This window comes from Salvelinus alpinus, chromosome 14, assembly GCF_045679555.1.
Source record: "Salvelinus alpinus chromosome 14, SLU_Salpinus.1, whole genome shotgun sequence".
NCBI lineage: Eukaryota > Metazoa > Chordata > Actinopteri > Salmoniformes > Salmonidae > Salvelinus > Salvelinus alpinus.
The window spans coordinates 10,213,144-10,266,836 of record NC_092099.1 but is presented as its reverse complement, the minus strand read 5'-3'; the positions used below and the strand labels follow the sequence as shown (position 1 = coordinate 10,266,836).

The 53,693-nt window shown below is 42.8% G+C and overlaps 2 protein-coding genes across 3 annotated transcripts; one reads left to right on the top strand and one right to left on the bottom strand.

Moving 5' to 3' along the window:
- Positions 1-20,608: 20,608 nt before the first annotated feature.
- LOC139538382 (growth/differentiation factor 8) lies at positions 20,609-25,197 on the bottom strand. Its single transcript, XM_071340359.1, has 3 exons — positions 24,716-25,197; positions 23,247-23,614; positions 20,609-22,202 (listed from the first exon to the last, which is right to left on the bottom strand). Exons 1-3 carry the CDS (start codon positions 25,086-25,088, stop codon positions 21,822-21,824), a joined length of 1,122 nt encoding a protein of 373 aa, XP_071196460.1. The 5' UTR covers positions 25,089-25,197; the 3' UTR covers positions 20,609-21,821.
- Positions 25,198-26,911: 1,714 nt separating this feature from the next.
- c14h2orf88 (chromosome 14 C2orf88 homolog) lies at positions 26,912-35,626 on the top strand. Of its 2 annotated transcripts, none has more exons than XM_071340357.1 (2): positions 26,912-27,488; positions 30,633-35,626. In XM_071340357.1, exon 2 carries the CDS (start codon positions 30,817-30,819, stop codon positions 31,078-31,080), a length of 264 nt encoding a protein of 87 aa, XP_071196458.1. In that variant the 5' UTR covers positions 26,912-27,488; positions 30,633-30,816; the 3' UTR covers positions 31,081-35,626. The 2 variants fall into 2 exon arrangements, with proteins under 2 accessions (XP_071196458.1, XP_071196459.1); XM_071340358.1 differs by lacking the exon at positions 26,912-27,488 and adding an exon at positions 28,044-28,153.
- Positions 35,627-53,693: the final 18,067 nt, after the last annotated feature.

The following is a 53,693-nucleotide window of genomic DNA, read 5'->3' as shown; positions in this document are numbered from 1 at the left end:
ACAGTTCTATTTTTGTTTCATCAGACCAGAGGACATTTCTCCAAAAAGTACAATCTTTGTCCCCATGTGCAGTTGCAAACCGTAGTCTGGCTTTTTTATGGCGGTTTTGGAGCAGTGGCATCTTCCTTGCTGAGGGGCCTTTCAGGTTATGTCGATATAGGACTCGTTTTACTGTGGATATAGATACTTTTGTACCGGTTTCCTCCAGCATCATCACAAGGTCCTTTGCTGTTGTTCTGGGATTGATTTGCACTTTTTGCACCAAAGTAAGTTCATCTCTAGGAGACAGAACGGCGTCTTCTTCCTGAGCGTTATGACGGCTGCGTGGTCCCATGGTATTTATACTTGCGTTCTATTGTTTGTACAGATGAACGTGGTACCTTCAGGTGTTTGGAAATTGCTCACAAGGACGAACCAGACTTGTGGAGGTCTACAATTATTTTTCTGAAGTCTTTTGATTTTCCCATGACGTCAAGCAAAGAGGCACTGAGTTTGAAGGTAGGCCTTGAAATACATCCACAGGTACACCTCCAATTGACTCAAATTATGTCAATTAGCCTATCAGAAGCTTCTGAAGCCATGACATCATTTTCTGGAATTTTCAAAGCTGTTTAAAGGCACAGTCAACTTAGTGTATGTAAACTTCTGACCCACTGGAATTGTGATACATTGAATTATAAGTTAAATAATCTGTCTGTAAACAATTGTTGCTAAAATGACTTGTGTCATGCACAAAGTAGATGTCCAAACAGACTTGCCAAACTATAGTTTGTTAACAAGAAATTTGTGGAGTGGTTGAAAAACGAGTTTTAATGACTCCAACCTAAGTGTATGTAATCTTCCGACTTCAACTGTATGTGGCTATTTCTTATGATGAAAAGAAGTGAATACAGAATCAAATTATGCAGCTGGATTGTAAATGACATATGCAGCTGACTTTTCGACCTTCCGCGGGTGGATTTCTAGGCCTTCCTTGATGTACAATATTTTCTTTGTAATATGCACCAATATCGATACTGACATATATCTTCATTTTGATGGCCTTTTTAAGCATGTTAGCACAGATACAAACTGCAACAAAGTCTTGATTTGCATCACAGAGTAAATTAAATGCATCAAAAGTATTGGAAAGTTCCGGAAAACGTCTGAAGATCATCAGGTAATATTTGTGTGTGGAAAAGAATATCTGCATTTCTTTCAATTGCGGTTTTGTCACAGTCCCTTTTAACATGTCGTAGAGGGAAACAGAGGACGCGTACGTGTTCTGGAGTCAGCTTTCATGGGGTCATAATAGCTAATAGCTTCAACTGTTCAAAAGCTGGAGCCGAAATTGTAGGAAGAAGACAGACACCCCTCTGTCCCAACTGCTAATAGCGGACATCAAAGGTTACTCACGTAACCATGGTTCTATGATCTAAGCAGCGCATTCGGTTGACTACAGACCACTCCGTTTGTCTCCCCCGATATTACCGATATGGTCACCAATGTATCGTGCATCTCGCGACAATACTGAGAAACATATTAGTCATATAGCTCTATAGAAAACACTTATTTTTTACAGTGAGTGATGACAATTACTGGTAAATGTGGGATGTGATCCAGTATTTTAGTAGTGATGGTATTTTTTAAAATCGTTAAACAATGAGCTGAAAAAGGGCTCACTGTTAGAGAGATTATCACTATACAGAGATACAGTAGACACTGAGAGACCAGAGTTTTAAAAATCGAATTTTAACAATAGGCCTTGTTGTCCTCTGATTTGAACTCAAAAACAGAAGAATCAATGACCCCACAGAAAGTGCCATTGACACTTCTCCCACTGCTGCAAACCAGTGCCTTTAACACCCATGAGATTAGTGTGCGCTTGATGCCCATGAAATCGAAGTAGTTGCTTTTCTGTGGTTGGCCCAAAAGTGCACAGTCACTGTGAGGCACCTCCAGTTACCTTGCTGAAAATAAAGCTCAGATGCAGTAAGGATTTAACAGTTGGTGCCCTGTGGACATATGGTTTGTGGCTTTAAAATGTTTTGATCAACTCCACATGAGCAAGGTGGTGGTGGTTATCATGGAGTTTGGCAGCGGGGACCTTAGGGGCAGGCTTCCCCAATAGGCGTCTTGCGAGCCAAATTCGTCCCGCGGGTGATTTTATTTGGCCCCCCATGTTTTCTTAGCAAAAATAATATACATATTTTTGGGGGTTTTCGGTGTTAGACATAAGACTAAAATCACCAGGAAATCAGCTCAAAGTTGAATTGAGGAAATCTGTTCCCATGTATTCCCACATAAATAGAGGCATACAGTGGGGTCCAAAATGATTGACACCCTCGATTAAAGATAAGCAAAAATAACTAATTGAAATAGTGAGCTACAGGTAACTGCTAAAATAAAGGAAACATCAACATAGTGTTTTAGTGGTGTGCGTGGCCAAAGAGCTCTATTTTCATGTCATCCAGCAAATGTAAATGCCTGGAGTTGGCTAAACGACTTTGGCGCTTGGATTGGAACTAGTGCTTGGGTCAGATGACATGAAATTAGAGCTCTTTGGCCACGCACACCAGTGGTGGGCTTGGGGTTGAAATGAGAATGAATGAGCAGAAAATAACCCCATACCTACTGTAAAATATGGTGATGGATATTTGTTATGGGGCTAATTTGCTTCCACTTGTCCTAGGGCCCTTGTTAAGGTCAATGGCATCATGAACTTTACCCAGGATATTTTAGCCAAAAGCAAGAATGCTGAAACTTGGCCCCGGATGGAGCTTCCAGCAAGACAATAACCCCAAGCATACATCAAAATCCCAAATCATGTTACTGAATGTATCCAGTGTATTTTTAGATTTCATTATCAACAAATGCTGCGAAAGGTACAGTAAATGTAAAGTGCACATAAAATCAACAGTGTAATGTTTGGATTGTCTTGTGTCAGGTGAAATGTCCTCACCTTTGGTCTAATAATTTTTCCATAATCTCCAAACAGTTACCTTTCAATTGAGCCCTATCCATATATTTATTTTATTTCTTTTTATTTCACCTTTATTTAACCAGGTAGGCTAGTTGAGAACAAGTTCTCATTTGCAACTGCAACCTGGCCAAGATAAAGCAAAGCAATTCGACACATACAACAACACAGAGTTACACATGGAATAAACAAAACATAGTCAATAATACAGTAGAACAAAAGAAAACAAAAAGTCTATATACAGTGAGTGGAAATGAGGTAAGATAAGGGAGGTAAAGGCAAAAAAAAGGCCATGGTGGCGAGGTAAATACAATATAGCAAGTAAAACATTGGAAGGGTAGATTTGCAGTGGAAGAATGTGCAAAGTAGAAATATAAATAATGGGGTGCAAAGGAGCAAAATAAATACAGTAGGGGAAGCGGTAGTTGTTTGGGCTAAATTATAGATGGTTTATGTACAGGTGTAGTAATCTGTGAGCTGCTCTGACAGCTATATATAGGCCAATTCCTGCGAGTGTGAAGGGTTAATAAGCTCTTGCCCGTTTTTCCTTCCGTAAAGGAAATTGCATTGGGTGTTGACAAGCTGAAAAACTTGTCTTGAGAGAATCACATTTTTCTATGAGGTGTTGCGGAAAGCATCTTCAAATGCTGCTCTCTAAAAACCACAGCAAATTGAGAGGCAACTTGTTATTTTGGCAAGCTAAATACAATGCCGCTTGAGGGTGGCAAAGGACTTGGAACTTCTCTGCAGCTGTCTCATGAGCATTAAGAGCATTTTAAACTAATGGCATCAGTACTCTCAAATGAAACCGATGCTAAGGAACATGCTGAGCTTTTTGAATAGTGTCCTAGTAAGGCATATAAATATATAAGGCTGTGTCATAACTAGGTCCATAGGGACTGGAGGTGATGGAGAGGTCACCCAATGCCAGAGGCAGACTCTGGCAGTGCTGAGGCCTGGATCAGGTAGTGGTTCCTGGTAGGATCCCTCGGGACTGCTTGCTCCAGCCTTGTATGGGCATTTCATTGGGGTGGTGACATTTTTGATTTTGTCAGGACCAGAGTGGTAATGGCAGGAGAGACTGAGAGCGGCAGGTGGTAATTCAGGTGGATACAGCTCATGTTTCATGGGGTTAGATTGATTAGTGAAAATATTAGTTTCGCTTTTGGAGTACCAAAAATGAATAGAAATTAAATGATTCTAATTGTATCCTCAAAGCCTTTTGATGGAGACTTGGCTGCACTGTCAGTCATTGTGTCATTTTGTTTCTTTATCCATCATCACTGATCCATATTGAAATGTCAGAACAATTATTGTGGAACTGCTATGCAGATGTAAGGTTTGTACATATGAAATGCAGCCATAAGTAAATAATGAACACTTTTTGTGTGATGTTGAGTCATCTCAGAAATTTGCTAGCAGTTTGGTAGGTGGGGGGGTAACAAAGACATCCTTGAGTGGCAGTGGTTGAATCCGTGTGTGGTTCTTGGCCTGTTTTAGTTTTGTAATCCTACCCATGCTCTAACCTTATACCCCTAACCTACTAGCTAGCATGCCTAAACGTAACTTACCCTAACTGTTAACCCTAACCAGTTGAATGCTTAACCTTAACGTTACCCTAATGTCAATCACTCGCTAGCATGCTTAAACTTAACCTTACCCTATCCTTAACCACTCACTAGTATTCTTTAACGTAACCTTGTTAACGTACAACTGCTTGCACCAATTGTCCTATTATTTTAAGGACTTTATTCGATTTTTGACATAAGCAAAGTGTTCTCTCATATCTAACTAATACCGGTGCCAATAGTGTACTTTATACATTTCTAATTGGAAATCTACTTGTCATTCCCTACATCCAGTTTCCTGTTCCTTAACAGAAACAGATGGTGTCCCTAACCTCTTTCTGTACTGCTCGGTACGTGTGGATTTCTCATTGCCGATCCAAAAGTAGTGGGAAGGTGGGTAAATATATAGCACATGTCATTTTATTCAGGCCTTGATGACTATGTTAATGGGGTTACGTTACCGTGCTGCAAAAGAAGTATGCAGTTACCCCAGTTGTTGAGTACAACCTGAGGAGCAGAGGCCTCGCACGTTGGAGCAGTGATATGAGGTATTATATAACTTGATAATGTTCCATCTGGACAGTCCATTGCGTATAATGAGGAGGAGCTAGCAGTATATAATACATTATTGGATGCACTATGCTAATTGATGCACTGACTATTGGTAAAAAACTCTAGGCTCAAAAAAAACAATACATCAAAACATTTCAGGTGGTTTGAATGACAGCTGGTAAAATAAGTAATGACTGACCTTTTTAACTGTCACATGTTTAAAAGATGATAATCAGTGAATCCCCGCTAATCACCCTGATATGACCCCAAGGTGCCGAAGGCAGCACACATGGGGCAGATTCTGCTGCGGCAGCTCTGGACAGAGTGCATCAGGGAATTGCGTACCCACGGCTCTAATCGAAGTTTCAAACAAGGCAGGATCCAGGGCCAAGATGATGGCACCTCTGGGAAGGCTGCCAGCCCTCCTCTTGTACCCCCCCCCCCCCCCCCCCCCCCCCATAGGCTCTTAAGATAATTTTTGCCTTGCAGCAATGCTGAAGCCATCTGTGGAGTCACAGCGGAGGCCATGAAAGCCAAGACGTGTGCTGTGGTTTGACCTTTCCCTGTGGCAACTATAATATTATCATAGGATGAGCTATTGAGTTGCACTCCTCGTGTTTGGATTCAGCATATAGATATAAATGTGCGTGGGGGAGGGGGTCTTTTTTTTCAAGACATTCATGTATCCATAAGCATGTTTCTTAGTTTAGTGTAATCTGGTTCCTTATTTTTCTTTTGATTATTTATTCAGACTCATAAGCGAGCATGAAGGTAGGGGTGCAGTGAATCACGTGTCAGATTTAGTGGCACATGCTTACACAACTTTTTCACTGGTGCATCCTGGGATATATGTAAGCATATTAGTAGTCTTCAGAAATTAGTGCCTTCAGAAATTATTCACACCCCTTTTGTTGTGTGACAGCTTGGATATAAAATTGATTACATTGAGATTTTGTGTCACTGATCTACACAATACCCCATAATGTCTAAGTAGAAGTTTGTTTTTAGAAATTTAAAACAAATTAATTATTGAAAATCTGAAATGTTTTGAGTCAAAGTATTCAACCCCTTTTTGTTATGGCAAGCCTAAATAAGTTCAGGAGTAAACATTTGCATAACATATCCCATAAGTTGCCTGGACTCACTGTGTGCAATTAATAGTGTTTGCAACAAGGCACTAAAGTAACATGGCAATGAAATTACCTTTTTGTCCTAAATACAAAGTGTTAGATATTTTTGGCAAATCCAATACAACACATCACTGGGTAGCCCACTCTAAATTTTGCTTGTCAGGATAAAAAGAAACGGAATGTAGCTAAGCACAGGTAAAATCCTAGAGGAAATCCTGGTTCACTGCTTCCCACCAGACACTGAGAGATGAATTCACCTTTCAGCAGGACAATACCCTTAAAACACAAGGCTAAATCTGCACTAGAGTTGCTTACCAAGACAACATTGAATGTTACTGAGTGGCCTACTTACAGTTTTGACTTAAATCTGTTTGAAAATCTATGGCAAGAGTTGAAAATGGCTGTCTAGCAGTGATCAACGACCAACTTGAATTTAAAAAAGAATAATGGGCAAATATTGCACAATCCAGGTGTACAAAGCACTTAGACTTACCCAAAAATATTAACAGCTGTATTTGCTGCCTACGGTGTTTCTAACATGCATTGACTGGGGGGGATACTCTAATCAACATGAGTGTTTTATTTTTCCTTCCACTTTGTCATTATTTTGTGTAGATTACTGACAAAAAATTACAATTCAATTCATTTTTAACCCCATTTTGTCACTAACATAACAAAATGTGGAAAAATTCAAGGGGTGTGAATACTTTCTGAAGGTATTGTATTATGACAGATAGTTGTGCATAGTCCCAGGATGTAAAAGGCATTAATACTGTACTGTCACTTAGCTGGTGCTAATTTGTGTTGTTGGTTCTTGCTGTTAAATTACATTTGACCAAGCAGGTCATACTGTTATAATGAATAGTTCCTTCTGTAACTAATTGTAACTATAAGTTGAATTGTAATGGTAAAAGTGCTTAGCTATGCTGTGTCTACAACAGGTAGCAACACCAGAAATTAGCACAGTGTGCAAATCTCTGAGCCATCTTGTGTATCCAGAGACTATACACAACTATCTGTAATCAATAAAGACCTCAGCAGCTGTCACTAATTAAGGGAAGGGAATTGTGCCAGCAGCTAGCACCCAGTGGGCTACTGCATGTCCGAGTGGAGAAACTTGCCAAATAAGATTCATTCCAACAGTGCCACAATGACGCTCAGAGCTGGCAGGCTTCTGGAGCTGTTTGGATATGTGTGACGAGTCAGACGTCACGCTCTGCTGCTTGGAGACCAAAGAGCAGCACTGGTGGACAAATCCAATTACACTATATATACAAAAGTATGTGGACACCCCTTCAAATTTATGGATTCAGCTATTTCAGCCACACCCGTTGCTGACAGGTTTATTAAATCGAACACACAGCCATGCAATCTCCATAGACAAACATTGGCAGTAGAATCAATGTGGCACCGTCATAGGATGCCACCTTTTCAACAAGTCAGTTCGTCAAATTCCTGCCCTTTTAGAGCTGCCCCGGTCAACTGTAAAAGCCAACCGTCGGCTGGAGTGGTGTAAAGCTCGCCACCATTGGACTCTTGAGCAGTGGAAACAAGTTCTCTGGCTTGATGAATCACGATTTACCATCTGGCAGTCCGACGGATGAATCTGGGTATGGTGGATGCCAGGAGAATGCTACCTGCCCAAATGCATAGTGCGAACTGTAAAGTTTGGTGAAGGAGGAATAATGGTCTGGGGCTGTTTGTCATGGTCTGGGATAGGCCCCTTAGTTCCAGTGAAGGGAAATCTTAATGCTACAGCATACAAGGATATTCTAGGCGATTCTGTGCTTCCAACTTTGTGGCAACAGTTTGGGGAAGGCCCTTTCCTATTTCAGTGCCCCCAGGCACAAAGCGAGGTCCATACAGAAATGGTTTGTTGCCTCCCGGGTGGTCTAGCAGTGCTAGCTGTGCCACCAGAGACTCTGGGTTCGAGCCCAGGCTCTGTCGCAGCCAGCCGCGACCGGGAGGGCCATGGGGTGATGCACAATTGGCCTAGCGTCGTCCGGGTTAGGGAGGGTTTGGCCGGTAGGGATATCCTTGTCTCATCGCGCACTAGCGACTCCTATGGCGGGTCGGGCGCAGTGCACGCTGACCAGGTCGCTAGGTGTACGGTGTTTCCTCCGACACATTGGTGCGGCTGGCATCCGGGTTGGATGCGCGCTGTGTTAAGAAGCAGTGCGGCTTGGTTGGGTTGTGTTTCGGAGGACGCATGGCTCTTGACCTTCGTCTCTCCCGAGCCCGTGCGGGAGTGGTAGCGATGAGACAAGACAGTAACTACTAACAAAAAAAGAAAAAAATGGTTTGTTGAGATTGGTGTGGAAGAACTGAGTGGCTTGCACAGAGCCCTGACCTCAACCCCATCGAACACCTTTGGAATGAAATGGAACGCTGACTGTGAGCCAGGCCTAATCGCCCAACATCAGTGCCTGACCAGTCGTTCGTTCTAAATGTTCCGTTGCCATGATGGCAGGCAGCGTTCTTATCCCTTGCTTGCTCGCTAGCCAACTTCAGCTAACAAAGTCACGTCAAACAATCTAGGAAGAATAACAGCAAAGTAGCTGCCTTTGCCGTAAAACACCAGTCTCAACGTCAACAGTGAGGAGGCGACTCAGGGATGCTGGACTTAAGGGCAGAGTTCCTCTGTCCAGTGTCTGTGTTCTTTTGCCCATCTTCATCTTTTATTTTTATTTGCCGGTCTGAGATATGGCTTTTTCTTTGCAAGTCTGCCTAGAAGGACAGCATCCCGGAGTCGCCTCTTCACTGTTGACGCTGAGACTGGTGTTTTACGGGTACTATTTAATGAAGCTGCCAGTTGAGGATTTGTGAGGCGTCTGTTTCTCAAGCTAGACACTCTAATGTACTTGTACTCTTGCTCAGTTGTGCACCGGGGCCTCCCACTCCTCTTTCTATTCTGGTTAGAGACAGTTTTCACTGTTCTGTGAAGGGAGTAGTACACAGCGTTGTACGAGATCTTCAGTTTCTTGGCAATTTCTTGCATGGAATAGCCTTCATTTCTCAGAACAAGAATAGACTGACGAGTTTCAGAAGAAAGTTCTGTGCTTCTGGCCATTTTGAGCCTGTAATCGAACCCACAAATGCTGATGCTCGAGATACTCAACTAGTCTAAAGAAGGCCAGTTTTATTGCTTCTTTAATCAGAACAGTTTTCAGCTGTGCTAACATAATTGCAAAAGGGCTTTCTAATGATCAATTAGCCTTTTAAAATATAAACTTGGATTAGCTAACATAACGTGCCATTGGAACACAGGAGTGATGGTTGCTGATAATGGGCCTCTGTACGCCTATGTAGATGTTGCATAAAAAATCTGCCGTTTCCAGCTACAATAGTCATTTACAACATTAACAATGTCTACGCTGTATTTCTGATCAATTTGATGTTATTTAAATGGATAAAAAATTAGGTTTTCTATCAAAAACAAGGTCATTTCTAAGTGACCCCAAACTTTTGAACAGTAGTGTATATTTGAGATTGTTCAAAGTAGCCACCCTTTGCCTTGATGACAGCTTGGCACACTGTTGGCATTCTCTCAACCAGATCGTGAGGTAGTCACCTGGAATGCATTTCAATTAACAGGTGTGGCTTCTTAAAAGTTAATTTGTGGAATTTATTTAGTTCTTAATGCGTTTGAGCCAGTTGTGTTGTGACAAGGTAGGGTTGGTATACAGAAGATAGCCCTATTTGGTAAAATACCAAGTCCAGCTCAAATAAGCAAAGAGAAACGACAGTCGATCATTACTTTAAGACATGGTCAGTCAATCTGGAAAATTTCAAGAACTTTTATAGTTTCTTCAAGTGCAGTCGCAAAAACCATCAAGTGCTAGGATGAAACTGACTCTCATGAGAACCGCCACAGGAAAGGAAGACCCAGAGTTACCTCTGCTGCAGATGATAAGTTCATTAGAGTTACAGTGGCTTGCAAAAGTATTCACCCCCTTGGCATTTTAACTATTTTGTTGCCTTACAACCTGGAATGAAAATACATTTTTGGGGGGTTTGTATCGTTTGATTTACACAACATGCCTACCACTTTGAAGATGCAAAATATTTTTTATTGTGAAACAAACAAGAAGTAAGACAAAAAAACTGAAAACTTGAGCGTGCATAACTTCACCCCCCCCCCCAAGTCAATACTTTGTAGAGCCACCTTTTGCAGCAATTACAGGTGCAAGTCTCTTGGGTAATGTCTCTATAAGCTTAGCAATTTTTGCCCATTCTTCAAGGCAAAACTGTTCCTGCCATTTCAAGTAGGATGGGTTCCGCTGGTGTACAGCAATCTTTTAAGTCATACCACAGATTCTCAATTGGATTGAGGTCTGGGCTTTGACTAGGCCATTCCAAGACATTTAAATGTTTCCCCTTAAACCACTTGAGTGTTGCTTTAACAGTATGCTTAGGGTCATTGTCCTGCTGGAAGGTGAACCTCCGTCCCAGTCTCAAATCTCTGGAAGACTAAAACAGGTTTCCCACAAGAATTTCCCTGTATTTAGCTCCATCCATCATTCCTTCAATTCTGACCAGTTTCCCAGTCCCCGCCGATGAAAAACATCCCCACAGCATGATGCTGCCACCACCATGCTTCACTGTGGGGATGGTGTTCTCAGGGTGATGAGAGGTGTTGGGTTTGCGCCAGACATAGCCTTTTCCCTGATGGCCTAAAAGCTCAATTTTAGTCTCATCTGACCAGAGTACCTTCTTCCATATGTTTGGGGAATCTCCCACATGCCTTTTGGCGAACACCAAATGTCTTTACTTATTTTTTCTTTAAGCAATGGCTTTTTTCTGGCCACTCTTACATTAAAGCCCAGCTCTGTGGAGTGTACAGCTTAAAGTGGTCCTATGGACAGATACTCCAATCTCCGCTGTGGAGCTTTGCAGCTCCTTCAGCGTTATCTTTGGTCTCTTTGTTGCCTCTCTGATTTATGCCTTCCTTGCCTGGTCCATGAGTTTTGGTGGATGGCCCTCTCTTGGCAGGTTTCTTCTGGTGTCATATTCTTCCCATTTTTTAATTATGGATTTAACGGTGCTCCGTTGGATGTTCAAAGTTTCTGATATTTTTTTATAACCCTGATCTGTACTTCTCCACAACTTTGCCCCTGACCTGTTTGGAGAGCTCCTTTGTCTTCCTGGTGCCGCTTGCTTGGTGGTGCCCCTTGCTTAGTGGTGGTGCCCCCACTAATGGTCTTGCAGACTCTGGGGCCTTTCAGAACAGGTGTATATATTCTGAGATCATGTGACAGATCATGTGACACTTAGATTGCACACATGTGGAATTGATTTAACTAATTATGTGACTTCTGAAGGTAATTGGTTGCATCAGATTGTATTTAGGGACTTCATAGCAAAGGGGTGAATACATATGCATGCACCGCTTTTCCGTTTAAAAAAATATATATATACATTTGATAACGATACATTTTTTAAATTTCACTTCACCAATTTGGACTATTTTGTGTATGTCCATTACATGAAATCCAAATAAAAATCTAATTCAATTACAGGTTGTAATGCAACAAAATAGGAAAAACGCCAAGGGGCATGAATACTTTTGCAAGGCACTGTAACTGCACCTCAGAAATTGCAGCCCATATAAATGCTTCACAGTGTTCAAGTAACAGACACATCTCAACATCAACTGTTCAGAGGAAACTGTGTGAATCAGGCTTTCATGGTCAAATTGCTGCAAAGAAACCACTACTAAAGGACCCCAATAATAAGAAGATACTTGCTTGGGCCAAGAAACACGAGCAATGGATATTAGATCGGTGGAAATCTGCACTTTGGTCTGGAGTCCAAAATTTAGATTTTTGGTTCCAACCGCCGTGTCTTTGTGAGATACAGAGGTGAACAGATGATCTCCGTATGTGTGATTCCCACTGTGAAGCATGGAGGAGAGGTGTGATGGTATGGGGGTGATTTGCTGGTGACACTGTCAGTGATTTAGAATTCAAGGCACACTTAACCAGCATGGCTACCACAGCATTCTGCAGCGATACGCCATCCCATCTGGTTTGCGCTTAGTGGGACTATCATTTGTTTTTCAACAGGACAATGACCCAACACACATCCAGGCTATGTAAGGGCTATTTGACCAATAAGGAGGGTGATGGAGTGCTGCATCAGATGACCTGGCCTCCACAATTATCCAACCTCAACCATTGGTTTGGGATGAATTGGACCGCATAGTGAAGGAAAAGCAGCCAACAAGTGCTCAGCATACAGTATGTGGGAACTCCTTCAGGACTATTGGAAAAGCATTCCAGGTGAAGCTGATTGAGAGAATGCCAAGTGTGCCAAGCTGTCATCAAGGCAAAGGGTGGCTACTTTGAAGAATCTAAAATATTAAATATATTTTGATTTTTTTTAACACTTTTTGGGTTACTACATGATACCATATGTGTTATTTCATAGTTTTGATGTCTTCACTATTATTATACAATGTAGAAAATAAAGAAAAACCCTTGAATGAGTAGTCCAAACTTTTGACTCGTACTGTATGTATACGGTGCATTTGGAAAGTATCAAACCCCTTGACTTTTTCCTTATTTTGTTTTTACATTACAGCATTATTATTATTTTGTTTTTTGTTTTATTTTACTCCCTTTTTTCTCCCCAATTTCATGTTATACAATTGGTAGTTACAGTCCTGTCCCATCATTGCAACTCCCATACAGAGTGCATCCTCCGAAACACAACCCAACCAAGCCGCACTGCTTCTTGGCACAACGCCTGCTTAACCCGGAAGCCAACCGCACCAATGTGTCGGAGGAAGCACCGTACACCTGGCGACTGTGTCAGCGTGCATTGCTCCCGGCCCGCCACAGGAGTCGCTAGTGCGCGATAGGGCAGGAACATTACTGCCGGCCAAACCCTCCCCTAACCCGGACGACGCTGGGCCAGTTGTGCGCTGCCCCATGGGTCTCCCGGTCACGGCCGACTGCGACAGAGCCTGGACTCGAACAAGGTTCTCTAGTGTCAATGCAGTGCCTTAGACCACTGCGCCACTTGGGAGGCCCTACAGCATTATTATAAAATGGATTCAATTGCAATTTCCCCTCATCAGTCTACACATAATACCCCATAATGACAAAGGGAAAACAGGTTTTTAGAAATGTTTGATAACAGAAATACCCTATTTACAGTATTCAGACCCTTTACTATGAGACTCGAAATTGAGCTCATTTGGGAAACTCCAAGTGGGCTGTCATGTGCCTTTTACTGAGGAGTGGCTTCTGTCTGGCCACTCTACCATAAAAGCCTGATTGGTTTTTGGCCACCTCCCTGACCAAGACCCTTCTCCCCTGATTGCTCAGTTTGGCCGGGCGTCCAGCTCTAGGACGAGTCTTGGTGGTTACAAACTTCTTACATTTAAGAAAGATGGAGGCCACTATGTTCTTGGGGACCTTCAATGCTGCAGAATTGTTTTGGTACCCTTCCCCAGATTTGTGCTTTGACACAATCCTGTCTTGGAGCTCTACGGACAATTCTTTCGACATCATGTTTTTTTGCTCTGAACTGCGCTGTCAACTGTGGGACCTTTATATAGACAGCTGTGCCTTTCCAAAACATGTCCAATCAATTGAATTGACCCCAAGTTGTAGAAACATCTCAATGATGATCAATGGACCTGAGCTCAATTTCGAGTATCATAGCAAAGGGTTTGAATACTTATGTAAATAAAGTATTTCTGTTTTCGCTGTGTCATTATGGGGTATTGTGTGTACATTGATGAGGAAAATGTTTGATCTATTTGAGGCTGTAACATAACAAAATGTGGAAAAAGGGAAGGGGTCTGAATACTTTCCGAAGGCATTGTATACAGTGCTTAGGAAAGTATTCAGACCCCTTGACTTTTTAGATTAAGGCCTAATGAATGTATTTCAATTGACTGATTTCTTTATGTAAACTGTAACTCTATGAAATTGTTGCATGTTGCGTTTATATTTTTGTTCAGTGTATATACAGAATATGAACTGACACTGTTCTATACAGGTAGAATGTGTAAGTGTAACTGCTCCTGGAGCAGAATTCATGACAGCCAGGGGGGTGGGTATCTGTTAATGTTCTTCCAAAATAAATGTTTAAAAATGAAACAACAGATTGAGATGAAGTAACCAACTATTCCATAATGGCTTGGGAATTCCGCTCATGATTTGGAATATTTGTTTTATTCTGTACAGGCTTCCTTCTTTTCACTGTAATTTAGGTTAGGATTGTGGAGCAGCTACAATGTTGTTGATCCATCATCAGTTTTCTCCTGTCACAGCCATTAAACCCTAACGGTTTTAAAGTCACCATTTACCTCATGGTGAAATCCCTGAGCGGTTTCCTTCCTCTCCGGCAACTGAGTTAGGAAGGACGCCTGTATCTTTGTAGTGACTGGGTATATTGATACACCTTCCAAAGTGTAATTAATAACTTCACCATGCTAAAAGGGATATTCATAGTCATTTTCTTTATTTTTTTACCCATCTACCAATAGTTGCCCTTTGCGAGGCATTGTGGTTGAATCTGTGTTCACTGCTCGACTGAGGAACCTTACAATTAATTGTATGTGTGGGGTACAGAGATGAGGTAGTCATTCAAAAATCATGTTAATTATTATTGCACACAGAACGAGTCCATGCAACTTATGTGACTTGTTATGCACATTTTTACTCCTGAACATATTTAGGCTTGACATAACAAAGGGGTTGAATTCTTGAGTTCTTGAAACATTTCAGCTTATAATTTTCTAAGAACATAATTCCACTTTGACATTATGGGGTATTGTGTGTAGGCCAGTGACACAAAATCTAAATGTAACCATTTTAAATTCAGGTTTTAACACAACAAAGTCGAGAGGTGTGAATACTTTCTGAAGGCACTGTATATACTGCATGTTTGTGTCACACCCTGACCTTAGAGAGCTTTTTATGTCTCTAGTGTGGTTTGGTCAGGGTTTGATTGGGTGGGCATTCGATGTTCATTTTTCTGTGTTTTGGTATTCCTTTGTTTTGGCCGGGTATGGTTCTCAATCAGGGACAGCTGTCTATCGTTGTCTCTGATTGGGAACCATACTTAGGTAGCATTTTTCCCACCTGTGTTTTGTGGGTAGTTGTTTTCTGTTTAGTGTTCTGCACCTGACAGGACTGTTTCGGTTTCGTTTATTCACTTTGTTATTTTGTTCTAGTGTTCAGTTTAATAAAATCATGAACACTTACCACGCTGCGCTTTGGTCCGATTCTTCCTCTTCAGGCGACGACACCGTTACACTTTGGTTCATAATCAATAGACTTACCTCATTACAACACAAAACCCTTAGTTTTAGTATACCAAACTTCCTAAATGGAAACTGTTGATCTGTCGCTGTAGTGGGGTAGGCACATTCTCAGAAAATAAACCTTGCTAACGGCGCACATATTATTGCCCAATGAGGAGGCTAATTATTAACAGGGATGTCCAGTGAAATTTTGTCGGGGCTGTATATATTTAGCTCTGGAAATGACTGGTTGTCCGTTTATTGTACATTTTACAGCATTATTGCTTCTGAACATTTCACTCAACCCAGAGTTTTCCGTATAATTAATTGTATGTAATAATCTCTCTAAAAAACATTTCATAAATATTGTTCTGAGACATGTCAAAACATATCCCCCATCTGACAGATAGCTGATATTCTTCTTCATCCGGCTGACGGAACTGCACAGGAATGACACTGGGAGACATGAGGTTTCCATAATCCAGACTTCTCCCAGTCTCCTTAGAGAAACATCTATCCTCCATCACTGTCAGCCCACGGCCCCTGAGAACACTTGCTTCATTGCCTTGGGCTTTGGCTGTCTTTTAGCCACATTTATGTCAGTCACTGTCCTCCTCGTAAACCAAGACAGATATTTAGATGTGTTGTAAACACGATTGTTGCAGCGGATGTAACTCCAACTGTCATGTCACACAAAAGACAAAAAATAAGTAATTTAAATGTATCTTGAATGGACACCAAAAAGATCCCATCTCCCAACTTCCAGTAGCTTTACAATGTCATTAATCATGTGATAGTTTCACAGAGGTCAGTATAGTTTAGGGATGGGAGCGCTGATTCCTCCCCTAAGTGAAAAAGCAAGCAGCGGTGTGGACGGGAAGGATAAATCATTGTGGCCTGACGACAGGTAGCCTCCAGCAGCTGCACATCTGGCTCCCCTTGTCCCAGACTGGCTCCTTTTATTGCATTTCATTGCTTTCTTTGGACCCGAGAGAGACTTTAACAGATTACCTTTCAGCTGGCCCCTTATTCTCATCCTTTCTTGGTTATTTTAGTGATTACTACATATCTGCAGGTACCTGGATGCCTAGCAGTGTGAGGATTGAGAGGCTTCCCAGGATTGAGAAACTTTCCCAGGCTTCTCTGTGGGGTTGATTGGCCCATCTCTTGCTGCACTTTTATGCCAGTGTCTATCCTAGCTACTTTGATTTAGTTAATTACTCACACTTGCGTGATGAGCAACCTTCTTGAGACTTGAATACTTTCTGGCATACAGGAGACCCAGGTTCAAAACCCAGTCTGTCACATTGGTGCCGTGACCTGGATGGGTCTCTGCGAGGGGTGAAGTGTAATGGAGGTGGTTCCGTGGTTCACTTGTGTGACGAGTAACCTTCCTGAGACCTGAGGACTTGTATTAGCTCCCCAAGTCACATTAGCACAAGTCTTAGCTCCTGGAGGGCCACATACCTGTTGATTTAAATCCTTGCCTTTTGAATCAGTGTTTGATTAATGAAGTGCAAAGTTTACACTTTGGCCCCTGAGGACTGGAGTTGACACCCCTGTTGACACCCCTGTTTCAGACCTTCTCATGTGTAGGGGTCGATAAGTAATTGGTCAATGGGCAGTCAAGACTTCCCATACATATTCACCAGATAAATAGACAGGGCAGGAGCACACAGAGGACCAACTCCATACCAGTTACTAAAGACCCAAAACACTTGTACCTCCTCTGGTATGGCTTCCCAAAACTCTCCAACACACCTGACATAGTAGTGATGATCCAATGATGACCCCTCAGCTATTACACCAGGGGTGGGCAACTCCAGTCCTTGGGTACCTGATTGGTGTCACACTTTTTCTCCATCCCTAGCAAACACAGCTGATTAATCAAATTGCATTATAAACTGAAGATCATGATTAGGTGATTATTGGAGTGAGGTGTGTTAGCTGGGGCAAAACTGTGGCACCAATCAGGCCCTCGAGGACTGGAGTTGCCCACCCCTCTATTAGACTTTCCTCAATCAGTTAGAAGAACACATGCAGCACAGAAGGGTTTTCGTCAAGTGCGACAGCTTCATCCATCCTAATCTCTATCAACCCATGTACGTTACAAGGAAGTCCTTCCTTCCCACAGAGGGATCTGCCAGAGTGTTTCTCCAGATGTTTTTTTTTTCAGACTCCGTATGTCTTGCACGTCTGCCGAAGGCTCCAGCTGTTGGACTGCCCCTGGCAGCCTACCCCTTCCCCTTGTTTGTGGCTCTCTGCCCCGTCCGGGAGCGGGATGAGGTGGAGCATCCTAATACCAGACGGAGGGGAATCCTGAGCGCAGCAACCAGAACTGTCTCCCTAGCCACCTCTACGGGTTTCCCCCTCCTTCCCCTTTTCTCACTGTCACATCCTCACCTGTCAAGCACGGAATGTTGTTGGCAGTGTCACTTCTCTGGAAATGCTAGTCTTGCGGTGACAGATGTAGTGATGATCAGTCAAAGCGTTTCCCTGCTGCTGTTCATTTAGCAGCAACACTTACCTGGCACAGACCAGGAAAACAATCCAACATGTGCAGTACTATTGCTACCTTGACAGATATTTTTGGGAGAATGGTGATTTTGGAGAATGGTGCTGATTTGGAGGTTTATCACTTAAGCACACCTACCTGATGATTAGATTTGAAAGTTGGAGGTGTTCAAGAAGTGCTACTTATTTATGAAAAATCTGATCTGGCTGTTCCAGTAGCCATGACAGCTGTTACGGTAGACTTCCAGTCATTGCGCTAATGCTAGTTAGCAATGGCTCGCAAAACTACCTTCAACTTTCTTCAAACTGCACGCAGGAAGGAATTGCTAAATCTCGCACTATCACTTTAATACTTAGATAGCATTAACTAATACCCGATTAACAAACCATTTACTTACTAATACTTATGTACATGCCATTTATTGCCATTTTCACCTCTTTACTCATTTATTAAAAGTCTATATTTTTTCACACACACAAATGGCAGACAATATACGATTACAGTTATGTTACAAGTCCCTTCCCTCCCACCCTATGAACACACCCTCCCGGTATTACCTTCATTAGCTTAATGATGTATTCATGTTAATTACTGCATGAACTCATTAACTAAATAATCAACATGAGTAATGAAGCTGTATTCTAAAGTACTGCCGATTAGGTATTAGATCTACATTGAACTAGATTCAACAAATATTCATTGTAAACATAATGGAAAATATGTGATGTGGGCATAAAGAATACTTAATGATTTGTAGCACTATTACTTAATCATTTATTTGCGCTAACTGCTGCATTAACTAACGTTAATTAATCTCTTATTAAGTCTATATTGTAAAGTGTTACATCGGGTATTTTATCAACTGAACTAGATGTGTAATTTTTCAACAATCATAAACATTGTGGAAAATTGTCATGTAATGTTGTCATCATGTTTATAAGTTTCAATGTAGTGTAATTTGTGTATATGTCATTGATTACATGGTTTAATTGAATTGATCGTTTATACCTCTGAGAATGATTTGGAAGTAACTAGATTTTTTAAATTTATTCTACCTACTACTCGTAGGGCTTTTCTAGAACTTCCTGCCATTGCTATGTAGCTTAAAGGCATGATATGTGTAGGGACCACGTAATGTGTAAAGCTCGCACCCATAGTGCTTTACTTCCTGACAATGCACCTGTTACGTGTCCGTATGCATTAGTAGGGATGGCAGTGGGCAAGGAATAACTTTGGGGGAAAAGAATACTCTCAAGGAAAGCTGTTCTGTGAATCTACTGCACCTGTCTGCTAGGCTTCAGGGTTTCCCAAACTGTCATGGGACCCCCTGGGTGCCCATTTTGTTGTGTTTTTTTGCCCTACACAGCTGATTCAAATAACCAACTCATCATCAAGCTTTAATTATTTAATCAGCTGTGTAGTGCTAGGGGGAGAAAAAACAAAACATGCACTCGGTGGGGCCCCAGGACAGAGTTTGGGAAACCCTGTGCTAGAGTCCCACCCGACTGTCATGGCAGGCCTCCAGCTCACAGCAAGAAAGGATGTCACTCTGGGCCAATGCTCAGTTCGCCCTCTACCGGGCGGAAGTGAAGCCTCATGAAGCCATCAGTTCAATAAGTCATGCTGTCAGAACGCAACAGAGTTCACTTCCTCTCTCATTAGACTGCAATGCCTTCTACAGCCCTGACTGACTGCTAGACCCCTAGCTGGAAAAGCAGATTGAAAGACAGTTGGCATGAATGATGTCCACAATAGGTATGATATAATGTTATCAGTGAATGTTGATCTTATTACTTTTCTGTACATCCATGCATGGGTGCATGCACAAACACAAGCATGCACAAACTCACACACCTCCTGTTGCTTATCCATCAGTAGACAACATATGTTGAAAGAATAAGGGTGGATAAACTCAAGTGAATGAGACATGTTGTCCAGACTACTCTGATCACTGTATGTTGTTTTGGTGATGAAACGAAACGGTAACACCACGGCTGGCTGGGTCCGTGTGATTGGTCAGCTGAAAGGCACCATGTTGGTCCAATCGTTTTAATGGGGTATGGTAGGATCCATGCTGTTCCTTAGCCTGGGCACACTTTCTGTGACCATGGACGGGAGGGTTTTGGGTCTTGCGCTATTTGGCTGAATTGCCTGTGTAGTGGATGAGAAATTCAGGTCGCATGTTGGCTTGATTACATCGCTGACGTCACCTTCCTTGAGATCTGAAGCCAATTGTCGCTCATGGAATGACAGACATGTCTCTTGCTCTGTTGGCTATAAGTGGTGTTGTGCAAGGTATTTTGAGTTTGAGCCCTGTTCAGGGGAACTGAATTAACTATATTGCGGTCTATAATGGAACCATAGTGATGCATTAGTCTCCATGTGTTTATCACAAGAACCTTCCTCTTATGACTCCGTTTACATGACTGAGGCTTGTGACCAAATGCACATGAACAGGGATGTTAGAAATGACCTTTAGATGATTCCACATGGCACTTGTGTCATTCAGAACTCATTGCTGAAGGAGCACATCGTCCCTTGTTTAGAATACATGCACAGCTCTAGTATTCCTAGGGCAGTAAAATACCATTACTAAGCTATTGGATGAAATAACTGAACTTAACATATAAGCAAGCACCTTTATTTGATTAACAGGTATATAGTCGCATTTGTACTGTTTTCTTGCTAGTTTGTGGTCTTATACATTTACTAACAGTGGTTTAGAAAGGCAACTGCTAATGGAAACAATGGCATATGTATACAATACAAATTAGCAAACATATCAAAATCAGTTTTTACAACTTTTGTAGCAACCAATTCTTTCTATTGGTTTGCCATAGTGCAAACTGTGTTATTTGTAAGACAGAGTTTAAACGTGGTTTTAACATTCATACTTTTCAAAATATATTTCTCTGTCTTAAACACATCTCAATGTGTCGACTGCATTCATTGTGCTTCCGGTTCATGTCCTCCTGTCCAGTAATGTTGATTTACAATAAGAATAATTCAAGTGAGTAGGGCCGTACAGGCAGTTGAATGGTGGAAAAGCTATGATTAAAAGTTGAATAAGAATGCACTGTTGCTGTGTGTGTGCATGGCGTGTATGGCATTATGCATGAAGGCCAGTTCAGACTGAGACCTCAGCTATAGTTTTCCAAGCCCTTTCAAAAGTCGTTGAGGATTCCCGGTTTCACTCTCAAACATTGCTTATATGATTATCACACTGATAGGTAAGCGTAGCTGTAAAATCTTGGGGGGAAATGAGTCTGTGTGTGTGCACCTATGTTTCTGACCTGGGTTGAAATATGATTTGTTGTCTTTCCAGTACTTAAGCTGTGCTTGCCTGGTGCAATGGAACCAATGGATTATTCCCCAAAGTGCAAACCCCACCTGTCTCCATCAAACAGTCAAAGTATTTGAAAGAAAACAAATACTATTTGAACCCAGGTCTGGTGTATGTGTGTCCATCCATGTCTGTATGTTTGAATAACTGGACGGAGCGTGTCACATTTAAACGTTTTGTGGGAAAATGTGGCGTACTTTGGGCTACTACGTCCACTCCCAAGTCCAACAGGCGTCGTGTTCCTACATCCATGTGATTTTAGGCCATTGTGGCTGCGAACATGTGATTGGAGGAGGAAAAAAAAAAAAAAACTGAACGAGACATGTCCGTGGTGGAAGCGCTGCTCAGCGAATGGACGGGCATTTCTTTAGCCGCTATTCTGGCTCTATTGCACCGTGTTCTGCAGAAAGCACTGGTAGTGGTGGATGGATCTGTCCCAAAGTCCAGGGTGGAGACCCTGGCTGAGCCCCTCCCCCTCACCGGCAGAGCTCTCGCTCACGAGCAGCCGCAGCGGTCCACCACCATGGAGGGGATCTTGCCGTAGATGATCTGCTCTTTGCGGTTGAAGTAGAGCATGTTGATGGGGGACATCTTGGTGGGGGTGCAGCAGGGCCCGGCGGTGCCGCGAGGGTTAGCCTTGTTCACCAGGTGGGTGTGGGGGTACTTCTGCAGGTGCATGTACTCGCACTCACCAGAGCAGTAGTTGGCCTTGTAGCGCTTGGGGGCAATAATCCAGTCCCAGCCAAAGTCTTCAAAGTCTACCGTGAGGGGGTAGCGGCAACAGCGGGACTCAGGGGAGTTCTCATCACAGTCCAGGCCCGAGTCTCTCCTGGAGCGCTTCGGGCCCTCTGAAATCGTCACCTCCATGAAGGGTTGCTGTAAAGGCACAATACGGAATGGTTGAAAACATGAAACAGGCATTGCTTGATACATTGGGAAACATATTTGATTTTGCTTTTCCAATAAAACATTGCTGATCAAGGTTTCAAACCTGGTGTTGTGATACTTTGAGCCACTGAAAATGTGTGTGTGTGTGTGTGTTGGTGTGTGGGTGGGTACTTATATCCTTGTGGGGACCTAAAATCCCCAAAAGTCCCCACAAGGATAGTAAAACAAGGAAAGTTCTCCCTCGTCATGAGGACATAGGCTATTTTAAGCTTAGGGGTTAGGTTTAGGGGTTAGAGTGACAATTAGGGTAAGGATTTAGGGTTAGGAGTTAGGTTTGGGTTACAGGTTAGGGTTAAGGTTAGGGAAAATAGGATTTTGAATGGAAAACAATTGTAGGTCTCCATGAGGATAGAAGAACAAAGTGTGTGTGTGTGTGTGTGTGTGTGTGTGTGTGTGTGTGTGTGTGTGTGTGTGTGTGTGTGTGTGTGTGTGTGTGTGTGTGTGTGTGTGTGTGTGTGTGTGTGTGTGTGTGTGTGTGTGTGTGTGTGTGTGTGTGAGGCTGTAGGCAATTACTCTGATTAGCACAGTCACACAGAGGACTTCAGGAATTTCTGGCCATGTAAATAATGTGAACTTTTATGTAATCAGGTGATAGGACATGATATTATTGGTGGCCAGGGCAACTATTCTGTCATACATATACTCCTTTAATGAGGTATGTGTGTTTATACTAAAGATTCTAAAGTACTTTGAAAATGTGATTGTTAGCTAAACATAAAAGCACATGAGAGCAAATCTTAGGATGCCAAGACCCCTCTGATCAACAACTGGTATTTGAAGCCAAATGAGTCTTGCCACACAATTTGACACAAAAAAATGTATTTGCACTCTTGACAAGGGTGGTACGTGTTGATATTGCATCATTACGCATGAATACATGGGTTCTGGATTATTTCACATAGATCCCACGGGGATAAATAAATTACAAAACTATTTGTAAATTGCTTCGATGGGAGATCAATCTAAACTCACCAGTCCTTCTCCCGCTTCTGCTGAGGTAACGGCCAGATCATTTCCCTTCGAGTCGAACGCATTAATCTCGATCCCCCAATTCGTCTCCGGCTGCCGCAGCCACACGGACAGCACTTGTTTCACGTCGATACTTTGCCAAGAGCTGACTCCTGCATTCACGTCGATCTTTAGAGACCGGATACCTATGTGCCTGCCCCCGTCCGTGACAGGCATCAGGCGGGAGATTTGCAGGAACACGGTGGTGACTTCGTCAGCTGGCAAAAGGTGCACCCATAACTGCGCATGAACTATGCGGTTCACCTGAATCTTCGAACTAAAGGAGAATAAGCAACACTTGGGTTTCCGATCGACTTGGACGATGGATTGGGCTGGAGGAGAGAAATTATAACATTAATTACAATATGGAAATGTCATCTCTATTTCCACAATACAATTTGATTTATAAACTAAATTAAATGACTGCAAAAAACGTTTGCAGTTGTATTTAACACAAAACACAATTGTGTTTTCGTTACAGAACCCCCTTGGTAAACCAATTTCAAAATATATATTTAAAGTTACAATGTCATGACAAGTATTGATAAACTATAAAACACAACAATGTGTCTTCTCCAGGGTATCCTCCAATATAGCCTAGCCTATCTAGTTTTAGAACCTCCACACTCAACACCAGAGAGTGACACTGGCACATTATAAGATGGAACTTGGCTCGTACGTATTGTTCGTAAATTTACTGCGTAAAATTCTATAGTGGTTTCAATTTAACATGACATTACAGATCAAAACGAATTTATTATTAGTATGAAATTCCAACCTATTCTCAACATAGTGGTGCAAGTAATACGGGATCAGATATGCAAGTGCGCTCTGTGCCCAATGCGTAAAAACAGCTGCGGTCTGGTGCCTTTTTAACGTTATTATTAAACACTGAGTGTACAGAACTTTAGGAACAACTTCCTAATATTGAGAACAGCCTCAATTTGTCGGGGCATGGACTCTACAAGGTGTCGAAAGCGTCCCAAAGTGATACTGGCCCATGTTGACTCCAATGCTTCCCACAGTTGTGTCAAGTTGGCTGGATGTCCTTTGGGTGATCGACCATTCTTGTACACATGGGAAACCGTTGACCGTGAAAACCCAGCAGCGTACACTCAAACCGGTGCGCCTGGCACCTACTACCATACCACGTTCAAAGGCACTTACGTATTTTGTCTTTCCCATTCACACTCTGAAAGGCACACATACGCAACCCATGTCTCAATTGTCTCAAGGCTTAAAAATCATTATTTAACCTGTCTCCTCCCCTTCATCTACACGGGTTGACGTTGATTCAACAAGTGACATCAATAAGGGATCATAGCTTTTGCCTGGATTCACCTGGTCAGTCTATGTCATGGAAATAGCAGGTTGTACTAATGTTTTGTACACTCAGTGTATAGTTGCATTGAATAATAGTCTGTCAAACTTACGTTCAGTGGCCATTGTCATGATTGTTTCTGTGGTGGCATGTTCATCATCTTCTTCCATAACTCCATCCTTATTGTCATCTCCAAGAACATCGTACTGGTCAAGAAGTTGCTGCAAAGGTGGTGCCTTAGGCAAGAGTTGCTTGACAACATCTCGGCTGATATTGGGAGCTTGCTTGAGTCGTAGTTTGCTAAGAATTTGGGACTTGATGGCGTGTAATCTCATGTTTTTGATCTGCTGTCGGACCTCGCATGTTGAGCACTGCTCGCCGTCATCCGTGGCAGGGGGCTGGTGGTGCGCGGTTTGATCACCAAGACCCACTGGACCGAAAGCAACCATGAAACTGAGATAAATCAGAACCTGCGTCAGATGCATTATCTAAGGTGCGGAGTTTGCTATAAAATTGGAATCCCAAATGTAATATGTATTGGGGTGAAGACGGACTACAGAGTTGCCTGTGTTTGAAATCAGGCTCTACACTGATAGGTGTCATGCTTTAATTCGGCAGCCCTTTTTATATTGCAACTTTGGCCTCTCTTTTGTGTCGTCAAAATCTATGATTGGCTGGGCTGGCAACAATGAATTTAACAGACAGACATTAACTGTATTTTTCTGTCAAACCTTAAAGAGGTACGCAATGGCAAGGTTTGGAATAGTTTTGAGACAACTACACTATCAATCAGACAAGACAGTACTGCAAATGGTCAAATAAACATTTCGGATATAGTTCTTGATTTATTGCATAAACGTAAGTCAGCCACCAACTGTCAACATCTGAATGCCACTGAGAAACCTTTTTTATTTAGCCTGTCCCATCACACCAGCGGTAGACTGGAACCAGAAATCGGTTCTGACATTTATAACACAATGGCCCATTTTTCCCCTTGAGGCCCCCACAACTAAAAATGTTTCCTCAAGGCCTCTACAGCAGCCCATTTTATTCATTGAGGCCACCATTATTAGCCAGATAATTATCATTTTGGGCAACAAAAAAAAGAAGTTAGACAGGCCCTCTAGGCAAAACATTTACCAGCCCTTCTGACATTTGCCAGAAATGCCAGATAGTCAGTCCGCCCCTGCATCCCATCAAAGCGACAGGGATCAAATTAATCGGAGTTATGACTTCTTTACGATCAGTTAGTTATATGATCAGTTTGCCTATCTTTCTGAATCTCTCTTGAAAATGTAAGGTAAATTATTTACAATTATGACAGGAACCAATATTTAGTCTATGTAGACCTATAGGCTACATGGAGTAGACCTACTTGTCTCCAAACCTACTTTCCAAAGGCAAAATGTATTAATCAATAGGCTATAGGATAGATACCATTGCATAGAAAATATATGGCGAAATGGGCTGTACTGTAGGCCTACTATACTGTACTAAAGGCTACTGGGTATTGTTGCCTTGGGGTGTCTGATTTACGAAAGCTTTTTCGTTAAGACGTTTAGTGCCATCGTGCGGCTTATCGACAACTACAGTTGCAACATTACGCACATGTTATGAAATATTCTTTTCATTTACAGATGAAAAGTAGCATATAGGTTCTAATGAAAGTCAATCAAATCGTCAAAATTATGTACATTTTACGCAGCAATATGGATGGCATGACACAATGACTTGGGCACGAGTCATGTCAATGGTTTATAGCCTATTATCATTATGGAATTTGAGACTATATCCCTTATGTGAAAGAAAACATACTGAACGACTTTAACTAATGCAGACTTATGGACTATACAGTTTTACGCACACTCCTCCAATGAGTTTTACAGATTTACGCATTCGTCAAGAAAGAATTCGTCAAAAATATATATATTTTTTATGACAACAATTGGTTTTAAATATATATGAGCACATATAGCTTGCTATCAATACTCATAAAACCTTACACAGTGCCCCTGTGGCTTAAGCGAAAGCGCACTACGGTACCTCCTGTGCCATAATGGTCCAGACCTCTTGGCAGACTCAGTAGTAGCCTAAAACCTAGATACAGGGAAGCTGCACGGGGGTACACTTCCAGCAAAGGCCTGGGAGACAGGATTATAATCTATGGCGTTAGTTTATAGCAACAACTGAGTATATTCCTTACTTTAAACATTGTAATAAATCACTGAGATGTCAAACATGCCACAAGAGGGTGATATTGTACAAGTATCAGTAGCCTGATTGTGTGCGCACAATTTACCTCCACAACCTAGTCGACACAGCTACTAATTGCTGTTGAGTGTGTATTCAAAATATAATTACGTCCTACAAGCTACAGCCGCCATTAGAAAGTGAAGTCAAACAGGCAACAATTTCAACGATGACCTATGGGTAATCTCGAGTAGAATGATGGCAAGAAGTTGTCGTCATCCAGGTCCAGGACTATTCATGGGTTTGAGACCTTAAATCGATTTAGCATTTAGTTAAATTACTGCACAATGTGGTATGGTGCAACATTGGATGCCCAGTTTGGTAACGTAGTGCACATTTCGTGCATAGAGAGAAACCGACCAATAATGTCGCTGCCTTCCAAGCTTCAAGTTCAAATCATTGGACGCATATGCAGCGGTTTGAAGCCGATAAGGAGATTGAATAGAAAGGAGAGGCGGCACATATAGTAATTTCGGTTCACAATCCGTGTGGATGTATGACACTTATTTATTGAAATCGACCGTAGGGGAAAGTGTCGTTAAAGAGAAAACGAGGATGTGATTTCCCACTGGGTGAATTTGATATTCATGGGGGTAAACTCACCCAGTCCTACTTTTCCAAGAGCCCTCTTGAAGGTATGTACCCCACGCATCAACAATATTTTATGATATGTATTTTTCAGGGAATTGTGTGGGAAATGGACTATAGGCGCAGTCTACGTCTAAATAATGGTGTATTAAGCAGAAATGCGCTCATGAGTAGGGAATTTTCAGAATCTTATTTCGAAGGGTGACAACTATTTCGCCCTCTATTTCCCCATCCCGGTTAGCATTTCTCCTTGACCTTTTATGTTCACATTTCAATAGTGAGATTATTTCATATATGCCCTTACTAATTCAAGAAAGGTGGGTTATAGTAGAATGGGGGATAAACGTCCCAGGTATGGCCAACTTCACCCTCACATTCCCAAAGATGGAAATTAAATGGACACATTTTTTATTTAGAATAACTTTTTCTCAAATAATAACCTATACGACTATATTACACATAATCAGGTTATTTCCAAATGTAAAATATAATAACAAAATGTAAAGTAGAATTGTTGTATGTGTTGGTTGTAATACCCTCCCTCCCCCCCTCCCTTCTAAATCCGCTGGGGAGGAGGGTAGGGTTTACAGGGTCGAGTCCCATGATACCTGGGCTAGAGCGACATGCTTGCCACGTTCCATGCTTGAGCTAAATGCTACATTGCCACGTTCCTTATAGGCTACCTGGGCTAGAGCGACATGCTTGACATAAGGTAACAGGCATCACCTTTCCCCACTTTGTCTTAAAATATGAAAAGATGTGTCATAAAGATCTGATTGAAGTTTTAGGAATCAGCACTGTACTTATATAAGCGGAAGCCACTATCAAAAAGCATAAGCTACAATGCTAGTATTTTGCAGCATCTGTATAAAGCAAATTGTATGTGAGAGATGAACGGGATGATATAATAGTGTGCTGCTCTATCAGAGAAATAATCACATGCCACCTTGAATCTGGATCAGGCAGGACTGAGGCAGCACACACAAGCACAGGACAGATGGAGATGTGGACAACAGCAAATAACATCAGTCCTTTGTGCATTCAACCTAGAGCCACATAGTCTATTTATACAATGCCTAGTCAAAGTCTACACACCCCTTGCAGTCTTCACATTTTGCTACCTTATAATTAAACAAAAACCTACTCCACATTTTCAAAGTGAAAAAAATTATAGAGCATTTTCCAAATTACTTATATCTACACAGAACAACAAAAATATAAACGCAACATACAACAATTTCAATGATTTTACTGAGTTACAGTTCATATAATAAATCAGTCAATTGAAATAAATTCATTAGGCCCTAATCTATGGATTTCACATGACTGGAAATACAGATATGCATCTGTTTGTCACAGATACCTTAAAAAAAAGGTAGGTGTCGTGGATCAGAAAACCAGTCACTATCTAGTGTGACCACCGTTTGCCTCATGCAGCGCGACACATCTCCTTTGCATAGTTATTCAGGCTATTGCTTGTGGTTTGCAGAATGTTGTCCCACTCCTCTTCGATGGCTGTGCGAAGTTGCTGGATATTGGCGGGAACTGGAACACTCGGTTGTACTCGTCGATCTAGAGCATCCCAAGTGTGCTCAATGGGTGACGTGTCTGGTGAATACGCAGGCCATGGAAGAACTGGTACATTTTCAGCTTCCATGAATTGTGTACAGATCCTTGCGACTTGGGGCCGTGCATGAGGTGATGGCGCCGGATGAATGGCACGACAATGGGCCTCAGGATCTCGTCACGGTATCTCTGTGCATTCAAATTGCCATCGATAAAATGCAATTGTGTTCGTTGTCTGTAGCTTATGCCTGCCCATACCATAACCCCACCATGGGGCACTCTGTTCACAACGTTGACATCAACAAACCGCTAGCTCACACAACGCCATACACACTATGCTGTCTGCCATCTGCCCAGTACATTTGAAACCAGGATTCATCTGTGAAGAACACACTTCTCCAGTGTGCCAGTGGTGGATATGGAGGTCCTGGGCTGGCATGGTTACACGTGGTCTGCGGTTGTGAGGCCGGTTGGACATACTGCCAAACTCTCTAAAAGAATGGCTTATGGTAGAGAAATGAACATTCTCTGGCAACAGCCCTGGTGGACATTCTTGCAGTCAGCATGCTTTTATTTCAGCTCATGAAGCATGAGACGAACACTTTACATCTTGCGTTTGTATCTTTTGTGCCATTAACTTCATCTGGCTTTAATTCCAGTTTCTCTACAACTATACTGAACAAAAATATTTATTTCCTTCAAATGTTGATATTTGCTTCCATGCACAATTCAATATTACTTTTGCAATACATTAAATAGCCTTATAACTTTGACAAGTCAACAAATTATATATTCGATTCACGTCTCCAAGTAAACCAAAAATAAAAGTTAAAGATTAGGATTAACCTCTTTTAAATGTTGATACTTGGTTGCATTATCAACCAAACACAATTCAATATGACTTTTGTAATGTAATACAGTAAATAGCCAAAAGTTAAGGCAATCTTAGAAACGAATGTAACAGTATCTATTCAACCTTAAAATGAGTAACACATCCATGGCCACATTGAGGTTTTCTAACCATAAATGTATTTTTATGTAATCATAGAAAGCGTGCATGTTCAACATAGCATGTGAAGGTCGCACGTCTGTGGAAATCTTCACAATTGCTGTAATAATCTGTGCAGAATCTTGAACAGCATTGATCACTTGCACTATGTAATTTTAATGCAGTCTAATCTCAACTGCAATCCAGGTCATTTGGTTGTGCTATTAGATTAATGGTTGAAAGCGCAGTGATAACACATTCAGATGACTTAACTTAACCAAAAATCAGACATTGTTTTTCCATTGGAATTTGGTTGTGCTTTAGATGGTTGAAAGCGTAGTGATAACACATTGGGAATTCAACAAACTTCTGGCTGTCCTTTTTGAATGGGTGAATAAAAGGTTGAAATCTCATTGATCAACGTCTCAACCAAATATGACCCAAAGGTCCATGTTGAAATCACCTGGTGTGTCCAGTGTGTAGCTACTGCTGCATAGGTGGTAACAGAGGGAAAAATGCTAAGTCACTGTGAAAATAGTAGGCCTCTCAATTCTTTCCTTTGCCATCTGGTATTTTTAGGCTGCCTCTGATGGAAAATAAAACACTGAAATTCTCTCCCTATTTTCTCTCCCTACAGCATATGGAAAAGATCTGTGTAGGGGAGTACAGGAGGATGGCTGACCGTCTGGACTATTTCAGTGAAGCTCGGTCCAGACAAGAATCGGCTTCCTAGGCGTTACTTCTCGACCAAAGCCTAAGCCCCTCTCAGACACACTCCTGCTTCACCAGCTCCCTGAAATCAATGCTACACTATTTATATCATGGGATGCGTCAAATCCAAGAAGAGCGATCCGACCCAGTACGCCAACTCGGTGGAGAAGGTGGACGGGAAGCGATGGGGCGAGAATGCGCTGCTGGTCCACTCGGAGACGGGGTCAGGGAAAGACTCTGCCCGGGTGGACCCCATCCTGCTGGAGTATGCCCAGCGGCTGTCGGAGGAGATTGTGGCCCGGGCAGTGCAGCAGTGGCTGGAGGTGGACAGCCGCTACAGTGACATCCCCTACATTGAGTGTGACGTGCCATGAGGGGGGGCAGAGGCAGTGCAAGAGGCATTTCTGTTCTGGGATTCACCTTGACCCTCTGGGGAGAGGAGGACAAATGGATGCCCAGAAGACAGGAGACCAGACAGCACTCAGATTCAGGGTGAAACAAAACACTACGAACATGTACCAGCTGGAGATGACAAGATGTTGATCCCAATCTATGGTCCAAAGCCATTTTTCTGTTTAATTAATACATACTTGGATGTTGTAACTCATCTGGTGACATTTTGACCTTGACTAACAGACAAAGACCTTGGCTACTCCTCTCATATTCAATCTAGACCATGTGCTTCCCTCTATCGTTAGCTAGAGGATGAGAGTTGGGGTGTGTTTGGTTAAACCGGCTTGGGAGCCAATAAAGCAGGAGAGTATCATTGAATCCTGGTTTGAAAATTACCGGTTCTGCCTTTCAGTAAAAGTATACCGTTTTTTTTTTTTTTTTGCTTGACGCGTGCCACATCCTGGGGCCAAATTTCAGGTCCTATGTAGGAAATTATTAATTGGCCCCTCAAGTGTTTTTCACTTGAAATGTTTGCTGGGGTCAGCAGGTACACACCTCCCTCTCTATCTGTCTTCTCAGGCAGAAGCTCCCAGGTTAGGGATATTGGATAATGGTGTCCCAGGGGGCCTGTGGTCCACATCCACCAACAAAGGAAACTCATTCTTCAAACTACCCATGAAGTAGGTCCGGGACGATACCAGTATCGCGATATTCGTTAGTATCGTGGCAAGGAAACAAAACATGAAGCGAATTTAACTTCAGCCCTGATGTTGGAAACAAAAATCATTATGTTGTTATCCAGAGTCCCGTTCATTTATTTTCCAAGCTATAGCACACAATATTTTACATACAGCAGGTTTTTAAAGGACCAAAGAGCTTCGTGTTTTCATTTTTGCCATGGAAAGAATATCGCGATACTGGTATCGTCCCGGCCCTACCATTAAGCAGGTCTGCCCACGAGCTGCAGCATCCTAGGACCTGACTACGGTCACTTTGACAAAATGATGCTCGAGGAATGTTTTACAGAGGTTCAGCGTCCTCCCATTTTGTGAATTTGAATGCCAATGACAATAGGACATTCCTGAGGGCTGGCTAGGTCCGCATGCCATGAGTAAATCAGGACATTAGGACGGATTCACACACTTTTACCGTGACTTTTCTTCTGGGCACAAAAAGTGTGCTGGGTTCACAAATACCTTTTGTTTTGGCCAAAATGTTCTTAGGACCAAGCACCCTGGTTTTTACGTACTGTCTTCTATCCAATGATGAACTACTGCCATCTGCCCCATAGAATTTACAGCACAAATATGCAACTCTAAAAGGCCATGTTATTTTTATTAAGAGCAAATGGCTTCTTAATAGTACGATGCTATTTTAACAGGCCAAAGACACACATACTCACAACAGAGAGTTGAGTTGTTTGGAATAGGGGACCACAACTGCCAAAGTCCTTAATGAATGCTAATACAAGCACAATATGTTTGATGGGCTTTCTTCTTATGACGTTTATTTGATAGAATGCGATATTAGTGAGTTTTAGTCATAGCACGTCAGTTCCCACCCTACCACAAACGATGTTCAAGAAGCTTTAAAAGGTGCATTAGTCTAGGCTGGGCAACATGGTACATTTCCAGAGCGTTAATTAGGGTGCTATTGTATACACCACAAAGAACAAGTGGACATTATTTGACTGGAAAATCAAGTTTTGCTGAAGTTTGGAATTGCTGAAGTTTGGAATGTGTATCTCAAGTGAGAATTCAGCTGGCAGGGCATTAGGTTTGCTCAGCAAAAAATGTGGTGGTGTGCTTTAAATGCGACACCAAAAATCCATTCTAGTTAAAAGCAACAAATACTGTTTATAATGACATTTGCACTAATCTGGGTTGAGAGATTAATCTCTTGAACCATCCCAAAAATTCTGTAAACAAATTTAAAAGCCTGTCGAATGCCTCCGTCGAAACAGTTTGCGCGTATATTACAACAACATTTTGTGACGTTATTCTTTGTTTTGTCTTTTTTTTTTCGCGCACACAAACATTTTTCTTGAGGCAAGTTTAAGTTCGGTAGCCCGAGTATATGCCCCTTTGTCGGTGATTGGTGCTACTCCTAGTAGCAGTGGGAACTATAGACAGGATTCTTGAATGAGAGACGACAGATTTTCATGCACATTTTCTCACATGAGAAATACTGCACCAAACATCTTAGTTAGATGTAAAATTACTAAGACCTCCTCAGCAAAAATGCCAACATTAATTACTAATAATTCTTGATTTATCTTTGATTTATCTTTGACTCTTTTGAGGAAGTGTTATTGGCTAAGTTGTTGCTACGGCATCTCAAGAGGGACAAACCGTAATATTGCTGCTTTTTTCTTGTTTTTCAAGCTAAGGTCTTTTAAGGGAGTTTGCTAGTAGCAAACCAAACCTAGTTTGTGGGCCCATTTTAGCGGTGACCCAATTTTTTCCCCATACTGAATTCCTTAATCTAAGAACTGGGAGGTGGAGGGTTTAGAAACAGATCACTTATCACTGCTTCAGCTAAATGTTTTAACAACTTATAGATAAAGCTGCAAAAAACAATACATACAAAAGTTGTTTTCCATTAAGCTTGATTTTGACTCCAATAAATTGGTTGATAAAAGTCATGTTTTACTATGCAGAAGACAGCTAGCACTACAGTATATACTGTATACAATGCATTCGGAAAGTATTCAGACCCCTTGACTTTTTCCACATTTTGTTACGTTACAGCCTTATTCTAAAATGGATTCAATTGTTTTTTCCCCCTCAATCTACACACAATACCCCATAATGACAAAGCAAAAACAGGTTTTTAGTCTCGAGTTTTCTTGGGTATGACGCTACAGGCTTGTATTTGGGGAGTTTCTCCCATTCTTCTCTGCAGATCCTCAAAAGCTCTCATGTTGGATGGGGAGCGTCGATGCACAGCTATGTTCAGGTCTCTCTCCAGAGTTCGATCTGGTTCAAGAATCACTCAAGGCCATTCAGAGACTTGTTCCGAAGCCATTCCTGCGTTGTCCTGTTGGAAGGTGAACCTTCACCCCAGTCTGAGGTCCTGAGTGCGCTGGAGCAGGTTTTCATCAAGGATTTCTCTGTACTTTGCTCCATTCATCTTTCCCTCAATTCTGACAAGTCTCCCAGTCCCTGCCCCTGAAAAACATCCCCACAGCATGATACTGCCACCCCCATGCTTCACCGTAGGGATAGTGCCAGGTTTCCTTCAGACGTGACGCTTGGCATTCAGGCCAAAATGTTCAATCTTGGTTTTCATCAGACCAGAGAATCTTGTTTCTCATGGTCTGAGTCCTTTAGGTGCCTTTAGGCAAACATGTGCCTTTTACTGAGGAGTGGCTTTGGCCACTCTACCATAAAGGCCTGATTGGAGGAGTGCTGCAGAGATGGTTGTGCTTCTGGAAGGTTCTCCTATCTCCACAGAGGAACTCTGGAGCTCTGTCAGAGTGACCATCGGGTTCTTGGTCACCGCTCTTCTCCCCCGATTGCTCATTTTGGCCGGGCGGCCAACGCTAGGAAGATTCTTGGTGGTTGCAAACTTCTTCCATTTAAGAATTATGGAGGCCACTGTGTTCTTGGGGACCTTTAATGCTGCAGACATTTTTTGGTACCCTTCCCCAGATCTGTGCCTTGACACAATCCTGTCTCGGAGCTCTACGGACAATTCCTTCGACATCATGGCCTGGTTTTTGCTCTGACACGCACTGTCAGCTGTGGGACCTTATATAGACAGGGGTGTGCCTTACCAAATCATGTCCAATCAATTGAATATATCACAGGTGGACTCCAATCATCAGGTTGTAGAAACATCAAGGATGATCAATGGAAACAGGATGCTCCTGAGCTCAATTTTGAGTCTCATAGCGAAGGGTCTGAATACTTATGTAAATACAGTATTTTGTTTGTTTTATACATTTGATAAACCTGTTTTTGCTTTGTCATTGTGGGGTATTGCGTGTAAATTGATGAGGGGAGATAATGTATGTGTCCATTTTAGAGTAAGGCTGTAACGTAACAAAATGTGGAAAAAGTCAAGGGGTCTGAATACTTTCCGAGTGCACTGTATTTCATAACAATAAAACTGCGATAGCCTTCTAAGTTACGTCGAACACAGAAATCCAATGCCTTGGATATGGTCAATGTTGCAGTTCACAATGCTTCCAGCTTGAAAGAAATACAAGGAATACCAACGTATGTACAAACTAGGTGTACCTGGATTCTTTCCTTCGAAATATGATGTCAGTATCGGTAACAATGGTGAAATTTCACTTGAGTTACAGTAACATCTTGTAACATCAGTCTTTCAGTCAATCCTTTGGTTTGATTATGAACAAAATGTGTTTTCTGTTGGGAGATCCTAATGCTTCTTTTGCATCATCTGAATCTATATATTTATGTAATATTCATTTCACCTGCAGCACTGTACATGTCAAATAACTAATTGAAAAAAAATGTGAATACCAATAAAGCTGAAATCTATGCCTTCTACCATTGATGAAGTGACTTCATCTCTTTTTTGAGAAAGGGCATCGGCAAGATTAGGACCTGTGACCCTCTATCTCAGTGCATAGTCAACTGCTGTTGAGGCACTTAGAATGTTAATAAATTAGAAATGTGATTAGTGAAGTATGTTGGGTAATGTTGGCGGGGAAAAAGTTGAAACTTTGGTTCGAACTGGAAACCTTGCGGGTCGCAACCCGCGTCTGACGCCCCCCATCCACCTCAGACCCCACTAACCTTTACTAAGCTCTGACCAATGAGCTTTAATCCAACCAATCAATTTGTCCAACTACTTCTGAAATACTTGGGAAGATCTGATTGCAATCAATTATTTTAATCGTCAACACTTTTAAAGTTATGGGCACAATCAGAATATGGGCAAGATCAGGAGAGAGGACACGTTAGCACCTGGTATAAATGGGGCCATTGATCATGAGCATCATCAAAGGTTAATCATCTGATAATGACCCTAACCCTTACTTACCCCTTACTGTAGTCTCACGGTACCACATCTCAACACTGTATTCTCATTTGAGAATGGCTTGAGAAAAATCGGCTGGAATCAAAGCTACCCTTACTCTAACCTTAAGCAATTTAAATTTCTCTATTGCCTAACCTTAACCTTTGGATCTGCTGTCTTCCGTCTGAATTAAATCAAATTATATTTGTCACATGCGCCGAATACAACATGTGTACTTCAGGATACAGCAGCGGGAGCACCCCCCTATCTACATCGACGGGACAGTAATGAAGGTGGAAAGTTTTAAGTTCCTCGGCATACACATCACGGACAAACTGAAATGGTCCACCCACACAGACAGCATCGTGAAGAAGGCGCAACAGGTGACAAGTGTCAGGTGTCACCTAAAACCCTCACAAACTTCTACAGATGCACAATCGAGAGCATCCTGTCAGGGTGTATCACCGCCTGGTACGGCAACTGCACCGCCCTCAACCGCAAGGCTCTCTAAAGTGTAGTGCGGTCTGCACAACGCATTACCAGGGGCAAACTACCTGCACTCCAGGACACCTACAGCACCCGATGTCACAGGAAGGCCAAAAAGATAATCAAGGACCTGTAACCTGTTCAACTCGCTATCATCCAGAAGGCGATGTCAGTACAGTGCATCAAAGCTGGGACCGAGAGACTGAAAAACAGCTTCAATATCAAAGCCATCAAACTGTTAAAACAGCCATCACTAACATAGAGAGGCTGCTGCCTATATACAGACTCAAATCACTGGCCACTTTAATAAAGTGATTTAATAATGGTCTCACTAGTCACTTTAAATAATGACACTTTAATAATGTTTACATATCTTACATTACTCATCTCATATGTATATACAGTATTTTATACCATCTATTCCATCTTGCCTATGCCGCACGGCCATCGCACATCCATATATATATATACACTGCTCAAAAACATAAAGGGAACACTAAAATAACACATCCTAGATCTGAATGAATGAACTATTCTTATTAAATACTTTTTTCTTTACATAGTTGAATGTGCTGACAACAAAATCACACAAAGATTATCAATGGAAATCAAATTTATCAACCCATGGAGGTCTGGATTTGGAGTCACACTCAAAATTAAAGTGGAAAACCACACTACAGGCTGATCCAACTTTGATGTAATGTCCATAAAACAAGTCAAAATGAGGCTCAGTAGTGTGTGTGGCCTCCACGTGCCTGTATGACCTCCCTACAACGCCTGGGCATGCTCCTGATGAGGTGGCGGATGGTCTCCTGAGGGATCTCCTCCCAGACCTGGACTAAAGCATCCGCCAACTCCTGGACAGTCTGTGGTGCAACGTGGCGTTGGTGGATGGAGCGAGACATGATGTCCCAGATGTGCTCAATTGGATTCAGGTCTGGGGAACGGGCGGGCCAGTCCATAGCATCAATGCCTTCCTCTTGCAGGAACTGCTGACACACTCCAGCCACATGAGGTCTAGCATTGTCTTGCATTAGGAGGAACCCAGGGCCAACCGCACCAGCATATGGTCTCACAAGGGGTCTGAGGATCTCATCTCGGTACCTAATGGCAGTCAGGCTACCTCTGGCGAGCCCATGGAGGGCTGTGCGGCCCCCCAAAGAAATGCCACACCATGACTGACCCACCGCCAAACCGGTCATGCTGGAGGATGATGCAGGCAGCAGAACGTTCTCCACGGCGTCTCCAGACTGTCACGTCTGTCACATGTGCTCAGTGTGAACCTGCTTTCATCTGTGAAGAGCACAGGGCGCCAGTGGCGAATTTGCCAATCTTGGTGTTCTCTGGCAAATGCCAAACGTCCTGCACGGTGTTGGGCTGTAAGCACAACCCCCACCTGTGGACGTCGGGCCCTCATACCACCCTCATGGAGTCTGTTTCTGACCGTTTGAGCAGACACATGCACATTTGTGGCCTGCTGGAGGTCATTTTGCAGGGCTCTGGCAGTGCTCCTCCTACTCCTTCTTGCACAAAGGCGGAGATAGCGGTCCTGCTGCTGGGTTGTTGCCCTCCTACAGCCTCCTCCACATCTCCTGATGTACTGGCCTGTCTCCTGGTAGCGCCTCCATGCTCTGGACACTACGCTGACAGACACAGCAAACCTTCTTGCCACAGCTCGCATTGATGTGCCATCCTGGATTAGCTGCACTACCTGAGCCACTTGTGTGGGTTGTAGACTCCATCTCATGCTACCACTAGAGTGAAAGCACCGCCAGCATTCAAAAGTGACCAAAACATCAGCCAGGAAGCATAGGAACTGAGAAGTGGTCTGTGGTCACCACCTGCAGAACCACTCCTTTATTGGGGGTGTCTTGCTAATTGCCTATAATTTCCACCTTTTGTCTATTCCATTTGCACAACAGCATGTGAAATTTATTGTCAATCAGTGTTGCTTCCTAAGTGGACAGTTTGATTTCACAGAAGTGTGATTGACTTGGAGTTACATTGTGTTGTTTAAGTGTTCCCTTTATTTTTTTGAGCAGTGTATATATATATATATATATAATATGTACATATTCTTATTCCATCCCCTTACATTGTGTGTATAAGGTAGTTGTTGTGAATTTGTTAGATTACTTGTTAGATATTACTGCACTGTCGGAACTAGAAGTACAAGAATTTCGCTACACTCGCATTAACATCTGCTAACCTCTGGCGTTACTTCCGGCGCCGAACAGGATGGCTGCCTCGCTTCGCGTTCCTTGGAAAATATGCAGTATTTTGTTTTTCTATGTGTTATTTCTTACATTGGTACCCCGGGTGATCTTAAGTTTCATTACATACAGCCGGGAGGAACTACTGAATATACGATTAACGTCAACTAACCACCCTTCCTACCAGGAATATGACTTTCCCGAAACGGATCCAGTGTCTTGCCTTCCACCCAATACAATGGACCTGATCCCAGCCGGCGAAGCTACACGACGCCGAAAAAGGGGCAAACGTAGCGGTCTCCTGGTCAGGCTTCGGAGACGAGCACATCGCGCTCCACTCCCTAGCATACTACTCGCCAATGTCCAGTCTCTTGAGAATAAGGTCGATGAAATCCGAGCACGGGTAACATTCGAGAGAGACATCAGGGATTGCAACGTGCTCTGCTTCACGGAAACATGGCTAACTGAAAAGACGCTAACGGAGTCGGTGCAGCCAGCTGGTTTCTTCACGCATCGCGCAGACAGAAACATACATCTTTCTGGTAAGAAGAGGGGCGGGGGGGTATGCCTCATGATTAACGAGACGTGGTGTGACCATCATAACAACACTCAGGAACTAAAGTCATTCTGTTCACCTGATCTAGAACTCCTCACAATCAAATGTAGACCGCATTATCTACCAAGGGAATTCACTTCGGTCATAATCACAGCCGTATATATTCCCCCCCAAGCAGACACATCGATGGCCCTGAACGAACTCTATCTGACTCTCTGTAAACTGGAAACCACACACCCTGAGGCTGCATTCATCGTAGCTGGGGATTTTAACAAGGCTAATCTAAAAACAAAACTCCCTAAATTCTATCAGCACATCGATTGTCCGACCAGGGCTGGCAGAACTCTGGACCATTGTTATACTAACTTCCGCGACGCATATAAGGCCCTCCCCCGCCCTCCTTTCGGAAAAGCTGACCACGACTCCATTTTGTTGATTCCAGCCTACAAACAGAAATTAAAACTACAAGCTCCCACGCTCAGGTCTGTTCAACGCTGGTCCGACCAATCTGAATCCACGCTTCAAGACTGCTTTGATCACGCGGATTGGAATATGTTCCGCACGGCGTCCAACAACAACAATGATGAATATGCAGATTCGGTGAGCGAGTTCATTAGGAAGTGCATTGACGATGTCGTACCCAGAGCAACGATTAAAACATTCCCAAACCAGAAACCGTGGATTAACGGCAGCATTCGCGTGAAACTGAAAGCGCGAACCACTGCTTTTAACCAGGGCAAGGTGACCGGAAACATGACCGAATACACACAGTGTAGCTATTCTCTCCGCAAGGCTATCAAACAGGCTAAGTCCCAGTACAGAGACAAAATTGAATCGCAATTCAACAGCTCAGACACAAGGGGTATGTGGCAGGGTCTACAGTCTATCACGGATTACAAAAAGAAAAGCAGCCCCGTCGCGGACCAGGATGTCTTGCTCCCAGACAGGCTAAATACCTTTTTTGCCCGCTTTGAGGATAATACAGTGCCACTGACAAGGCCCACTACCAAAACCTGCGGGCTCTCCTTCACTGCAGCCGAGGTGAGTAAAACATTTAAACGTGTTAACCCTCGCAAGGCTGCAGGCCCAGACGGCATTCCCAGCCGCGTCCTCAGAGCATGCGCAGACCAGCTGGCTGGTGTGTTTACGGACATATTCAATCAATCCTTAGCCCAGTCTGCTGTTCCCACATGCTTCAAGAGGGCCACCATTGTTCCTGTTCCCAAGAAAGCTAAGGTAACTGAGCTAAACGACTACCGCCCCGTAGCACTCACTTCCGTCATCATGAAGTGCTTTGAGAGACTAGTCAAGGACCATATCACCTCCACCCTACCGGACACCCTAGACCCACTCCAATTTGCTTACCGACCCAATAGGTCCACAGACGACGCAATCGCAACCACACTGCACACTGCCCTAACCCATCTGGACAAGAGGAATACCTATGTGAGAATGCTGTTCATCGACTACAGCTCAGCATTTAACACCATAGTACCCTCCAAACTCGTCATCAAGCTCGAGACCCTGGGCCTCGACCCCGCCCTGTGCAACTGGGTCCTGGACTTCCTGACGGGCCGCCCCCAGGTGGTGAGGGTAGGTAACAACATCTCCACCCCGCTGATCCTCAACACTGGGGCCCCACAAGGGTGCGTTCTGAGCCCTCTCCTGTACTCCCTGTTCACCCACGACTGCGTGGCCATGCACGCCTCCAACTCAATCATCAAGTTTGCGGACGACACTACAGTGGTAGGCTTGATTACCAACAACGACGAGACGGCCTACAGGGAGGAGGTGAGGGCCCTCGGAGTGTGGTGTCAGGAAAATAACCTCACACTCAACGTCAACAAAACAAAGGAGATGATTGTGGACTTCAGGAAACAGCAGAGGGAGCTCCCCCCTATCCACATCGACGGGTCAGTAGTGGAGAAGGTGGAAAGTTTTAAGTTCCTCGGTGTACACATCACGGACAAACTGAATTGGTCCACCCACACAGACAGCGTTGTGAAGAAGGCGCAGCAGCGCCTCTTCAACCTCAGGAGGCTGAAGAAATTCGGCTTGTCACCAAAAGCACTCACAAACTTCTACAGATGCACAATCGAGAGCATCCTGTCGGGCTGTATCACCGCCTGGTACGGCAACTGCTCCGCACACAACCGTAAGGCTCTCCAGAGGGTAGTGAGGTCGGCAGAACGCATCACCCGGGGCAAACTACCTGCCCTCCAGGACACCTACACCACCCGATGTCACAGGAAGGCCATAAAGATCATCAAGGACAACAACCACCCAAGCCACTACCTGTTCACCCCGCTATCATCCAGAAGGCGAGGTCAGTACAGGTGCATCCAAGCAGGGACCGAGAGACTGAAAAACAGCTTCTATCTCAAGGCCATCAGACTGTTAAACAGCCACCACTAACATTTAGCGGCCGCTGCCAACAAACTGACTCAGCTCCAGCCACCTTAAAAATGGGAATTGATGGAAATTATGTAAAAATGTACCACCAGCCACTTTAAACAATGCCACCTAATATAATGTTTACATACCCTACATTACACATCTCTTATGTATATGTATATACTGTACTCTATATCATCTACTGCATCTTGCCATCTTATGTAATACATGGACCACTAGCCACTTTAAACTATGCCACTTTATGTTTACATACCCTACAGTACTCATCTCATAGGTATATACCGTACTCTATACCATCTACTGCACCTTGCCTATGCCGTCTGTACCATCACTCATTCATATATCTTTATGTACATATTCTTTATCCCTTTACACTTGCGTGTATAAGGTAGTAGTTGCGGAATTGTTAGGTTAGATTACTTGTTGTTATTACTGCATTGTCGGAACTAGAAGCACAAGCATTTCGCTACACTCGCATTAACATCTGCTAACCATGTGTATGTGACTAATAAATTTGATTTGATTTGATTTAACCATGTGTATGTGACCAATAACATTTGATTTGATTTGTGTAGACCTTACCGTGAAATGATTACTTACAAGTTAACCAACAATGCAGTTTTAAGAAAATAAGAGTTAAGAGAATATTTACAAAATAAATGAAAGTAAAAAAAGTTACAATAAAATAACAATAACAAGACTATGTACAGGGGAGACCGGTACCGAGACAATGTGCGGGTGTACAGTTTAGTCAAGGTAATTGAGGTAATATGTACTTGTAGGTAGGGGTAAAGTGATTATGCATAGATAATAAACAGTGAGTAGCATCAGTGGCAGTGCAAATAGTCCGGGTAGCCATTTCATTAATTGTTCAGCAGTCTTATGGCTTGGGAGTAGAAGCTGTTAAGGAGCCTTGGCGCTCTGGTACCGTTTGCCGTGCGGGAGCAAGGAGGACAGTCTATTACTTGGGTGGCTGGAGTCTTCGACCATTTTTTGGGCCTTCCTCTGACACGCCTAGTATAGAGGTCCTGGATGGCAGATAGCTTGGCCCCAGTGATGTACTGGGCTATACGCGCTACCCTCTGTAGCGCCTTACGGTCGGATGCCGAGCAGTTGCCATACCAGGCGGTGATGCAACTGGTCAGAATGCTTTTGATGGTGCAGCTGTAGAACTTTTTGAGGAATATCCACTACCTAGAGTTGAAACAGATTTGATCATGTGCTCAACCCATTCTTGCCTATCCAGGGCCAACAGCCCCCTCTGCGCCTGTGTTATGTCCCTGTAACATGAACTGAATCATTAGATTAGCTGATAGACTGTCAGGTCCAGGAGATTTCTAATCGGCCAAATGGATTAATGGATCACACAAATGACCTTTGATATAGTGACTCAGAAGCTTTAGCAGCTGAACAATACAGGCTTGTACACAAAGCCAATGTTTAACATTCCACTTTATAAATGGAATATACAACTAAGTGTTAAATATATAGTTACATAGACAGGTACAGTGTAATTATGCTTTTGTCAACAACTTCAAACAAAACATCAAATTATATATATATTTTTTTTCATACACATCTTTATCAACATAATTATTATACAACATACGTTTGAAGCTACTAGTTGGGAAATTGTAGTCATTGAATTGTACACCAGGGTGCACAGTGAATTGAGAACTGGCCTTTAGCATACAGTAATACAATGGCAAATGCAACACTGAGTGATCACTCCAGATACATGACAAGGGCAAAAGACATTAAGAAGAACGATACCCGGCTGGTGCGTTTTGAAGGGGAAATTCTAAACCATAAAATCTCTGACACCAAGAGAATTACTGAGCCTGTGTTCTCCAGAGAGAGAGTGTATGCTGGTTCATTGTTTACTTAGCAAAACTCCATGGCGGGTCATTTAGCTTCTCTGGCCTCATTTCTCTCTGGGAGCCTGTAAGTGCTCTTAACTGTGTGCTGAGGGTTTGAGTGCTGCAAATGGGATTTAATATAACCAATGATTTGAGCTGCGTACAGAGAAATTCAATCAAAGCCACACTGCAGGAAAAATAATATAACAGCTCAAGTGCTGCAAAATCGCCATTTTCATTAAAATGCAAATTAGGTAGAAATTACAGTAGGTTGTACATTTTGACCTGGTGTTTTCCCAGTGTAGGCTTCCTGCATTGTGTATTTGATTGAATGTATTGGGACATGTATTGGACAGACTGACATGCACTAGTAAACAGGAAAGTATGACTCAACAAGGGCCATAAAAACCACCTGACAGTACCATCCCAAGTTATGTGATACTTCAAACAGGATAGAACCTCTTCCTTACCCAGCTACTCCACCTACTCACCAAAACAAACATTTGATTCTTTGCACCACCAACTGTAATGAGAAATATTGCCCTTTGCCAATAATTCTGTACATCAGCACAACAGAGATATTGACTTGCCCAGTTAAATAAAGGTTAAATAAATGTAAAAAAATAAATATATATAATGCATCAGGGATCCCCAACTAATTCAGCCACGTGTCAATTTTTTCTGAAGCGTATGGACAAAAACCGAATCATTTTGAACCTTGATTACATCTCTTTATTTAAGCATGGGAACAGATTTCCTAAATTAAAATCACTTTATGGTTATTTCCTGGTGACTTTAGTCTTTTTTTGTTTATTTGTGGGGCCAGATATAACCACCCGTGGACCGAAGTTGGCCCCCGGACTGCCTGTTGAAGACCCCTGCTGTACATATTGTCTGACTGACTATATAACTGGTTTTGTATCCCACTTTAGCCTTTTAGCTTGATGCTAGGAGTTGTCTTACAAACACTTGTGCAGCTTTTGAGAAGTCATGCTTGAAGAGTCAATTTAATAAATAAAAAAATGCAAGCCCCCTGTTTGCGAGTAACCTAATAGACAGCACTAGAGAGGTTTGGTATGTAGCCCAACTCCTTTTCTAAATGTAGTGTCTTCATATTTATTGACTAATAAATCTGCCGTATCAGTTTGAATTCACATACCCTAATGCCTCATCGTTCACTTTTGCAGAGGATTTCTGATGCCTAGATCATTGCTTGATCCATAGTCCTACGATTTGCAATTCAGCACTACAAACTTTGAGACCAGCTAGCTAGATAATGTAGATGTATATTAGGAAACATCAATTTAGTAAATCTAGTAGAAACAAACCAAAAAGATTCACTGTGTTATCAACCATTATTGTAGAAAGATAATATACTTTGAATCCATGTTGATAGATGTCATGTAACAATCATTGACACAGTAATGTTATCAATTTTTTATTTCACCTTTATTTAACCAGGTAGGCAAGTTGAGAACAAGTTCTCATTTACAACTGCGACCTGGCCAAGATAAAGCAAAGCAGTTCGACACATAGAGCAACACAGAGTTACTCAATTCATTGAGTAGGGTATTGGAGGCTATTTTGTAAATGACATCACCGAAGTCGAGGATTGGTAGGATGGTCAGTTTTACAAGGGTATGTTTGGCAGCATGAGTGAAGGATGCTTTGTTGCGGAATAGGAAGCCAATTCTGGATTTAACTTTGGATTGGAGATGTTTGATGTGAGTCTGGAAGGAGAGTTTACAGTCTAACCAGACACCTAGGTATTTGTAGTTGTCCACATATTCTAAGTCAGAGCCGTCCAGAGTAGTGATGTTGGACAGGCGGGCAGGTGCAGGCAGCGATCGGTTGAAGAGCATGCATTTAGTTTTACTTGTATTTAAGAGCAATTGGAGGCCACGGAAGGAGAGTTGTATGGCATTGAAGCTCGCCTGGAAGGTTGTTAACACAGTGTCCAAAGAAGGGCCAGAAGTATACAGAATGGTGTCGTCTGCGTAGAGGTGGATCAGAGACTCACCAGCAGCAAGAACGACAATAATGCGCTGGTGAGGTCATAGTCTCTGCCCCCACAGAAATGGGCACGGCACTGGGGTGTGGTCTTACCAAAGTCCTGCTGTTGTGAGAGGCCACTGAGTGACTGGCATGCCATGTCTGATGGTCCTTTCCCTGTCTCCTTTCCAACTGTATGACCACTAATAGGTGAATATGGTGGCTTATTTCAACCATAAAACTCAAGGAGAACATGGATTATATTGAGTTGACATGAAAGAAAGGATACGAGGGACGGAAACTAATTTAGGCAACTTGGACACCTATGAAAAGAGGAGGTAGTATTAAGGGCCTGGGGACTTTTGGAACGGACCACCATGCAGGCTTGATTGAGTCTGCACTCCATCACCAGAACCTCCTACAAACTCTTGGCGCTTCCCTCCTGAAGCTGCTTGAAGGTTATCTTCAGCGATGTGGGAGACATCTTGGCTAGGGTCTGTGAAATTTACAAACACAAAAAACCTGGTTAGCTGTAGCCTAGTTTGTTATGACCATAAAGTATTGATCATTAACTTTATGGTCAATACACTGGAAATTATTTAATGTGATAGTGTGAATAGCCTATATCATTATAGTCACCCACAATTACAAGCTTTGTATTGATATGTGCAAATCACATTTTATTTGTTACATGCTTCGTAAACAACAGGTGTAGACTAGCAGTGAAACCCTTACATACGGGCCCTTCCCAACAATGCAGAGAGAAAGAAAATACACACACCATATATATATATATATACACACACACACACACACACACACACACACACACACACACACACACACACACACACACACACACACACACACACACACACACACACACACACACACCTCCCTTGGAGTTGTGAGGGGCTGCACATTCACAGCCCTAACCCTCTATCTATAACTTCCCTTTCCCTAATTTCCCACACACCAACATCTGAACTCATCACTTAGTGTATGTCGGCAACTGAATGTGTTACTCTCACATAATTTTATTATGTGAAAAATTATTATTATTATTTTTGTATTTTACCCCATTTTTCTCCCCAATTTCGTGATATCCAATTGCAATCTAATTACGATATTGTCTTATCGCTGCATCTCCCCAACAGGCTCGGGAGAGGTGAAGGTCGAGTCATGCGTCCTCTGAAACATGACCCGCCAAACCACGCTTCTTAACACCCGCCCACTTAACCCAGAAGCCAGCCGCACCAATGTGTCGGAGGAAACACAGTTCAACTGACGACCAAGGTCAGCCTGCAGGCGCCCGGCCCGCCACATGGAGTCACTAGAGCGTGATGAGCCAAGTAAAGCCCTCCCCCCGGCCATACCCTCCCCTAAACCGGATGACGCTTTGCCAATTGTGCACCGCCCTATGGGACTCCCGGTCACAGCCGGTTGTGACACATCCTGGGATCAAACCAGGGTCTGTAGTGACGCCTCAAGCACTGCAATGTTTCATTTAACATATACATTCTTGGCACGGGACCAATGTTATAATCCCCAGTGTGCAGGTGGGATTTCCATCCACTAAGAATATGTGTGTTAGTGAAACAACCAAGGACAAGTGTAAAAAATAGCCCACATTACACAACAGCTTTTCATAAAAAAACACATACGGTAGACAGGTCCATGTGTACTCGATGATAAGAGTGTACTATTAGCAGTGCACCAATGCTAAATATAACAGAACACTTGGTAGTGCAGTGTGCTTCAATGCTGGTTCTGGAGACACACATGGTGTGCTGGCTTTCGTTCCAGCCCAGTACTAAAACATCTGACAACTGTAATCATCAAGCCCTTGATTAGTTGAATCAGGTGTGATATTATTTAGAGCTGGGCTGGAACAACAGCCTGCACACCCTGTGGATACCTAGACTACTGCCTTCAGGCTACCAAGGGGCAACTAACAGAGAGAATCTAATAACAGTTGACCTACTATGACTCAGGCTTGTTTACTGCTTCAAGGACTGTGGTAACGCCACGGTTCAATGCCTTCTAGGCCAGAGAGGCTGCGACTCTGTCACGCATGGACACATATTATTGTAGTCACAGAGGAAAGTCATCAGTGCTGGAGAAATGTACTGTAACTGGTTGTATGGGAGGGAAGGAACTCAACTTTCCCTGCCAGTGTGTTATTACAGTAAATATGGCTATAATCTCTAAGAGCCAGGGTTCAATTGGTGTGTGTGTATGCAAACACAAACAAACGTGCAGGTGCATAAGCCAGCATTGAAACAAGTGTTGGCAGGAATCAATCAGTTTGGGTGTGCAAGAGACACCACACTGGTTTTTAACAGTCATGAAAAGTCAAAATCATGTTTTTCATGATGTATTAACCAAAGTATTTAAAATGACTGTTGCTTCTACATTGAAACAGTTTGATCATAAACACCTTGTGAAACACCTGGATTCAGGAGGTTGGATTATTAAGGGGATAGAGTGACATCACCCGAACTCATTTTAATACACCAATGGTAACATGATATTATATTACCTCATTTAAATAAGTACTGCCTTGTAAACCAACATCGGAGAAAGCGTGTTTGCGGAGGGGCGTGGTTTATATAGCTAGATACCTACTCCACAGGTGCCAAATTTATAATTAAAAGTGTAAACTATTCATCTATGGCAAAGATACTTACACTACATGACCAAAAGTATGTGGGACACCTGCTCGTCGAAGATCTCATTCCAAAATCATGGGCATTAAAATGGAGTTGGTCCCCCTTTGCTGCCACAACTGCCTCAACTCTTCTGGGAAGGCCCCAAAAAATGTTGGAACATTGCTGCGGGGACTTGCTTCCATTCAGCCACAAGAACATTATTGAGGTCAGGCACTGATGTTGGGCGATTAGGCCAGGCTCGCAGTCGGCGTTCCAATTCATCCCAAAGGTGTTTGATGGGGTTGAGGTCAGGGCTCTCTGCAAGCCAGTCAAGTTCATGACAAACCATTTTTGTATGGACTTCGCTTTGTGCACGGGGGCATTGTCATGCTGAAACAGGAAAGGGCCTTCCCCAAACTGTTGCCACAAAGTTGGAAGCACAGAATCGTCTAGAATGTCATTGTATGCTGTAGCATTAAGATTTCCCTTCACTGGAACTAATGGGCCCGAACCATGAAAAACAGCCCCAGACCATTATTCCTCCTCCACCAAAGTTTACAGTTCCCACTACGCAGGTTGCGTTCTCCTGGCATCTGCCAAACCCAGATTCATCCGTCGGACTGCCAGATGGTGAAGCGTGATTCATCACTCCAGAGAACGCGTTTCCACAGCTCCAGAGTTCAATGGTGGCGAGCTTTACACCACTCCAGCCGACACTTGGCATTGCTCATGGTGATCTTAGGCTTGTGTGCAGCTGCTTGGCCATGGAAACCCATTTCATGAAGCTCCCGACAAACAGTTCTTGTGCTGACGTTGCTTCGAGAGGCAGTTTGGAATTTAGTAGTGAGCGTTGCAACCGAGGACAAATTATTTTAACATGCTATACACTTCAGCACTCAGCGGTCTCGTTCTGTGAGCTTGTGTGGCCTACCACGTCATGGTGGAGCAATTGTTGCTCCTAGACGTTTCCACTTCACAATAACAGCACTTACAGTTGACTGGGGCAGCTCTAGAAGGGCAGAAATTTGACAAATTAACTTGTTGGAAAGGTGGCATCCTATGACGTGCCACGTTGAAAGTCACTGAGCTCTTCAGTGAGGCCATTCTACTGCCAATGTTTGTCTATGGAGATTGCATGGCTGTGTGCTTGATTTTATATACCCGTCAGCAATGGGTGTGGCTGAAATAGTCGAATCCACAAATTTGAAGGGGTGTCCACATACTTTTGTATATATCTGTGTCTGGTGTGTCTGGTGTTAGCTAGTTACTGGCTAGCTAGGTCTTCTGCCAGCATGGAACAAAAGGGAAAGAAGGGTTGTTCAAAACTGACACAGTAGTCATGTCAACACATCTGTCAGTACTGCTGTGAACCACATGACAAGAGACATGCCAAACATGTTTGAGTTTCATTGTGTATCACCAAATTTGTTAGAGATGATTTTACTGCAACACTGCATCTAAGTTTCTTGACATAGGCATTTCGAAGAGCTGCCAGTCAAGGCTAGCTCATGATTATAAGCTCCCCGCCCACTCAGCCAGTCTTTTCAAACTTCCTGGTAGTTAGCCATGAGAGAAAAAATATTTTTGTATGTCTATCCCCAAAACATATTATGGGTGATACTTTAGTCAATCAAAAGGGACCTTTAATACTATCTGTTCCTGGAGTCTGCCCACAACGGTTTACAAAGGGACTGTGGTCTCCAATATATTATAGATAATAGCAGGGGGGAAAAAAGAAAACAAGCTCAAAATGCCTTTATGCTTTCCTAGCTGTATACACTTCTCTGACGCTTCCCCAACCACGGATACTAGTTAAACACACATGCACACACACTTTTATTGTTTCCATGTTCTTCCTCTTGGGAGTGTATTACAATTAGTGCTGTCATGATACCAGCATTTTGACTTGGATACCGATACCAGGTTTAGTATCACGATTCTCAATACCAAAATGATACCATGGCAAAAAAAGAATGCATATTAACCAAAGTCACAGAATAGCACTTGATCCAGACAAATAAACTCTGCTACTGCTCTGTTCAATCGTTGGGTATCTTTTGAGTTCGATATCATTATAGACATCATCATGAGACAGCCATGTATGCGTTAATAAATCCATTATACAATACATTTCACTTAGTTTTTACCAATCTAACTACATAACAACATAATAGTAATAATTTAGTTGATCTCTATTGATAAACTGTCCCCTTAACTTTACTTAACTCACTTAATCAGTCTTTCTCACATTTCTCCCAAAACTTGATTTACCCAATCAGTTTTGAAATCAGCATCTTCTGCATTATGGTTTGCATATTACCACAAATAAAGTACTATGGTAGTGAATTTATGTTTGCTTCAGCTATACGCTCGCAAGAAAGGTTAGCCTACAAAGCTAGAAGCTACAGGTATCTTCTTCCATTTTAAAGTTTTCGAGCCTGTATGGACATTGTTTTGCGAACAGTAATTAACAGTTTAAACATGCCATGTTGCATTATTCAAGTGTGTTAACCTATGTGAAGCATGAGTGGGGAGTTAACATGATGGAGCCCAGACTCCAAGCACAGGCTAAGTGGAGCAGGCACAGTGCTTTTGTGCTATAAGGGGGACATTGGCTGCGCTAAAACAGACCTGACCTGGGGAAACATTTGACAGAAGTACCGAAAGTAACAATAATTCTAGTACAGGACCGTTTTTCATGATCTACACTGAACAAAAATATAAATGCAACATGCAACTATTTCAACGATTTTACTGAATTACAGTTCATATAAGGAAATCAGTCAATTGAAATGAATTCATTAGGCCCTAATCTATGGATTTCAGATGACTGGGCAGGGGTGCAGTCATGGGTGCAGTCATGGGTGGGCCAGGGAGGGCATAGGCCCAAACACTTTGGAGCCAGGCCCTCCCACTGTGGGCTTTGTTACAGACAGAAATAGTCTTCAACAATCAACAATCCAGCAGATGAAGAAGCCGGGTGTTGAGGTCCTGAGCTTGCATGGTTACACGTGGTCTGCGGTTGTGAGGCCGGTTGGACGTACTGCCAAATTCTCTAAAACAAAACTGGAGGTGGCTTATGGTAGAGGAATTAACATAAAATAATCTGGTAACAGCTCTGGTGGACATTCCTGCAGTCAGCATGCCAATTGCACGCTCCCTCAAAACTTGAGACATCTGTGGCTTTGCCTTGTGAGACTAAACTGCACATTTTAGATTGCCCTTTTATTGTCCACAGCACAAGGTGCACCTGTGTAATGATCATGCGGTTTAATCAGCTTTTTGATATGCCACACCTGTCAGGTGGATGGATTATCTTGGCAAAGGATAAATGCTCACCAACAGGGATGTAAACAAATTTGTGCACAAAATTTGAGAGAAATAAGCTTTTTGTGCGTATGGAACATTTCTGGGATCTTTACATGTTGCGTTTATATTTTTGTTCAGTATGGTATCTAAAAAGTACAGAAGTTTCGGTATACTGTGCAACACTAATTACAATGTTTAGGACTGGCAACGCAGACAGTGTTGGCACTTCCAATTATTTCCATTTCCACTATGGAAAATCTCAGGCCGATTGACATAATATTATGCCCCATATTGTTGTGTTCACCTCCATCTCTACTGGTTTACTGTAGGTCCCAAAGTCATTTATATTTTATATTACCCCTGTATAAACCCACATACTGTAGGAGGCTATAAAAAGCCTATCCCTGAACACACCAACCCAAGGCACAAGATTTCAGGACAGCTGTTTGATGAAAGGCCTGTTTGAGTCTCTTGGGTTGCGTCCCAAATGGGCTGCGGCCCTATGGTCCCTGGTCAAAAGAAATGCACTATAAAGGGTTTAGGATGCCATTTGGGATGCAGCCTTGGTCATCTTCATTTGAGGCCTCTACAGTCAACTTTATAGAGGGGCCATAAATCCGCTAGGAGAAATGATCTGACGCACCAATGCTCAATAAAACAAGGCGGAGTAGGGTACTTCCAGCCCTGGGTCAAGCAGACGTTACTGATGAGGAACCACACACGGACATCCAATCACACAGTACATCATACAGTACCAGTCCAAAGTTTGGACACACCTACTCACTCCAGTTTTTATTTTTATTTTTACATTGTCCAATAATAGTGAAGACGTCAAAACTATGAAATAACACATGAAATCATGTAGTAAACAAAAAAAAGTGTTAAACAAATCAAAATATATTTTAAATTCTTCAAAATAGCCACCCTTTGCCTTGATCAAATCAAATCAAATGTATTTATATAGCCCTTCTTACATCAGCTGATATCTCAAAGTGCTGTACAGAAACCCAGCCTAAAACCCCAAACAGCAAGCAATGTAGGTGTAGAAGCACGGTGGCTAGGAAAAACTCCCTAGAAAGGCAAAAACCTAGGAAGAAACCTCGAGAGGAACAAGGCTATGAGGGGTGGCCAGTCCTCTTCTGGCTGTGCCGGGTGGAGATTATAAGAGAACATGGCCAAGATGTTCAAATGTTCATAAATGACCAGCATGGTCAAATAATAATAATCACAGTAGTTGTCGAGGGTGCAACAAGTCAGCACCTCAGGAGTAAATGTCATTTGGCTTTTCATAGCCGATCATTGAGAGTATCTCTACTGCTCCTGCTGTCTCTAGAGAGTTGAAAACAGCAGGTCTGGGACAGGTAGCACGTCCGGTGAACAGGTCAGGGTTCCATAGCCGCAGGCAGAACAGTTGATGACAGCTTTGCACACTCTTGGCATTATCTCAACCAGCTTCACCTGGAATGCTTTTCCAATAGTCTTGAAGGAGTTCCCACATATGCTGAGCACTTTTTGGCTGCTTTTCCTTCACTCTGCGGTCCAACTCATCCCAAACCATCCCGATTGGGTTGAGGTCGGGTGATTGTGGAGGCCAGGTCATCTGATGCAGCACTCCATCACTCTCCTTCTTGGTCAAATAGCCCTTACACTGCAGATCCAGCCCTCAAAAGCCCCGCCTTCCTGGCTATTATATCAGGTCTCGCATCCATTTTATAAATTCTTCGCTCTTCAGCTCGCCTGAAGGAAGAACATGTCAGGCTATGAGATTCGGCTCTGACTTCGTTGTCTGTTAGTGGGGAGAGAGTACTCGTCCCCCTAGATGTTGCGAGTTTTGGGTCTTGGTATTGTTTTTTGTGTTTGCTTGGGTAGGAGTTGTGTTGGCTAAAAACCCACTACTTTTTGCTCTGCTTGTGTAGCTAATGCTTCCTTGCTTGAGTAAGATGGGCGGTGGTAAGAGTAAGTTCAAAAAGGCTAACCAGTTTGAACCTCTGATCATGCCCTACGGGCATGTGGTTTCACAATGAAAATTAGAGATACTCACGAGTGCTGTCCTGTTGTCTCCCGGTCGGTTCAACTTCTATTGAGAGTCTGGCTGACTTTGTGAGGAATATTGGTGGTCGG

Coding starts and splice junctions, on each gene's coding strand:
- LOC139538382 (XM_071340359.1), bottom strand. CDS start 25,088: ATGCATCTGACGCAGGTTCTGATTTATCTCAGTTTCATGGTTGCTTTC. Junction 23,615..24,715: donor CATGACAATGGCCACTGAAC/GTAAGTTTGACA, acceptor TCTCTCCTCCAG/CCCAATCCATCGTCCAAGTC. Junction 22,203..23,246: donor CAGAAGCGGGAGAAGGACTG/GTGAGTTTAGAT, acceptor GTGCCTTTACAG/CAACCCTTCATGGAGGTGAC.
- c14h2orf88 (XM_071340357.1), top strand. CDS start 30,817: ATGGGATGCGTCAAATCCAAGAAGAGCGATCCGACCCAGTACGCCAAC.